Below are 72,089 nucleotides of genomic sequence, written 5' to 3'. Positions count from 1 at the left end.
AATACCACTGCATTTACCATAATTGTTTCTTATCTTCATCTCTACAACCTTCAGGTAAAGCACACACATAGTCGATAGGGAATACAGGCACAGATATCAGCAATCACATATTCCCCCATTCATGTATCATCAACTAAAATGTGCTCCCCCATTTTGTTGCAACCAAAAGCCGAAGAGAGCTCGGTAAAGTTTGACAGCCCATCCACAGACCCGTACCACGGGATAAGAAGGAATTCAAATGTATACTTCGCAATACCTCGAAGCTTGATTTAAAACACGTACGGCACGATGATACATGACCCCCCAAACACGGATTCATACACACATGCTTCTGCTACCTCACTAGGTCATACCCTTTTCCCACCTTCTTCTCTCCTCCCCTACCCAATCATAGAAATGTATTATACATGACATATATTTTTCTCTTTTTGAAATGTTTTAGAAAGTGGCAGTTATTGGTGACTGCCAAAGGGTGGACTGTCAAAGTCAGAAAAATATCATGATGCACACTGCCATATTTGCACCTCATACATGTCCGCGCTGCGCATGCGTGCGCTCTCCCGTGCGTACGCATACCCGCTGTTACGTGCACCCGCAGGCGCACGGTATGCGCATTTACGGTAGAGTTTGTATGCGTCTAGCGTGCGACTCAATAGTTACATATTTTAACCATATAATGTATTTTGTAGATTATGGTCCCTTTGATAGAATCTGAAAGTTTAGTTAATGTAGCATGTTCATAGACAAAGAGATCCCTCTTTGTTTGATACGAAGGGTCAGACAAGGGTTATACAGTGGTGTTTAGTATCCATCGGAAGAGTATTTAATTAGCAATATTCCGGTGTTGGTTTGAAGCGGATTAATCGCTTGTGCGAATAGTTATGGACATAAGAAGTTTATGGACTTTTACTATATTTGCACTTTATTATCCATGCGGCGGGAAACCTAATTTCCCACCCACCTGAGCAGTTGGAAATAGTCACAGCCCACCTGTATGAATCAACCTATGACCTTTTGTTATAATGCGAAGAGGAATTCCTGTGTCCAATGAACAATAAGAATATAGGACCATTGTACTGTATTATGGCCCTCATTCCGAGTTGATCGGTCGCAAGGCGATTTTAGCAGAGTTACACACGCTAAGCCGCCGCCTACTGGGAGTGAATCTTAGCTTCTTAAAATTGCGACCGATGTATTCGCAATATTGCGATTACTAACTACTTAGCAGTTTCAGAGTAGCTTCAGACTTACTCTGCCTGTGCGATCAGTTCAGTGCTTGTCGTTCCTGGTTGACGTCACAAACACACCCAGCGTTCGCCCAGGCACTCCCACCGTTTCTCCGGCCACTCCTGCGTTTTTTCCGGAAACGGTAGCGTTTTCAGCCACACGCCCCTGAAACGCCGTGTTTCCGCCCAGTAACACCCATTTCCTGTCAATTACATTACGTTCGCCGGAGCGATGAAAAAGCCGTGAGTAAAATTACTTTCTACATAGCAAAGTTACTTGGCGCAGTCGCAGTGCGAACATTGCGCATGCGTACTAAGCGGATTTTCACTGCGATGCGATGAAAAAGAACGAGCGAACAACTCGGAATGAGGGCCTATGTGTAGGGTATAAAAGGACAAGCCGACCTGATCCAGCTCTCTATTCTCTTCAACGGTTCTCATTGCTGATAATCGGGAGCTGGATATCCAGAGGTGCATGCGATTGTTTCCCTTGAGCGTAAGTTTTCTCCGCAATCATATTGTCTTTCTTGTTATTGTGAGCCATAAGTCTCTCTCTCTCTCTTCTCTTTCTCTCTCGTTTCTCTTATATTGTTATTGTACTGCTATTGTATTTCATGTGTAGTTTTCTGGTTAGGTGGTCAATGTTATTTTGGTAGTGTATGACTTGTATTGTATTATTCTTTTGAACGTTCATTAATTTCCTTAAAAGGCGTTAGACCCTTAGACCGGTATTGTGTGTTCATTATATTGCAGTGGGTAATAGGAGCGTCTCTATCGCTCAAACAGCTTTAGTGTAAACCAGCTTACACTGTGTTGCATTTTCACCTTATCACTACACAAGGGTTTACAGTATAAGTACATTGTTTATGGTATAGTTATAAAGGTTTAACATTGTGAGCGTCTGCGCCGCTCGTGATCTCCTCGTGGTCTCGAGCGACCGCTACGCTGATAGCGTAGCATTACGGTAGTCGCTCACCTAGAGTGTGCCCGATACCAACAGCGTATTCTCACGAGCGTTTGTGTCGCTCGAGCGGCTCGCTCCCGATACAGCGTCCGCTACGCTAAGAGCGTACCCTTACGGTACCTTGTGCGCCAATTGCGTACTGTGTTTCTTAACCTCTTTATAGTGTGTTATATAAGATAAATATTTGGCTTTATCACTGGGGACTCCGTAAGGACCATGGGGAATAGACGGGCTCCGCAGGAGACTGGGCACTCTAAAGAAAGATTAGGTACTATCTGGTGTGCACTTGCTCCTCCCTCTATGCCCCTCCTCCACACCTCAGTTAGAATCTGTGCCCGGCCAGAGCTTGGTGCTCCTAGTGGGCTCTCCTGAGCCTGCTAGTAAAAGAAAGTATTTGTTAGGTTTTTTATTTTCAGTGAGCTTCTGCTGGCAACAGACTCACTGCTACGAGGGACTGAGGGGAGAGAAGCAAACCTACCTGTCTATAGCTAGGTTGCGCTTTTTAGGCTACTGGACACCATTAGCTCCAGAGGGTTCGAACACAGGCATCTGTCCTCGATCGTCCGTTCCCGGAGCCGCGCCGCCGTCCCCCTCGCAGAGCCAGAAGAACAGAAGCTTGAAGACGGCGAAATCGGCGGCAGAAGACTCCTGTCTTCATTTAAGGTAGCGCACAGCACCGCAGCTGTGCGCCATTGCTCCCAGCACACTTTCACACTCCGGTCACTGTAGGGTGAAGGGCGCTGGGGGGGGGGGGGGGGGGGGGCGCCCTGGGCAGCAATTGAAGTACCTTTTTGGCATAAAATACATATATACAGTCAGGCACTGTATATATGTAAAAAACCCCGCCATTTTTTCACACAGAAAGCGGGACAGAAGCCTGCCGCTGAGGGGGTGGGGCCTTCTTCCTCAGCACACCAGCGCCATTTTCTCTTCACAGCTCCGCTGGAAGCAGCTCCCCAGGCTCCCCCCTGCAGTATCCATGTACAAGAAGGGTAAAAAAGAGAGGGGGGGGGAACATAAATTTAGGCGCAAAAGACATAAAATCGGCAGCTATTGGGTAATCACTTTTTATAGTGAAAATCCCTGGGTTATATAGCGCTGTGGTGTGTGCTGGCATACTCTCTCTCTGTCTCCCCAAAGGCCTTTGTGGGGTCCTGTCCTCAGTCAGAGCATTCCCTGTGTGTGTGCTGTGTGTTGGTACGGCTGTGTCGACATGTTTGATGAGGAGGGTTACGTGGAGGCGGAGCAAGTGCAGATAAAAGTGGTGTCGCCGCCGTCGGGGCCGACACCTGATTGGATGGATATGTGGAAGGTCTTAAATGATAATGTAAGCTCCTTGCATAAAAGGTTTGATGACGCTGCAGCCTTGGGACAGCCGGGGTCTCAACCCGGGCCTGCCCAGGCGACTCAGAGGCCGTCAGGGTCTCATAAACGCCCACTATCTCAGATGGTTGACACAGATGCCGACACAGAGTCCGACTCCAGTGTCGACGATGATGAGGCACATTTACAGCCTAAGATGACCAAGGCCATCCGCTACATGATTATTGCAATGAAAGATGTATTGCACATTTCAGAGGTTAACCCTGTCCCTGACAAGAGGGTGTATATGTTTGGGGAGAAAAAGCAAGAAGTGACTTTTCCCCCGTCACATGAATTAAATGAGTTATGTGAAGAAGCGTGGAGTTCCCTTGATAAGAAAGTAGTGATTTCCAAATAATTAGTGATGGCGTACCCTTTCCCGCCAACGGACAGGTTACGTTGGGAATCCTCCCCTAGGGTAGACAAGGCGTTGACACGCTTATCTAAGAAGGTGGCCCTGCCTCAATCATACATTACCAGGAAAGTCCAGGAACAGAGCATTTTCTCCCTCATGGAGAGGGTCAGGTAGGCAAGTATGCAGTAGAGCAGTGGTTCTCAAACTCGGTCCTCAGGACCCCACACAGTGCATGTTTTGCAGGTAACCCAGCAAGTGCACAGGTGTATTAATTACTCACTGGCACATTTTAAAAGGTCCACAGGTGGAGCTAATTATGTCACTTGTGATTCTGTGAGGAGACCTGCAAAACATGCACTGTGTGGGGTCCTGAGGACCGAGTTTGAGAACCTGTGCAGTAGAGTGATAACGTGTCTTGGGGGATGGCTGTGATCCTGTGATTTGAAATGAACAGTGACCCTTCAGCAATTCAGACACTGAATATACTGTATATTAGTTTATTGATGCAGAAATCAGAGTTATTTGTTGCTCAGAGAGCAGAGGAGAAATTATGTCTCTGGGACATAATTAGTTTGTTTAGCACAGTACCTTGTCTGTGATATCTAATGAAGATTATAGTAGATGCCAAAGTGAAGGAGAACTCGGTGGAAAGATGCAGATATTTCAAACCAATATGTACTTCAGTGCAGGAATGCAATCTGTTGGTTTTATTGCATTTGTTCATTAGCACAGATTGAATTGCAGGACTACATATCATTAGGTATGTTACTGTATTCACCCTGTAATCTACCTACTGCAGTGGTTCTCAAACACGGTCCTCAGGACCCTACACAGTGCATGTTTTGCAGGTAACCCAGCAGGTGCACAGGTGTATTAATTACTCACTGACACATTTTAAAAGCTCCACAGGTGGAGCTAATTATTTCACTTGCGATTCTGTGAGGAGACCTGCAAAACATGCACTGAGAACCGAGTTTGAGAACCTGTGACCTACTACAATCTGAATCTCTGCAATCACGGGTGTAGTATGGTATGCAGGCGGCCGGGCTCCCGGCGACCAGCATACCTGTGCCGGGAGCCCGACCGCCGGCATACCGACAGTGTGGCGAGCGCAAATGAGCCCCTACGCGCGCCACGCTATTTTATTCTCCCTCCAGGGGGGTCATGGACCCCCACGAGGGAGAAAGTGTCGGTATGCCGGCTGTCGGGATTCCGGCGCCGGTATACTGTGCGCCGGGATCCCGACAGTCGGCATACTGAAGAGCACCCGTAATCACTACATTAAATGTATGTTACTACAGTATATTCACCCTGTAATCTGCACTCTGTGAACACTATGTAACCAATTTGTATTTTGAAACATATGATTTGCTTGCAATTGTAAATACCTGTGTTGGAAATGTTGGTCAGTGATGCAAAGGTAATGAAGGCAGACTGGGCTGGTGTTTGCATAGTCAAACACTGTACAATACTGTATAACTCCTTTGATTAGTGGGACATTTTCCTCAGCTGTAGCCTGTGTTAATTTACCATAGTATATCTGTAGATTCAGCCATGCACAGCTGTACATTCCAATACTCAGAGCATTCCTACAGTATCTAAGTGTTTATGAAAATGCACTGTTGCAAAAAGAAAAACAGTTGTACAAGTATTGAACAACATCAAGAAGAAAACTCAGGAACACTATGTGGACTCACCACACCACTGCAATTAGTACTCCAGAACCAGGCTTACCAACCCTCAAGCTGAGAACATCTGGGCTTCCCCTGGGCCTACCCCTCAAGGTGAGCAGAGAGCACCAGGACCAGGCTCAGCAGAGACATTTCCATTGGACTTTAATGTGCTCCCCACATTCTCACACCCACCCATACTGCTCCTATGAGACCAGGATATTTTCTCTCTTCTCACCATGTGCCTTTTTTAAATAATATTCTTAGAGCATACTTCCAACCCACTGGGTGCTGTTCTTGCAATGTGTCCCTCCACTGATTGCACACCCTGCCAGCAGCAACCTATGCAGTGCACCCTAGATGGGTGCCTCGGGTGGTTCCTCCGTGGGCAGAATGTTCTTCATGTGGATATTTCCATACAGGGTATATCATACTACTACACAAGTGTCGGTTTTCCCATATATGCATTGGGCCCTTGTATGGCTCACCTCCCATAGTGTAACCTTCGTAGTGCTCCCAACATGGCTGCCCCATCTGCTACGCTTGTGGATGAGATGAAAAATACATGGACCTGATAGTTTTGTTGGGACCTCACTCTAAGCATTAGGATGTTGCAATCACCCCCATTTCTCTAACGTCCTAGTGGATGCTGGGGACTCCGTAAGGACCATGGGGAATAGACAGGCTCCGCAGGAGACAGGGCACTCTAAGAAAGAATTAGGACTACTGGTGTGCACTGGCTCCTCCCTCTATGCCCCTCCTCCAGACCTCAGTTAGAATCTGTGCCCGGACGGAGCTGGGTGCATTTTAGTGAGCTCTCCTGAGCTTGCTAATAAGAAAGTATTTTGTTAGGTTTTTTATTTTCAGAGAGATCTGCTGGCAACAGACTCTCTGCTACGTGGGACTGAGGGGAGAGAAGCAAACCTACTAACTGCGGATAGGTTGCGCTTCTTAGGCTACTGGACACCATTAGCTTCAGAGGTATCGAACACAGGAACTCACCCTTGGTCGTCCGTTCCCGGAGCCGCGCCGCCGTCCCCCTCGCAGAGCCAGAAGACAGAAGCCGGCGAGTGAAGCAAGAAGACATCAAAATCGGCGGCAGAAGACTCCTGTCTTCATATGAGGTAGCGCACAGCACTGCAGCTGTGCGCCATTGCTCCCACACTAACCCACACACTCCGGTCACTGTAGGGTTCAGGGCGCAGGGGGGGGCGCCCTGGGCAGCAATCGAGTACCTCCTGGCAAAATAGAGCATATATACAGCTGGGCACTGTATATATGCATGAGCCCCCGCCATTATTTTTCACAAAATCGCGGGACAGAAGCCCGCCGCTGAGGGGGCGGGGCTTCTTCCTCAGCACTCACCAGCGCCATTTTCTCTCCACAGCTCCGCTGAGAGGAAGCTCCCCAGGCTCTCCCCTGCAGAAGCACGATAGAAGAGGGTGAAAAGAGAGAGAGGGGGGGGGCACATAAATTTGGCGTAAAAACAATATATACTGCAGCTACTGGGTTAACACTACGTTACTGTGTGATTCCTGGGTCATATAGCGCTGGGGTGTGTGCTGGCATACTCTCTGTCGCTCCAAAGGGCCTTGTGGGGGAACTGTCTTCAAATAGAGCATCCCCTGTGTGTGTGGTGTGTCGGTATGTGTGTGTCGACATGTCTGAGGTAAAAGGCTCCCCTAAGGAGGAGATAGAGCAAATATGTGTGTGTGAGGGTGTCTCCGTCGACAACGCAGACACCTGTTGGATATGTGTAATTAAGTGCTAAGGTGAATTTATTGCACAAAAGATTAGAGAACAGACAGGTAATCTACCCATGTCTGTCCCTCTGTCGCAGAGACCTTCAGTGTCTCTCAATGCTCACTATCCAAAATAATAAACACTGATGTCGACACGGAGATTGACTCCAGTGTCGACTACGATAATGCACAGTTTCAGCCAAAATGGCAGGAAAGTATTCAATATATGATTATTGTAATAAAAGATGATTTGCATATCACTGATGACTCATCTGTCCCTGACACAAGGGTACACATGTTTAAGGGGAAGAAAGCTGAGGTAAATTTCCCTCTCATGAGGAAAAAGAGCGGGAATCTCCAGACGAGAGACTGCAGTGTCCCACAAAGAATTCTCAGGCAGTATCCTTTCCCCACTAGGGCCAGGATACGATGGGAATCTTCCCCTAGGGTGTCACGTTTGCCCAAAAGGTAACCTGTCGGAACAGCTATTCTCAGGGATCCTGCAGATAGCGTGCACATTCTGGTACACTACTCAGACCGGCGATTGTGTCGGCATGGGTTTATAGCACTGGGGCAGCCTGGACAGGTACCTTATCAGCAGAGATTGAGACCCTAGTATGTAGATATATATAGATATATGTATATATAGAGATATATATATTAAAAAGATGCTGCCTTAAGAGATTTATATATATATATATATATATATATATATATATATATAAAACATGCCCAAAGAGACATGAGTATACTGGGTCCTAGAGACAAAGCTATGTCGATTTCTGCTTGACGTGTCCTGTAGAATATGCAATGGACAGATGATGCCGACTTAAGAGGCATATGGAAGGCTGAGGATTGTGTGGAGAAGGGTTCTCGGACCTGGTCTCCACAGCTATAGCTGGTAATTCTGATGTTTGCCTTATATTCCTGCACAGCCTAGGAAAGCACGACATTATCAAATGCAGCCTTTAGAGCAAAGAAACAAGAAGGTCCGAGGGGCGTCCTTTCTTGCCAGAGGCGGGGGCAGAGGAAAGAAGCTGCACAACACAGCTAGGTCCCAGGAACAGAAGTCCTCCCCGGCCTCTACAAAAATCCACAGCATGTCGCTGGGGCTCCACAGGCGGAGCTAGGCCCGGTGGGGGCACGCCTAAGTAAGTTCAGCCACAAGTGGGTTCACTCCCTGTTAGATCCCTGGGCAATAGATATTGTGTCTCGGATGCAAGCTGGACTTTGAGAAGATGCCCCCTCACCGACGGCCCTGCCGGCTTCCCCCCACGAGAGGGGAACAGTGTTAGCTGCAATTCACAAATTGTATCTTCAGCAGGTGGTGGTCAAGGTTCCCCTCCTTCAACAAGGAAAGGGTTATTATTCGACCATGTTTGTAGTACCGAAACCGGACGGTTCGGTCAGACCCATATTGAATTTAAAATCCCTGAAAATATACCTGAAAAGGTTCCAGTTCAAGATGGAATCGCTCATAGCGGTCATCGCAAGCCTGGAAGGGTGTCTCTGGACATAAAGGATGCATACCTTCATGTCCCCATTTATCCACCGCATCAGGCGTACCTCAGATTTGTGGTACAGGATTGTCATTACCCATTCCAGACGTTACCGTTTGGTCTGTCCACGGCACCGAGAATATTTACCAAGGTAATGGCAGAAATGATGGTGTTTCTGCGAAAGCAAGGAGTCACAATTATCCCATACTTGGACGATCTCCTCATAAAGGCGAGGTCCAGAGAGCAGTTGCTGATCAGCGTAGCACACTCTCGGGAAGTGTTGCAACAGCACGGCTGGATTCTGAATATTCCAAAGTCGCAGCTGATTCCTACGACGCGTCTGCCCTTACTGGGCATGATTCTGGACACAGACCAGAAGAAGGTTTTTCTCCCGGCGGAGAAGGCTCAGGAGCTCGTGACTCTAGTCAGAGGCCTCTTAAAACCAAAACAGGTGTCAGTGCATCAATGCACGCGAGTCCTGGGAAGGATGGTGGCGTCATACGAAGCCATTCCCTTCGGCAGGTTCCATGCGAGGACCTTTCAGTGGGATCTGTTGGACAGGTGGTCCGGATCGCATCTTCAGATGCAGCGGCTGATCACCCTATCCCCCAGGGCCAGGGTGTCTCTTCTGTGGTGGCTGCAGAGTCCCCACCTTATCGAGGGTCGCAGGTTCGGCATTCAGGACTGGGTCCTGGTGACCACGGATGCAAGCCTCCGAGGGTGGGGGGCAGTCACGCAGGGAAGAAATTTCCAGGGTCTGTGGTCAAGTCAGGAGACTTGTCTGCAAATCAATATCCTGGAACTAAGGGCCATATACAGCGCCCTAAGTCAAGCGGAGCCTCTGCTTCGCAACCAACCGGTGCTGATTCAGGCAGACAACATCACCGCAGTGGCTCATGTAAACCGCCAAGGCGGCACAAGGAGCAGGGTGGCGATGGCGGAAGCCACCAGAATTCTTTGCGGGGCGGAGAATCACGTAAAAGCACTGTCAGCAGTGTTCATTCCGGGAGTGGACAACTGGGAAGCAGACTTCCTCCGCAGGCACAACCTCCACCCGGGAGAGTGGGGACTTCATCAAGAAGTGTTCACACAGATTACAAGTCGTTGGGAACTGCCACAGGTGGACATGATGGCATCCCGCCTCAACAAAAAGCTACAAATGTATTGCGCCAGGTCAAGAGACCCTCAGGCGATAGCTGTGGACGCACTAGTGACACCGTGGGTATTCCAGTCGGTTTATGTGTTTCCTCCTCTTCCTCTCATACCCAGGGTGCTGAGAATCGTAAGGAAAAGAGGAGTGAGAACAATACTCATTGTTCCGGATTGGCCAAGAAGGACTTGGTATCCGGAACTGCAAGAAATGCTCACAGAGGACCCATGGCCTCTGCCTCTCAGACAGGATCTGTTGCAACAGGGGCCCTGTCTGTTCCAAGACTTACCGCGGCTGCGTTTGACGGCATGGCGGTTGAACGCCGATCTTAGCAGAAAAAGGAATTCCGGATGAGGTTATTCCTACGCTAATAAAGGCTAGGAAGGACGTGACGGCTAAGCATTATCACCGTATATGGCGAAAATATGTTGCTTGGTGTGATGCCAGGAATGCCCCTACAGAGGAATTCCAGCTGGGCCGTTTCCTTCACTTCCTACAGTCGGGAGTGACTTTGGGCTTAAAATTGGGGTCCATTAAGGTCCAGATTTCAGCCCTATCCATTTTCTTTCAAAAGGAACTGGCTTCTCTTCCTGAAGTTCAGACGTTTGTAAAGGGAGTGCTGCATATTCAGCCCCTTTTGTGCCACCAGTGGCACCTTGGGATCTTAACGTGGTGTTGAGTTTCCTGAAATCACACTGGTTTGAGCCACTTAAAACCGTGGAGTTAAAATATCTCACGTGGAAGGTGGTCATGCTGTTAGCCTTAGCTTTGGCTAGGCGTGTGTCAGAATTGGCGGCTTTGTCACATAAAAGCCCCTATCTGGTTTTCCATATGGAGAGGGCAGAATTACGGACTCGTCCGCAATTTCTGCCAAAAGTGGTGTCATCTTTTCATTTGAACCAACCTATTGGGGTGCCTGCGGCTACTCGTGACTTGGAGGATGCCAAGTTACTAGAGGTAGTCAGGGCTTTGAAGGTTTATGTAGCCGGAACGGCTGGAGTCAGGAAAACTGAGTCGCTGTTTATCCTGTATGCATCCAACAAGCTGGGTGCTCCGGCTTCAAAGCAAACTATTGCTCGCTGGATCTGTAACACGATCCAGCAGGCTCATTCTGCGGCTGGATTGCCGCCTCCAAAATCAGTAAAAGCCCATTCCACAAGGAAGGTGGGCTCTTCTTGGGCGGCTTTCCGAGGGGTCTCGGCATTACAGCTTTGCCGAGCAGCTACTTGGTCGGGTTCAAACACTTTTGAAAAATTCTACAAGTTTGATACCCTGGCTGAGGAGGACCTTGTGTTTGCTCATTCGGTGCTGCAGAGTCATCCGCACTCTCCCGCCCGTTTGGGAGCTTTGGTATAATCCCCATGGTCCTTACGGAGTCCCCAGCATCCACTAGGATGTTAGAGAAAATAAGATTTTACTTACCGGTAAATCTATTTCTCGTAGTCCATAGTGGATGCTGGGCGCCCGTCCCAAGTGCGGACTTCTTCTGCAATGCTTGTATATAGTTATTGCTTACATAAGGGTTATGTTATGGTTGCATCAGGTTGGTCTGATGCTCTGTTGTTGTTCATACTGTTAACTGGGTAAGTTTATCACGAGTTATACGGTGTGATTGGTGTGGCTGGTATGAGTCTTACCCTGGATTCCAAAATCCTTTCCTTGTAATGTCAGCTCTTCTGGGCACAGTTTCCTTAACTGAGGTCTGGAGGAGGGGCATAGAGGGAGGAGCCAGTGCACACCAGTAGTCCTAATTCTTTCTTAGAGTGCCCTGTCTCCTGCGGAGCCCGTCTATTCCCCATGGTCCTTACGGAGTCCCCAGCATCCACTACGGACTACGAGAAATAGATTTACCGGTAAGTAAAATCTTATTTTTGTGTCATCTCTTCTAGGGGCAGGCTATTCCACCCAGGGTAATCCTATGCAGTGCGCCCAAGATGGCTGCCTCACCTGGTACCTTATGGAGGTGGAATCCACAACCCATGGAAGTTATTACCCAAAATGCCTGTACCAATACTGCATTATGCTTACTCTATGCGTTCTAGGTTTTCATTTTTATGTCTGTGTGGCTTGTGTATTTCTTGTATTAACCACTTAACTGACTATTTTTCCCCCAAAAAAAATGCTCCAAACTTGTCGGGTTTTTTTATGAGTGAATTAGGTGAAGAACATGAATTTAACCCTATCTAAAATGATTTTAGTTAAAAAAATAAACAAAATTGTTTAAAAAAAAAAAAATATCTTTCAAACATCGAAACATCGATCGGGAACATCATGACCATCGGAAACATTGCTGCTTTCATTTTGTAAGCTGTGATAGCCTCCAGGTACACATGGGGGGGCTTGAGGGCGTTAATTTACACTCCCCAGCGGCTGCTATTGTCTGCAGCCGCTGGACGGGGGGGTCCTACCATGCTGATCAATCAGCAGTGATCGGCAGCATGGCAATCAGTAGGCAAGAGTGCAGGGAGGCAGAGGAACCTTCCGGTCCCTCTGACAGCAGCAGCGGAGGGAAGTTTCCCTGCCGCTGCTAGCACTGTTTATCTGACTGGTCGCATCCTGTGCGACCAGGTCAGATAAAGCACTTGCAGGCATGGACGGATTTGATGCGACCATGCAAGGCAAGTGGTTAATCTTCTGTATTATGTGCATTGTTTTTATGTCTGTAAAGCGCCTTGAGTCCTGTTTGGAGAAAGAGCGCTACATAAATAAAATTATTATTATTATTAGATACTGTATGTGCCATGTTCACGGCAGGATAAAACAGCTTGGTATATTCCAGGAGATGTCAAGTCACCCAGTTTGTATGCAACAGATTACTTTAATGAAGTGTCATATATACATAAGATAGTTTGCCTGGGGAAGCTTATTAAGAAATACTTACTGGGGCAGTACGGATGGTGTAATGGTTAGCATTACTGCCTCACAGCCCTGAGGTCATGTGTTCGATTCCCATCATGGCTCTAACTGTGTGGAGTTTGTATATTCTCCCCGTACTTGCGTGGCTTTCCTCCCGGTACTCCGGTTTCCTCCCACAGTCCAAAAATATACTGGTAGGTACAAAATTAACCCTAGCGTGAATGTGTCTGTGTGTATATGTGATAGGGAATACAGATTGTAAGCTCCACTGGGGCAGGGACTGATGTGAATGGGCAAAAAATAATCTGTAAAGCGCTGCGGAAAATAACTGGTAATAAATAAATACTAAAGTTACACTTGTCTTGTAAAACAAATAGAGGCAACTACATTAAAAGTACTAATACATTTAAACTAAATGCAACCATCTGTTAGCTTCCCCTTTATAAATCTATTTATTTATTTTTCCTGCTGCGTACAGAATACTAATACTGTAATGTGAACAGACTGCATCAGTCACAAAATAAATACTAGGACTTCGTTATCAGTGTGTATTAAGCACCTCCAGTATGCCTCCTGACACATGATTATGCATCTGTGTTGTGGCAGAACTTGTGCAAAAATATGCCTTGGGGCCCCCCCTCTTCTGCCCCCACCCCAAGTTCTTATAATGCCACATGGCAGAGGGAGACAGGCAGAGGCAGTGGGTGACACCAGGGAGAGGGTAATGCCATGCTATGGATAGAGTGATGGAAGTGGGAGACATGAAAAGAGTGACAGTTGTGCCAGGGAGAGGGTGATGCCATGTAGAGGGGGACTGCAATAGGTGACAGGGAGAGGGTGATGTCATAGAGAGGGTGACGCCAGGTTGAGTGACAGTGTTATGTTAGGGAATGGGTGACAGTATTGGATGAACGGGAGAGGTTGACACCTGGGATGGGATGACAGCAGTAGGTGACACCAGGGAGAGTGTTACAGCTAGTGGAAGCTAAACATAATTTTCTTACCTGATATCCTCAGCGGCAAGGAGAGCCTCATGAAGGAATCCACAGTGGGAGCAAGTGAGAGAGGAGAGGGGATCCCTCCTCCCCAGCGGCAGACCGCACTCTGACAGGCAGCCACTGCCAGCTCAGTCTCAGGTAACTGCTGTATATTACTGAGGGACTGGCAGCCCGCGGTGCAGAGCAGGGACTGGCAGGCAGCATGCAGTATAATTAGTCAGTGTGACTCATTATAATGGTGTGGGTCCCTCCACTGCGGTGGACCCTGTGCAATGCACCAGCTGCACCACTGCTAGTTCCGCCTCTGGGTATGGATAAGTCACATTTAAGTTAATGACCTTTACTAAAGCTAGCTAAACACTATTTGATTTTTAGATCAAACTGGCAATTGGGCCGATTTTTTACCAAATTCCAGGGCCTGATATCGGCAGCATACACTAAGTGTAGGAGAATGAGATGATCATGATATACTGTAGGAAATATGGGCAGATTATTGAGAATGCTCCCACAATGCACAACATTGGGACTTTTTTGCTGATATCTTCTGTGAAGTCTTCAAATCAGATTATCGAAAGAATGCATTAGTGACCTTTTTATTTTTTTTACAGTTTTATCATCAAAACCAGTGAGGTCAGTGGCTGGGGAGGCACCTGCTAGTTATTTGAAGTGAAAAGGGGAGGGAGAAACCTGAGCAGACCTGTATCAATTAGGGTGTGAATCAATTGCTAAGAATATATTGTTCCACAGTATAATATAAGTACCATGGTTTTATCCAGTGGAATTCCACTGAGAAATGTCTCGGGTGGAGGTGCTTCCCTGAGAGTATGGTGAACGTATATACAAGAAGGGGCATAAGAAACTCTCTTTTGCTTGCTAAACGGTCTCATAGCCAACGATCTTCACAGCTATATCCCATCACGGCTTGGTTACACGCCGGGCGCTCCGGCTAGCGGCTCTCGGCGAGGGCGCTGACATCCGTCCAGGTGCTGTGCTGCAGACGTCAGGTTCTCTGTCTACCCGTACCGAGTGAGTGATATTGGCCGCTACAGTGAGGTCTAACACCCGGCTTGAGGAGATTACCATTATCACAGACGTCCAGTTTTCCGCTCACCTGTACCGAGTGACTGCTACTGGCCTCCGCAGTGAGGTCTAACACCCGGTTAAGGAGGTGGGTTTTTTGGAGATCTTCACACAGGTCAACAAGAACCATTTTTATCCGGAACTTAGCCGTGAAAAATATACGGCCTTTTCCAAACCAGCTTCAATCAGTTCAATTAACTGCATACCTATTTATGTGCACATTATTAACGGATCCTGCTTATCCATACTCACAGAAATCTGCACACGGGTAATTATACCTCAATATATACAAAAGTTCATTACTAAATAAAGCGTGATTATTTTTACGAGACATTTATTAATCACTGGGACGCCAGTGTACTTTCATTCATTTTTTAGTAATATAACAAAGATATCTTATCTCATTATATGCTATACTAATTGTGATTATAAATTAATTGTTGCCTAATACATGCTGCTTATTCTGTATGAAATGTATACCGCTTTTTAAATATTAGATAAAAAAATTTTTGTTATACCTTCACAGTTCTACTGAGTCAATTATTCTATATGACAGACTGCACACTATAGTTCAACCTGATACAGTGGTTATATAGCGCAGAGTATACTATATATATTTTTTCTTGTTCTCCAATTAATTGGCAACCTAGCTAGTTGTCTTACTCAGCTGCTATTGATGCACTTTATGTAATTAATTACTAATTGCTATCAGCGCCGGAAGAATAACAGATAAGGACAGGTGTCTTTTTCTGTTTATTCGTTTGTTTTCTTACTGTAGGAAATATGGGCAGATTATTGAGAATGCTCCCACAATGCACAACATTGGGACTTTTTTGCTGATATCTTCTGTGAAGTCTGCAAATCAGATTATCGAAAGAGTGCATTAGTGACCTTTTTATTTTTTTTACAGTTTTATCATCAAAACCAGTGAGGTCAGTGGCTGGGGAGGCGCCTGCTAGTTATTTGAAGTGAAAAGGGGAGGGAGAAACCTGAGCAGACCTGTATCAATTAGGGTGTGAATCAATTGCTAAGAATATATTGTTCCACAGTGTAATATAAGTACCATGGTTTTATCCAGTGGAATTCCACTGAGAAATGTCTCGGGTGGAGGTGCTTCCCTGAGAGTATGGTGAACGTATATACAAGAAGGGGCATAAGAAACTCTCTTTTTCTGGGGGCACTCTTATAGTTATAAAATGTAACTTTTATTACTGTACTTTAAAAACAATAAGAATCACATACAGATAGACAAACATCACATATAACATATAGTTGTAGATAATAGCAGAGATAAATTCTCTTGCTGTAATAAATGCTTTAAATAGACAATGTGTAGTTTACTAATAATTCATATATCAGTCCTTAATGTCAATATTGCTGATTAATAACATGCAATGTGAGGGTATGTCGTGCAGGATAAAGGTAAAGCTCCTTGCATGAGTGGAGGGGTAGTAACAGGCAACCTTGGATTTTGACACTAATTGGGGCAGCTGCTGCTCACTGTGTGCAGGTGCATTTATAGTGAGTGAGCGTGTCCCACAGTGTCACAGGGTTTGAAATGTGGATAATTTGGTGCTGTTGTAGTGTAACGACCTGAGTGCCCTGTTGTAATCAGCGCAGGGGACTCAGTAGATCATTTCCCACAATGAGAGAGCGCAGACGTGGAAGATGATAGAGTGTCAGAAAAGATATAGAATAAAGACACACGGGCTGCCCTCAGAGTGTTCTGCTTCCCTGCATATGCTACTGGTATTGCTGCAGGGTGAGCGATACTCTGACCTATTGTGTGTCTGGAAAGCAGAAAGGTCAACGGCAGTGTTCCATGCCCCGATGGCTGGCCGGTCCCGGGAGGCATTTGATATGCCGGCTGTTGGGATCCCGGCGCTCATGCTGACAGCCAGCATACCCACAACTATTTTCGCTCTTTGGGGGTCCACGACCCCCCTGGATGGAGAATAAATAGTGTAGCGCACCAATGTGCCCGCAAGGGGCTCTTTTGCGCTCGCCCTGCTGCTGGTATTCTGGCAGTCGGGATCCCAGCGCCGATATTCTGGGTGCCGGCATACCGTAGTAGACCCGTCCTTAGTATTTAATGGTATTGCAGGGTCTCTAACCATGCCCTGCAGCCAGGGGTTAAAGTGAGCCGGAACGGGGCGGAACTGCGTTCCGTCAGTTCCACTTGGAGACGGAACGCAGTTCCGCCTCCTCCGGCTCACCTAACCCGATATGTTGCCAGCGCTGCAGGGAGATGCCGGTCGCCCGCTGAGATGGTGTTACCAGTGGGCGCCCGGCTCTCTCTCCACAGCGGCAGCTGGAGGCAGGAGCTCCGTAATGAGCTCCGGCTTCTGACTCTCACTGTGCGCTATGGGAGAGACGTCATGATGCCTCTCTCATAGTGCTGAAGAGCGGGCACCCAGAGGACTGCAGCGGCTGGACACGGAGCGGGGCTCGGTGAGTATGGTGTATTTTGTTTGTTTTTTTCTCTTTTGTATAGCGGCATCTACTGGGGGCAAACTACTGGTTGGCATTATTACTGAGGGCCATCTACTGGGGGCAAACTACTGGGAGGCATTACTACTGGGGGACATTACTACTAAGGGCATCTGCTGGGGGGCATTATTACTGGGGCAAACTACTGTGGGGCATCTATTGGGGGCAAACTACTGGGGGCAAGCTACAAGAGGGCAAACTACAGGAGGGCATTACTACTGGGGGCGTAACTACAGGGGCATTACTACTGGGCAATACTACTTGGGGGCTAAACTACTGGGGGAATTACTACTTGGGGGCATTACTACTGGGGGCATGACTACAGGGGCTAAACTACAAGTGGGCATTACAACTGGGGGCATTACTACTGGTGGCTAAACTACAAGGGGCAAACTACTAGGGCTAAACTACTGAGGGCATTACCACTGGGAGGCTAAACTACTGGGGTCATAACTGCATGGGGCATTTCCACTGGGGCATAACTACTGGGGCTAAATGGCTGAGGGCATTACTACAGGCAACATTACTACTGGGGGCAATACTACACAGGGGCATTACTACTGCAGGCACTACTAATAAGGGCATTGTAAAGGGGGCACTTCATAAGGGGCATCACTCCTGGGGACATAAAGGGCACTACTATTGCAGGCATTGCTTAAGATGCACCACTACTATGTGCTCTATATAAGGGGCACTACCACTGTGGCCACTACCAGTACAGTGGACATTGCATAAGGAGCACTACTACTGTGGCCATTGTATAAGGGGCGCTACTGCTGTGGGCATTATATGTATTATGGGATGCTACTACTTGGGCATTATTACTATTGTGTGACCACGCCCCTTTCTTTTTTAGACCATGCCCCTTTTTTACGGCGCGCGCAATACCTTTATTCGATGGGCGCCGTGGGGAGGGGGGTGAGTTCCACCACCTCTCTAGGACCACTTTAAGCACTGCCTGCAGCACTTCTCACAACGCCCTGAAAGCAAGGAGGTACCTGTTCGGAGTATGAGTATCGCAGCGGTGAATATGATCTGTTCAGTCCGGCTGTACTGGTGGTGTGGTGTCCTACTAGTGCACTCACGTGCACCAGCTTCTCAGAGAGCTGTTTCGCAGTACTGCTTCGTTTGGAGTCATTATTATTCTTTACCGGCTGTATACACTATCTGTGAACTGTGTTACCTACTGTAGCAATAGGAATTATCTGAGACCTTGAAAATATGGTACTAGTTTTGAAAAATAATTATTTCGCTCAGGCTTTCTGAATTATCAGTGAACTACACATTGTCTATTTGAAGCATTTATTACAGCAAGAGAATTTATTATCTCTGCTATTATCTACAACTGTATGTTATATGTGATGTTTGTCTATCTGTATGTGATTACAATACTTATTGTTTTTAAAGAACAGTAATAAAAGTTTAATTTTATAACTATAAGAGTGCCCCCAGAAAAAGAGAGTTTCTTCTGCCCCTTCTTGTACAGAGGCACTGGCCAGGGCCGTAACTAGGTGTGTGCGGAAGGGGCACCGCACATAGCGCTGCAAGATAGGGGGAGCTGTTGGTAGCACTTGTAAATTATCTATTTTAATTCCTTTTCACTTGCAGCTTTCTCCCTTTGTGAAACCCAGCATCTCCTGTCCGCCCCTGTCTCCTACCCTGACCCATTCTGTCTCTAATACCAATACAACATTCATGAACTCAACTTGAGATTTCTTTGTTAGTCAGTCACACTGTCCTTTATTACATTTCAAGATGCTGACGTATCCGGGATTCAAACCCATTGCCTGTGGCATTGCAGTCAGACAATCTATTAATTGAGCTGTTGGCCCTGGCATAGAAAGCTAGCGAATTTTAAGCTAGAGAATTCTAACTATTTGAAGCTTACCTTGTACTTTGTTAAAAATATTCAGCATTGCAGCTGAGCAGATCTATGTAGTGTGTGGCTGCAAGGGATTGGATGTGTGGCTGCACACTACATAGATCTGCTCAATTGCAATGCTGATTATTTTTTTATACAAAGCACCAGTAGCTTCATAGTTTTAATGTAGGATCAAATAGCTCAATGAGTAGGGTGTGTGATTAGAATTCAACAGGTTATAGGTTTGAATCCTGGGTATGGCAGTATATTCAATACTGCCATACCCAGGATTTAATAAAGGGTATTGTAACTGAATAACAACGATCTCTCAAGTTAAGTGCATGAATGTGGTATAAAGAGGATTCTTGTTAAATGTGTGTGTAATATATTACTGTATATATAATGTGGGAATGGGCATCATAACAAGGGATTTCTCTTTGTATCAATCTTGTCATGCCCCTTCCCCATGAGGCATGTACCTTATGCCCCTATTGGGCATACTGTGCAGCGGACTATAAATTGGTATTATTTTGTGGCCACGCCCCTTCCCCATGAAGCCACACTCCTATATTTTGCCTTATTCAAAATATGAATGGGGGGGGGCGCGCCGATGATATTTCTTGCACACAGCGCTAAAATGTGTAGTTCTGGCACTGGCTAGTATCAGGGTCAGACATACACACACTTAAATATGATGTGGTGATTTTTTAACTATAAAAATTATTAGAATAATACAAATATTATATTAATTATACAAAGATGATATTTATAAGTTCTAAATATCTTCTTTGTATTATTCTAAAAAAAAATGTATAGTCTAAACCAGGGGAGGCTACAGCGCTAACCACACATTGCAGTGGGGAGCTTGTCGGCACATAGAAACATACATTAAATGTTTATGTCACATATATGTGCTGGTTGCCTTACCCGGGATCAGCAGCACTGCTGTGTTTCACTGACATGCCGTAGAATGCACAGATCCCCCGACTTCCATTGGCTAAAGAAGGTGGACGAGCTGAGTGATGTGTCCCGTGCTGCACCATGTCAGTGAAACACTGCGGCGTTGCTGATTCCCGGGTAAAGCAGCCAGCACATATATAATATACAACATTGCATGTATGTTTATATGTGCTAAACTCCCTCCCTCCCTCCTTGCAATGTGTGGGTCGCGCTGCAGACACCTTTGGTGAAAACTCTGGAGTATAACAGGTAAGGCTCTGTCTACCCTTGCCGCATGTCATTGGTCGAAACCCTGAACGCATCACGCTGCCACACTATACAATAAATCAGGCCTATCACACGATTATTGCCAAATCAGCCAAATAATTATATATTGTGTACCTAGCTCGTTCCGCCTTGGTAAGCATAAGGTGACATAAGCACAACGTGCGACCAAATGGAAACGTAAGGCTCTTTTGTGCAAAACAAAAGTAAAAAAAATGCTTATTTTAAACACAAAAATGTCATGCAGAAATAACTATTTCAGTCCTTTTAGTGTTCACCTTCCCTTTATGATCGAATATCATTTTATTAAACTTGACAGGCTTCTGGAAATATATTTATATAGTTGCTACTTGTTTCATTTTGCAAAGGAGACAGGTGTTCACAGATTTTTTTCTTGACTCTTTAGACATTGGTCTCAAATGCTATACACCGAGATTACACAATGTTTTGGTCAGAATTTGGCTTACTTAGCCAGGCAGTGCTCTAGTGTAAATTCAGCTAAATAGTTGCAGTCAACACCATGTTTACAAGAAAGACAAACACAAAAAAAGTAGGATTTTGCTAAAGCTATAATAAACAAACTGCAATTATCGCCAAAAAATAAACATTTCAGTAGAAGAAACACACTCTTAGATGGTAAACTGATTATTATGTGTTTATTCATCTGCTTGCCCTACCCTAAACAGACTTTGTCATCTGCTATCTGCAGTTGGGATGGGATATCATGAATCATCTGGTAAGGCAATGACTGTTAACTCCTTGGCCTTCTACAACAACATGTGAGATCTTGGACACGCCTCCTTTAGTCCTCATTGCAATGTCCAGTTTGCAATCTTATACAACGTTTGTTTGTTTTGTTTTTTTTGTTTTTTTTTTACTCATTATACAACACAAGGGAACAGTTACATTTAACAGTTTGCATAGTTTGGAGCACAGAAGGGAAAGGGGGGACATGATAGAAACTTTCAAATATATCAAGGGTTTTACAAAGTAGAGGAGGGAGACATTCTTCATAGGAAGAGAAGTATTAGAACACAAGGGCATGGACTGAGACTGGAGGGAGGGAGGTTCAGGGGCAATTTGATAAAGAATACTTGACAGAAAGAATAGTGTATAAGTGAAAAAGCCTCCTATCAGAGGTGGTAGGGGCTAAGACAGAGCAATTTAAACATGCATGGTATAGAAATAAGGATATCCTTACAAAGAAATAAGGATCAACTAAGGTTTGAGGTAACAATATGATTAAAAAAAGGGGCAGACTAGATGGGCCAAGTGGTTCTTATCTGCCATCAAATTCTATGTTTCTATGATTAACAGCACAACAATATTTTCACCAGTGATCTAACAAAAGTTATAGAAACTGAATATTTACATTAGGTAGCTGTGTGAAAAGGTAAAAGGGAGAGCTTTGCATACTCCTTTGAAAATTCAATCATTCAAGTCAAATTCGTTTTGTTTTTTTAAAGAGCAAATTAAATCTGAAACTAGTAGATTAAATTTTTTATTTATGATCATTTAAACATTATTATAAAGGAGTATAAAAGGTAACTAATTGGAGAAAAGTATATGGAAGGTGTATGAGGAGTTAATGTCCAGAACAGTCAACAAACGGATGAGAAGGCAGACTGTGTCTGGAAAGGGTGGAGATTTCCTTGTGTGTTAAACACACACATTCACACTTTACATTGCACTATGACACGGTTCCTAATGTCTTGCACTCTCTCACGTACCCATACTGTACTTACATCTGTCTTCACCCACACTAATAAGGAAGCTTTCCGTTTCTTACACTTTACTTGCTTTATCTCATGACTATCCAGCTCCACACTTCTGTACGTTGCAAAATGTGATTCATGGACATTGCGGACAGCTACAGACCAGCTGGTTGAGGTGAGATGAACAGTATGTCTAACCTTATTTTATACTACTGTTATAAAAAGGATCATATACAACTGTGTTCTTATTTAGATAAATGTTATGTTCCTTAAGGTGTCAGCTTATATACTTCCTACAGTGCAGTATTCTTTCATTCTATAGTATTGTGTCCTTTGTCCATTTCTCTAACAATGTTATATTTTAGAGTTTTAGTTTTGTTTAGACTACTCGTTGCATGTGTTTTAAGTTTATCTCATTCAGTTATATTTATGCCTCTGTTTCCTGTTGTTTGAATATTGTTCTTAAACTAAAACACATATTTGACTGCATTTGTTTTCCCAATTTTTTGACAGTCATTTCCAATATATCATTAACTGGTTTTGGTCTGTCTTTTTGTGACTTGAGTTGTAGTCTGTGCAGATTTGTGGCTATTTCTGGCTGGTCTCAGATGTCTATATTTTTAGCTCTGAGTTGTTGGTTGGAAGACGATGCAGGGAATGTGTCTGTATGTTTCCAGCTTTGTTGAAAGCTCCTGTTCTTATCCGGAGTATATACTGTACTGTATGTAACATACTGAACATTAGATTTCTCCTTTAGCCTTATGCAAATTTCCAATATACTGCCTATTCATAATTCATTCTATCTCACTTTCAGTTTTCTATACCTGTGGGCATACATAATAAGCCTTGGATTTTACCCCGCAGCTAATTGTAAGCACTGACTGATTCTATTGGCTACCGGTACCATGCGCTTTAAGCCCCAGAGGATGCACTTTTCCACGCAGACTGAGGCGCTGCAAAGAAAAGTCCACTTTAAAAGAACACTCTCTGGAATTTAATGTGCAGGGAAACCCACAGATTCTGTATTTTACACAGAATCTTGTTACCCCGTGGGAAAAATACAGAATACTTGAATAACTTTTCTCCGCACCGCAAACTCCATTGGATATGCCCTCTACAGTTCATATTATTCCAACTGTCCCTGATTCCCTTCTTGTTTTTCTCAAATACTTATTTCCACTTTTACTCTTATTGAACATCTCACCACAAAGTTATATATCATCTCTCTAATATGTGTTCCTCTTTTTTTCTTATTCCATGCAGTGCAACTGCCACCAGCTGTATTACAGGCCACATGGTAAGATTTTTTGGCAATCCATGACTCATTTGATGTTACTATGACACCTGTCACTCACCCTGCACCTGCTCATGGACCCACCAGAAGGGTGACTGCATCTGACCGCCTAGAAGCCGATAAAGCAAAATATGTGAAATCTCCACAGGTGATACATCGCAGACAAAACCCAGTCATTAATGCTAACTTTACACCATCTTTATCAAGGAAATTGAGCACATCACCTTGTAGTTCCCATTCACAAACTGAACACTTGTTTACAAGACACTTTGACCATGTTACGCATCACAATGATGAGACAGATTACTGTTCTTATCAAAGTCATGCTGCCATATCCAGCCCTTTTTCACCAAATCAAAGATCTGAACCAAAAACTGCCTTCTCCCCTCGCAGTAGCCTGTCCCCTGGTATGCTAAGAAGGAAACCAAATCTTAGTCAAAGTGAAATGAAGAAAGGCCAGTCACTGACTCCTAACAACAAGTATCCAAAATCACAGGGTTTCCTGACATGTCAACATGGAAGTGACCCTCCACCAGCCACTGGAAACCCAACAACAAATCCACACTGTTTACGGCGGTTGAGTGGTAGAAGACTTAACCGACCTGATTCTCTTATTATTTATAGACAAAGACGAGATGTGGCATTAACTAGCAAGGAAAACAATAATGAGGCAGGACTGGTGATTCGTCTTCTACAAGGGACACCACTATTGAGAAGAAGTGCACGGTTTTCTCAGGATGCTCCTCAGGCCTGCAATCAAGAGGTACCAGTTTCACCTAGGTTACAGCAAAGAAAAGAGGTGACCGGTATGTGCCAGACAACTGGCTACAGTTCCTCTAACAAGGAAGAAGTTTCATTCAATGAGCAGTTGACTCTTTCTTCCTCTGATGTACAACATTTTTTTGAAAGCTGTGGACTTGAGGGCAGTTTGTTAAACTTACTTAAGAACTACCAAAGGGGCGAGGACACACCTATGGGTAGCCTGGAATCTATGGACAGAGTAAGTTGTGGTATCACTGTTGCTGGAGAAGAGAAAGAGGAAAAGGATCCAGTGTCTATAATTGAGCGGAATGCCCGTGTTATAAAGTGGATCTACAGCTGTCATCGAGCACGAACCATTAGTGGGCACGGAGACAAGCAGGTGTCACGGGAATCTACTGTATGACGAATTTCATATTGCAATTCAACTCACAAGTCATGGAAAGTTTATGCAGGTCTTCACTGTCATACAAAGAAACTGATTACATTTCTACATCATACTGATTTTTCCATCACGTGTTTTCTACTTTAAAATAACTGTAAAATCTGCAATTAAATTCATAGTTGAAGGCTATAAAGTTTATATTATATACTATTGCATGCCTTTTTATATTACGGTCTTTTTAACAGTGTCCTAGTGTATAGTCAGATTAATGTGCTTAAAATGGAACATGTGGCTAAATCAAAAATATCCTTCATTATATACAGTACATACGGTTATTGTGAAAATTTAGAAATGGCAATATGGAAAAAAGTGACTGAATAGCCACGGCTCACTGATGTTTAATGGAATTTCAGAGTTTGGTATTTGAAATGCCTTTTTAACAGTTTTGTAGTGTATATTACAAATACATAGTAATGATGCACAACTACCCCCTTCCTCTGTGTTCCCCACCTCATCTTTGCCTGTTTTCCAATGCCCTGGGTTTCTACACCCGTCCCTAATGTATTTTTTTACCACAACATCTCTGTTCTGCTGAATCCTTTTCCTTATTTCGGCTCCTGCCTATGGGGGTGATTCAGATCTGATCGCTGCTGTGCATTTTCGCACCGCGAGCAATCAGCGATAGACTGTGCAGCACTGCAATGCATACACGCATCGCCAACAATAGGCATCGCCGACCAGCAACAGGATGGTGCAAAAATTCTGATTGCACGGGCATTCGCAAGGTGATTGACAGGGAGAGGCCATTTGTGGATAGTAACTGACCGTTTACTGGCAGTGTATGGAAAAACGCAGGCATTCTCAAGCGTTTTCAGGGAGTATGTGTGACGTCAGCTCCAGCCCCGATCAGCCTGTTCTTATCGTACTGTAGGAGTAAGTCCTGGGCTGTGCATAGACTTTACACACCGGATTTTTGCAGCTCGGTGTACACACTTGTCCGGGCGAATTTACACTCCCCTTGGACGGCGACTATCTGAACACAGGACAGCAAAGTTAGCAGCCCAGCGATCAGGTCTGAATTAGCCCCAATGTCCCCTAGACCCTGCTCCTCTTTTATTTTTTTAAATAATCATTTTATTCATATAATTATATTACAGGCAATTCTTTGTAGCATCTGTCAATATATCACTTTCTCATTCTTGGCCATAGCAATTTTGATTTGCCTAGCTAGTTCAGGTGAAAAACAGGTGACATGACTCCTTGGTGGCATAGTCCCAAGGATTTTTTGGTGATTGAAACCTGTCCCTAACCTTGCTGTCATAGTACTGTGTGTTTTGGATTCCAGCTCAAATTTCTTCTTTAAGGTAGGGTATAATTTCATCTCTTCTTGTTGAGGTTTCTCGGGCAACAGGCCCAAGTCACTTTACAATTTTTCCCCCCATTATATGTATGTATATATATATATATATATATATATATATATAACCAAAATAAATAAGAGGAGATAGTCTAGAAGAAACCATTACTAACGTATGAATAGTGAATCGTAGGAGCATAATTATTTTACTTGCCTATGGACTAGCGGAAATTTTCAGCTCTGCCTATGTCACAGAATTACTGGAGAATCTGTTTATAATACCTTGGGGTCAGGTAATTTTGTTACACAGTTACTTGGGGAACCATCTGTAGCCATTGTTCTCCCTAGGGTGTAGTCTTTAGTCGCTTTTGCTTCTTAGGTCTGCTAGTTTACTGGTGAGGAAACTCCACCTGAAAGGTGTCTCCTCTGCTTGTTGAGCTTCATGTTGCTCTGGTGGGGGCTCAGACAGCACACCTCTTGCCTCGGAGTGCTCAGCAGAGCTCTGATGCCATCTAGTAGAGAACACATCCCAAAGAGCTGAGGGACTTTTCTGTGGAAGGTTGTCTGGAGGGTGTGAAGAGGGAGATCTGCAGAAAAGCAGCGATCATTAGTCCTACACTGACCAAAAACTGCTCATCTTATTCTTTCTTGGATTCATTCATACTTACTGTTCTGCTGCTTGCTCTGGTCTATGCTCAATGTTTTCATCTGTTCTATGTTCCTCTTCTTTAGTGAATAGTGAAGTAACACTTCTCCAACCAAAAGCTCCTTGAACCTGTGGACATTAGAATGCTGCACGTAAACATACATTACTTAGAAATACTGCATCATTGGAACTCAAATCATGCAGACACACAAATATCCAAATATGAGAACACTGCTTTGCAACTTACACGTCAGGTAAATATTATACAGTGTATATGAAGTCTGAGGTTGCGTCCAGTGGGATATTTGTGCAGTCATTAACCCCACTGTGTGTCAGGAGTAAACATACATCTTATTGGACGTTACGTTATCTGCCAGCATTGGTCCCTTCACCTGAAGTTTATGCCCGACATGCTGTCAGGACACTGGGGCATTGCAACAGGACCACAGGCTACTGGGCTCACTCTTTGCAGGTAATGAGGTATAGATAATATGTGTGTGCGTGCGTGCGTGACAGTTGACATACAATGAGTTAGTGCTAGCAGCCATTACCCACACGCTGGCAAGGTGTCAGTCTCAGACTGAGCTGATAATGTTTGATCGGGATTTCTGGTCATGTTGAACCCATAAAAGAAGCAATTTAGAGACAGTGTGATTATAAATGCCTAAACTAGGCCATTCATATTACTGAGCGGGCAGCAAAACCGTCTCACCTAAGTTATTGTCACGCAAGTGGTGTGCATCCAGTATACTCTACATATATGATAATAGAAGGTTGTACATCTGTGGTTCAGTCTGAGGGATATACAGCTGCCTGTGGTAGTCATGGTTTCCTGTGCTTGCTCTGAGAATCTACATGATGCAGCCTATGTTTTGTCCTATTAAACCTGCATCCCCTGCCCCCCCCCCCCCCCCCCCCGCATTACCGAATGCATCATCAGCCACCACATCCTTAAATAAAAAATAGCTGATTGACAGTGGCAAGCATATGACAGGGACAGTGACTGTCAGTGATCTGACATCTGCAGTGATGCAGAACGTGACATCCTTACAAAGAATTAAGGTTCAAAAAGGGTTGAGATTACCTAAAGGATAAAAAGTAAAAGGGGCAGACTAGATGGGCCAAGTGGTTCTTATCTGCCGTCAAATTCTATGTTTATATATATATATATATATATATATATATATATACACATACATTTTATAAATTTTAGACTTTTAAATATAATTGGAACCCCCCTTTTTTTCTTTTTTTGAACCCTTTTCTTCCATATTGTCCCACTTTTGGTATCTCATGCTATGTATAGGTCTGTATAAACTCATTTTGCTTTCAAAAAGAATAGCAAATCATCACCACAAGAGTGAGTGCAATTTTTTCATTTATCTCCATGTGGAGGGGTGAGTATTGCTTAGCAATTATTAGTGACTTGTGCATAACAATGACATTAATACTGCAGCTGGATTGAGTGTTCCCTTCTTTCTTTTCTGGATATCATATTATACATATGGAAAATAAAAAGATAGATGCTAAACAAGATGTTTGTTCATACACACAGGGATACGTTTCAGGCCTTTTAGCGTTATATCACCCATATTTGCTTTGCAAACGGAAATCTAGTTTAACATTAAGTCTTTTCACCTTATTGCTGCTATCCATTTCTTCTTATTGGGTGCAAAGTACATTACTATAGGTAGAATATAAAACTACAGCTATTTATGCAAAACTAGGTGAACCTGCATTCTTGAAAAATCAATATTCTGATTTTAAATGAGACACAAAATGAAACACTTAGGGGGAATTAAATTGGGTGTAAGGTTTAGCGAGTTAAAAAACTTCAAGTACCTCAAGCCCAGTTTTGGATTGCCGAGGGTATGCACGCTCAAGATACCCACCCTTTCCAATTTAAAAAAATGGTTCCATAGCGCAAGAAAAAAAAAATCATACTCATCTGTCCGGTGGTCTGCGCGGCTCCCAGTGGTCTCCCCTCCATCTTTACACTGAATGGGTGGAGGGTCCACACACACACACACACACATTACACACATTCATAGACACTCACATACTCACTGCTGCTGTAGGAATCTGGATCCCAGCGCTGGAGGAGAAGACATTGGCTCAAAAGCTGAGTAATTACTGACTAATTAAGCTAATTGGAAACATCCAATTGCTTAAATTAGTTGTAAGGGGTGGGGGGTGGTGTCAGAGCAAGTCCCAGTGAGTTTCCTAAAATTAATGATTTTAGGAAAAACCAGACTTGCTCTGGTGGTGCGTGAAAAAAGACATGATTTCTGTGGAAATCGCTGTGTCTCATTATCAGTTCTGCAAATGAATAGCAAAACCCCATGGCTGTGTGAAAAACACAGTCCCGCAGGTTTTTTAAAATTTCCTGCTGTCAATTGAATTCCCCCTTGTCTTGTTACAACTATGTGTATGAGGCTTGTATCCTAAGGATAAGGATTCTGAAAATAAATCTGGGACACAAAATAAATGATTTGCTACACTCAGCACAGCAATGCATACACTTTTTAACTCAAATATAAAAAAAATAATATGAAGTTAGTTTGGTTCAGGTTGTGAGTTCTATACGGTGATCTTAAACTTTAAAATAGCATGCAATTTGTGGGAGATTTTACTTAAACATTCTGTCAGTACCCATGTAATTCAATTAAAAATGTTAAGACCCAAGACTCACTGCAATGTCGATTGTTAAATATGCAATGCGCATCTTGGGCCTGATTCAGATATGGTTGGAGTGTGCATCGCTGCTGCTTCTCAGATGGTAATGCAGCAAGAAGTATCTCTTATAAGTAGACTCCTCTTGCATGCATTTGCAATCCAGTTCTGCATCCGAGTGTGCAGCATCGGATCACTTGTGACACAATCGGCTGGCTGAGTGATCCATGAGGTCAGGCAAGCCGGCTACCGCAGCTCCTTCCAGGAGGACAGGAGATCCCCATTGAAAGATGAAGATCCTGGCCTTGTTACCCCCACAAAATGGAGGCTACACACCTCTGTTTTGTGAAATGGCTGCCGTCGCAGCCCCCCTCCGCGCCCCCATACAGCTGCAGACTGTCAGTCTCTTGATGTCTGTGTTAGGCGCCGGGGTCCGCTCGTCGGTGCGGCCCGGCGCCTAGCAACCAGGGACGCCGTGCGCGTTCAGCCGCCGGCTCCCTGGCAACGCTAGACGCCGGGCGCACAGAGCCGCTCTGACCTTAGCAACAGGGACGCCACGTTCAGCCGCGTTCCCCGTTGCTGGGTCTGTCCTAAATTACCTGATTATGTGCTGGCCGTGCAGCATGCAAGCTGCACGGCATTTCCATTGATTACCCTGTCTGGATCTTGATTGGAGGGTTCCTGAATAAAGGCACCCTCAGGACTTCTTACAGACGCCGGTGATAGCTTCCTGTTTGCCTGTGTCTGCTACAGAGAGTTTCCAGTCCTGCTCAATCCGGTTGTTCCTGTCCTCAGAGATCCTGTACTCGGAAGTTTGCCATCTATTCCTGGAGTCTGACCGAGCACCTTTAACATCCTGTGGTGTTCGTGAGTCGCGGCTCAGCCGTGTGTTGCGGCTTGTCCGCTTACTGTTTATTATTTAGTTAATTTGTGTTCTGGAGCTTTTGCGGAGGATTCCGCTCCCACAGATCCACTCTGGTATCCAGCGGTGCTGGATAGGAGTAACGGATCAGTGGTTCTTTGGTTGTCCTTTTCCCTGGCGGCTAGTCCGCACATACCTTTGGTTAAAGTTAGTTAGCTTGTAACCCCTGGCCTGGTTGCTTAGTCAGAGGGCCCCTTGTTATCACCCTGTCTCGGATTTCCCTTTGTCTCCCATTAAGACCTGCGGGGGCATCGGGGTTGGGCAGACATAATCCGCCCTTCGAACGCGGCTGCCATGGGCTCAAGCAACCATAGTCTCGCAAGGGATTTTTGATAACACGGGCGAGACAACGGAGTTAGGGCGCCAGGGGTTACTAGGCTCTCCTGCTCCCACAACCAGCATATCTTCCCAGTACTCAGACCTCTGCCATAAGATCTCTTCTGGTCTGGAGTACGGGAATCATAACATTATCACCGGCCAGACAAAAGAAAAAATTTAAATTAACAGGAGTTAATTTTTTCACTTATTCAGTTGGGAGATTTTGTCGGCCTCATGAATCCCGCCGGTATTGGGCCAAATCCTGGCCAGCTTCTAGTTAGTCAGATTCAAGAACTTACTCAGATGGTTCAGGATCTGTCCCTCCGGGTGAGGTCTCAGGAAGATCTGTTACGGACTTCCCCGAGGGTCATCCCTGAACCAAAAATGCATCTGCCTGACCGTTTTTCTGGGGATAGAAAACAGTTTTTTAATTTTAAAGAGTCTTGTAAACTTTATTTTCGTTTAAGACCAGTCTCCTCAGGTACGGAGGCTCAGCGGGTTGGAATTATTATTTCTCTGCTTCAGGGGGATCCTCAGACCTGGGCTTTTGGTTTAAAGACAGACGATCCGGCCTTATCGTCTGTAGACGCCTTTTTAAAATCTTTAGGGCTATTGTATGACGACCCTGATAGAGAGGCTTCCGCTGAGAGTCAGTTGCGTGCTCTTAGACAGGGTAGGAATCCCGCAGAGAATTATTGTACGGAGTTTCGCCGTTGGTCGAACGACTGTGGATGGAATGACCCAGCCCTGCGCAGTCAGTTTCGCCTCGGCTTATCTGAATCTATAAAAGACAGTCTCCTTCAGTATCCCGCTCCTGAGACTCTCGATAAACTCATGGAGCTCTCTATTAAGATAGATCGTCGGCTCAGAGAGCGGAGGGCTGAAAAAGGGGCATCTGTCGGGTCTTCTCCTTGTGTGCTTTCCATTCCTGTAGACATGGAGGAGCCTATGCAGATAGGTCTCTCCAAATTGTCTCCTGAAGAAAGAACCAGGAGGCAAAATTCTGGTCTTTGTTTATACTGTGGAGGTAAGGGACATTTTGCCCGTAGTTGTCCGAACAAATCGGGAAACTTCCTGACCAAGTGAGTTGTGAGGGGGTTCACTTTGGTCTGCAGCTCATCTCCTCAAATAATTCACTGTTAGTTCCTGCTAAAGTTTCCTTTGGCAGCCTCTGTTCCTCGGTCTCTGCTTTTGTGGACAGTGGAGCTGCAGGGAACTTTATGGATTTAACATGGGCCAAGGCCTTAGGTATTCCTCAGTTAACCTTGGGTAGGTGTGTCACCATGCATGGTTTAGATGGGAGTCCCTTGTCCAATGGGGTTATTTCTCTAGGTACACCTCCTGTTTTACTCTCGGTGGGTGCCCTGCATTCTGAAAAGATTGAGTTTTTCCTTACTCATTGTCCAGCAGTTCCTGTGGTTCTGGGTCACCCTTGGCTGGCCTTTCATAATCCCATCATTGATTGGCAGTCGGGGGAGATCTTACAATGGGGTACCATCTGTAGGAAAGAATGTATTACGCTTCCTATCCGAGTAGCTGCCGCCGTTCCTGCACCCATTCCTGAGGAATATCAGGATTTTGTCGACGTGTTTTCCAAGGGCAATGCGGATATTCTGCCTCCCCATAGGCCTTACGATTGTGCCATTGAGCTAATTCCTGGTGCCACGTTGCCTAAAGGAAGGTTATATGCATTGTCTGGTCCTGAAACTGTGGCCATGAATGAGTATGTGAAAGAAAGCCTTGGGAAAGGTTTTATCAGGCCATCTAAATCCCCATTAAGTGCAGGTTTCTTCTTCGTAGAGAAGAAGGATGGTTCACTCAGACCCTGCATTGACTTTAGAGCTTTGAATAAAATCTCAGTAAAGAATACTTACCCTCTGCCGCTGATCTCTGTCCTCTTTGATCAGCTACGTTCGGCTGTGATTTTTTCCAAAATTGACCTTAGAGGAGCATATAACCTCATCAGAATCAAGTCAGGGGATGAGTGGAAAACGGCATTCAGTACTCAATCAGGCCACTATGAGTATCTGGTTATGCCATTCGGCCTGTCAAACGCTCCGGCAGTTTTCCAGGATCTCATTAATGATGTGCTCCGTGAATTTCTTGGAAGATTCGTTGTAGTCTACTTAGACGATATTTTGATATATTCTGACTCTGAAGAACAACATGTTACCCAGGTGCGTCAGGTGCTAAAGAAATTACGTGAAAATCACCTATATGCCAAACTGGAGAAGTGTGAATTTCATGTCACGGAGGTATCCTTTTTAGGGTACATTATTTCCCCTCGGGGATTCCGTATGGAACCGAAGAAGCTCCAAGCCATCCTTAGTTGGGCGCAACCCACCAATTTAAAAGCAATTCAGCGCTTTTTAGGGTTTGCAAACTACTATAGAAGATTTATTCACTCTTTCTCTGACCTAGTTGCTCCCATTGTGGCACTTACTAAGAAGGGAGCAGATCCTACCAATTGGTCATGTGAAGCTGAGTTATCTTTTCAGGCCTTGAAACAAGCCTTTGTCTCAGCCCCTGTCCTTAGACATCCCAACCCAGAATTGCCTTTCATTATTGAGGTTGATGCCTCGGAGGTTGGAGTAGGGGCTATCCTTTCTCAGAAGGATCCAGATTCCCTTGAATTACATCCTTGTGCCTTTATGTCCAGGAAATTCTCATCTGCAGAATCCAACTACGATCTTGGTAACCGGGAATTGCTGGCTATTAAATGGGCTTTCGAGGAGTGGAGGCATTGGCTTGAAGGAGCGACCCATACCATTTCAGTTTTGACTGATCACAAAAATCTTCAATACATTGAATCTGCCAAACGACTGAATGCCCGGCAGGCTCGTTGGGCTTTATTTTTTACTCGTTTCAAATTCATTATCACCTTCAGGCCAGGTTCCAAGAATACTAAGGCAGATGCCCTGTCACGCAGTTTTCTTCCAGTTCAAGACAACAGTCCTGTTACTCCCATACTTCCGTCTTCAGTCATTCGGGCAGGCCTCACACAGGATGTATTTACCCAGTTAAAGCTGCTTCAACATCAAGCTCCTGGAAATACTCCTGCTGGTCGTCTTTTTGTCCCTGAGTTTTTGAGAGCTACTGTTTTGGCGGAGTTTCATGATAGCAAGGTTGCCGGGCATCCGGGAATCGCTAAGACTTTTGAATTAGTCTCCCGCTCAGTATGGTGGCCTGGTCTTTCCAAAGACATTAAAGAGTTTGTTTTTTCTTGTCAGGTCTGTGCACAGCATAAAGTTCCCCGTTCTTTGCCTATAGGTCAACTTATGCCCTTGAATGTTCCCCTTAGGCCATGGTCGCATATCTCCATGGATTTTGTGGTGGACCTCCCTCTGTCAGCCGGATGCCGAGTCATATGGGTGGTAGTGGACCGTTTTAGCAAAATGGCCCATTTCATTGCTCTTCCCCGATTGCCATCTGCCCAGGGATTGGCAGTCTTGTTCCTCCGCCATGTTTTCAGACTCCATGGCTTACCCACTGATATTGTCTCTGACAGGGGTCCACAATTCATTGCACAATTTTGGAAGTCCTTTTGTGCTTCGTTGAAGATGAAATTATCATTAACCTCCGGCTATCATCCCCAATCCAATGGACAGACTGAGCGAGTTAACCAATCTCTTAAACAATATTTGCGTTTGTACTCGGCCAAACTCCAAAATGACTGGTCTGAGTTTCTTCCATTGGCGGAGTTTGCTTATAATAATGCCTGTCATTCCTCCACCAATGTGTCTCCATTTTTTGCAGTTTTTGGTTTTCACCCCAGAGCTAATTCATTTTTTCAACATTCCTCTGTCTCCTCTCTGGCCCTGACCTCTCATCTTAAACTTATTTGGAAAAAAGTGCACCTGGCTCTCAGAAAAGCAGCATTCCGGGAAAAAAGATTTTCTGACAGACTCCGGCGGCCGTGCACTTTTAAAGTAGGAGACAGGGTGTGGTTGTCGACTCGCAACATTAAACTCCGACAAACCTCAGCCAGATTGGGTCCTAGATTTATTGGACCATTTCTCATTATCAAAAAAGTCAATCCAGTTGCTTTCCGGTTACGCTTACCAAAAACTTTACGGATCGGAAATACCTTCCATTGCTCATTGCTTAAACCTTATGTTTCGTCCAGTAGATTTCCTCGTAGAATATCTCAGGGGAGATCTCCAGTAAATGTACAGGGTCAGCAGGAGTTCTTGGTGGAGAAGGTTCTCGATTCCAAGTTGTCCCGGGGTCGGCTTTATTTTTTGGTACATTGGAGAGGTTATGGGCCAGAGGAAAGGTCTTGGGTCCTGGATGAGGACCTTCATGCCCCAAGGCTCAAAAGGGCATTTTTTCGAGAATTTCCTCAGAAACCTGGCTTTAGGGGTTCCTTGACCCCTCCTCAAGGGGGGGGTACTGTTAGGCGCCGGGGTCCGCTTGTCGGTGCGGCCCGGCGCCTAGCAACCAGGGACGCCGTGCGCGTTCAGCCGCCGGCTCCCTGGCAACGCTAGACGCCGGGCGCACAGAGCCGCTCTGACCTTAGCAACGGGGACGCCACGTTCAGCCGCGTTCCCCGTTGCTGGGTCTGTCCTAAATTACCTGATTATGTGCTGGCCGTGCAGCATGCAAGCTGCACGGCATTTCCATTGATTACCCTGTCTGGATCTTGATTGGAGGGTTCCTGAATAAAGGCACCCTCAGGACTTCTTACAGACGCCGGTGATAGCTTCCTGTTTGCCTGTGTCTGCTACAGAGAGTTTCCAGTCCTGCTCAATCCGGTTGTTCCTGTCCTCAGAGATCCTGTACTCGGAAGTTTGCCATCTATTCCTGGAGTCTGACCGAGCACCTTTAACATCCTGTGGTGTTCGTGAGTCGCGGCTCAGCTGTGTGTTGCGGCTTGTCCGCTTACTGTTTATTATTTAGTTAATTTGTGTTCTGGAGCTTTTGCGGAGGATTCCGCTCCCACAGATCCACTCTGGTATCCAGCGGTGCTGGATAGGAGTAACGGATCAGTGGTTCTTTGGTTGTCCTTTTCCCTGGCGGCTAGTCCGCACATACCTTTGGTTAAAGTTAGTTAGCTTGTAACCCCTGGCCTGGTTGCTTAGTCAGAGGGCCCCTTGTTATCACCCTGTCTCGGATTTCCCTTTGTCTCCCATTAAGACCTGCGGGGGCATCGGGGTTGGGCAGACATAATCCGCCCTTCGAACGCGGCTGCCATGGGCTCAAGCAACCATAGTCTCGCAAGGGATTTTTGATAACACGGGCGAGACAACGGAGTTAGGGCGCCAGGGGTTACTAGGCTCTCCTGCTCCCACAACCAGCATATCTTCCCAGTACTCAGACCTCTGCCATAAGATCTCTTCTGGTCTGGAGTACGGGAATCATAACAGTCTGTAGCCGTACTGCATCTGACCGGTCTGGTGCATGCTCAAATTACCAATCATCAGTAATTTGTGACCTTCTTTCAGGTGCATCGTGACCTGACCCCCCAGGCCCCTTATGTGAAGTGTATAAAAGAGCATTAAAAATCATCAAGTCCATAAGCAAAGTATTGGAGGCAGTTGATGGTGTCAAATGGTTGATTTTTGCAACATTTAGAAATGATAGAAATTCATATCCAACAAGTGTACTGTATTTCAGAGAATAAAAGTGTCTAGAGCAGTGGTTCTCAAACTGTGTGCCTAGGCACCCTGGGGAGCCTCGAGGTACTTGCACGGGTGCCCTGGGTTGGTGTTCCAGGATAAATTCAAATAATTTATGGCCAATGTAACAGACCAAACCAGTGCATGTGGCTTCCAATAATAAAATATATGGACAAACAGAAGTAAATCCTGTCCCTCACCACATAACTGAACCTAGGGATGACATATAAACACAATTTACTTGATTACATATTATTTTCTGCATTTCTCAATAAGACATTTTTGGCCTAGGGCTGCCTTGAAAAAAATTCTGATACTCTAGAGCAGAGGTTCTCAAACTCGGTCCTCAGGACCCCACACAGTGCATGTTTTGCAGGTAACCCAGCAGGCGCACAGGTGTATTAATTACTCTCAGACACATTTTAAAAGGTCCACATGTGGAGTTAATTATTTCACTTGTGATTCTGTGAGGAGACCTGCAAAACATGCACTGTGTGGGGTCCTGAGGACCGAGTTTGAGAACCTGTGCTCTAGAGCACCGTGACGCAAGGAAGTTTGGGAACCACTGGTCTAGAGTATTTTGGTATACATTAAAATGTCTGCAATAGGATTTGTAAGTGTTCACATACAAGTCTGTAAAATATATGAATTATACATGTCCCACATCATTTTTATGCTGTTTACAGAAAAAGATATAAAAAAACATCATTGCTCATATTTTCCTATTTAAAACAATCCAAATATATTTGGAAGGGGGCGGGAGGGTAAATGCTCCCCAGACTGCTCCGATTGCAAGCTTTCTGGGATGCTGATTCGTACCCCTTTCACACCGCACAAATAACCTGGCATATTGCCGGGTCGATGTGCGGTGTGAAAGCAGTAAGTCCCGAATTCCCGGGTCGCCTGACCCGATATTTCAACCATGGAATAAAGCACGGTTATTCACACGGGTGTGGTATGGTATGCCGGCGGTCGGGCTCCCGGTGACCAGCATACCGGCGCCGGGAGCCCGACCGCCGGCTTACTGACAGTGTGGCGAGCGAAAAATGAGCCCCTTGCGGGCTCGCTGTGCTCGCCACGCTGCGGGCACGGTGATGCGCTACGCGCGCCGCGCTATTTTATTCTTCCTCCAGGGGGGTCGTGGACCCCCACGAGGGAGAATAAGTGTCGGTATGCCGGCTGTCGGGATTCCGGTGCCAGTATACTGTGCGCCGGGATCCCGACAGCCGGCATACTGAAGACCACCCATTCACACTATGGAGGAGGCGGCGTGGAGATTATCACATTTCCCAGTGTCACCTCCGCCCCTGATGACGCGGCGCCACCTCCACCCCTGATCACAATCCGACACGGCATATTGGCGGGTCACATTGCCAGTTTGAAAGGGGTCTCATGCGCAGGTCGCACCCAGGAAGACCCGTGTACAATTCCTGTGTGCGATCCGTGATAGCGATGCGAAAACGGAATTAGCTGCAGTGCAGGAGTCAGGACTGCTCCTGTTCTGGGTAGTGGGTCTACACAGAACTATGGATTAGAAATGGCTATGGAAGGCTTAATAATCGATGGTACTATCGCACTTAGCATCGATGCCATGAAATCTTTGACAAAGCCAGACAGCCAGCAGACCAATCAGGGAGGGGGCATGGATTAGTGGCAGGTCGGGGCAAGGCTAAGTTCTGTTCCCTCTGTGCTGGGGACAGAAAATATAAAAATAAAACATTACTGCCTCTGGGTCATCGATGGCAAAGCATTGATGGTGGCTAACTACTGTGAAGTGTTGCTGCTGCTGAATGTACTATGGAAGATCAGGGGAGGAGAAGTCCCCAGAGAATGAATAGCATGTAAGGGGTTTGTAAGGTAAGAGAAGAGGGGACAACAGGGGAAACATTTGGCCTTATTCTGAGGTGGACGCAATTCTGATTTTTCCACAAATGGCTAATGTTTTTCCTAGTACATATGCATCTGAGTCGCACTGTGCATGCATGTGCCGTGATAGTCTTGTGACGATGGTCATAGGGGGTTATTCAGACCTGGTCGCATTAGCGGCCCTCAGCGCAGTTTGACGATGGGTGCAAAAAGTTTGAGACAACTCCTGCTTATTGGATTACATTACAAATCATTACAAATCATATTATTGTTACATATCAGTGACACTTAATTCTGCCCTTAGGCAGAGATATGCGGAAACAGCAGTTTCTGCACATTTAGGGGGTCATTCTCGCAGCGATCAGGTTGGAACTGCGCATGCACCAGTGCCGCACTGCGCCGACGCATGCCAGCCGTTGGTGCCTAGCGATCACCTCTGAGGCGGTCGCTGGGCAGTAGGGGGCCGGACGGCGGCATTAAGCCACCATTTAGGGGGTCGCGGTCCGGCCAGCACAGGCATGGCCAGACCTTTGGGGGGCCAGGGAGCGACAAGTAGCTCCCAGCCAGCACGCTAAAGCTGCGCTGGTCAGGGGTTACTCTTAAAGTGCAAAGGCATCGCCGCTGTGCGATGCCTTTGCACTTCTGCGGGGGGGGGGGGCGGCACTGAAATGCGGGGTGGACTAGCCCTGTGCTGGGCGTCCCCCCACATGGCAGTGTGAATGATCGTTTAAACAATGCACAGAATGCAGATATGCGCACCCCGGGGTATTACGGGATAATTGTAGGTTTTGTGAAGAACGTTCAATGTTCAGATGTTCAAATCCTTCCCTTTGAATCAGAACAGAGTTCCTCCCTTATTCGGCGACGCTGTCAACCGGGTCATGGCAGTGAGAGAGCTCCGGAGCTGGAGACCGCTACAGAGAAGGCAGCGCTACCCTGATCACCATGATGGTGATCAGGGTTGCGCTGCCTTCTCTGTAGCGGTCTCCAGCTCCGGAGCTCTCACTGCTATGACCCGGTTGACAGCGTCGCCGAATAAGGGAGGAACTCTGTTCTGATTCAAAGGGAAGGATTTGAACATCTGAACATTGAACGTTCTTCACAAAACCTACAATTATCCCGTAATACCCCGGGGTGCGCATATCTGCATTCTGTGCATTGTTTAAACGTTTCTTTGGAAGTGGGGGTGACAACTTCAGCGGAATTTGCAGCACTGCTGTGTTGGAGCGCTGGTTTGAAAACGTTTTTCCAATACAGTGTGAATGATCGTAGCTGTGCTAAATTTAGCACAGCTACGATCAACTCGGAATGACCCCCTTAAAGGGCTGAGGTGTACAATAAATATACCCCATAGTCCAATTGGCCATAACGTTAAAAAAAACGGGAACTGAGACCACAATCAAACTCAACTAAAATAACTCTCTAACAGGTATCTTCTTTTCTCTGGGTTCAGGAGTGAGCTTTTTCTAGCCCTACTTATATGGGAGCCTTCTATGACACAGGCTTCCGTTTTAGACAAGACAATTTTAATAGATTTACTAATATGTGGACCTCCTATTATACCTCCCAACTGTCCCGATTTTTGCGGGACAGTCCCGTTTTTTTAGGACTGTCCTGCTGTCTCCCCCGCGGGCCACAGTTTCCCGTGGGGGGCAGTTGAGAGGCTCTCCAGATACTCGCTGCTCTGCTCAGTTTAGAGCAGAGCAGCTGTGAATATTCACTAGAGACGGAGGGACAGGGGGCATGCCAGCAGCTCCCAGAGCGCTGGCCATGCCCCCATACTGACGAAAAACGGGGGCGTGGCTCGCGATCACAGCACTCCCGTGAAGCCGTGCCCCTTTTTATAGGCCATGCCCCTTTTCGGACAGGCACCGTGCCAATGTGTCCCTCCTTCTGTTCTCCCAATGTTGGGAGGTTTGTATTATGAATGAGGCTCATATTTAATAATATTAAATGGCTTATGGGAGTGGCACTAAGGGGTAATTGCGAGACAGTGTGGCAGCCAATGGCTACAATGGGGCTGTGTCACTTCCAGCACTGTCTCGACTCTGGGTCCCAAAAGGGTCCAGTGTCCACTACACATTGTAACATCATTCTGCCTCAGAGAATGATGCTACCACACAAGGTGTGCTGAAACAGGTTGCCATGGAGGTAGGAGGTGGCCTGAAAGAACCCAGAGGCAATCTGGACCGGGGTTCCCTTAGCCCAGAACGCCTATGCCCCTGGACCCTGCTTTGTGATACATGCGTGTAGATTTACAGATGTAGCCAAGTTTAGCTCGGCTGCGACTATGCACGTCCACAACTAGTTTTTTGTGAAGCGTGAGCAAGTTGTGTATATTCGCACCTGCAATCCATAGACTACATTATGCAATCAGGGGTGTGAATAGTCGCAGCTGAGCACGGCTATTTACACCTGCAATGCATGCTCCCGTTCATACGCATCACTGGTAAGTTGAGCCAGGCTACGTCTGTACTAAAGCTTCTAAAACACAGAGGCTGTGGTGTTACCCATAGCAACCAATCATATTCTAGTTTCTAGAATGCAATAGAGAAATTATAGCTAGTATATGATTGGTTGCGATGGGCAACAACACAACCTGTCTGTTGTAGAAGCTTTAGTAAATCTTCCCCATGGACTCTTCTTGCGTCAAAGAAATACAACTTCTTCCAGTTAAGTGTGTTTTCTTACTATTTGGAATACTGTACGACAATCAAATACATAGGTATGAATGTGTCAAAATGTCATACAAGCTATACATTTTACCTATGCTATTTTTTTACATTCTTTGCCAGCACACCAAGGTAATTTGATTTAAAGCAACTTCAACTATGAGATAACCTTGTCACCTAAGAGGAAAATATACAGCTTCAAACATCATGAGTTATGCCCTGTAACTTAAAAAAGAAAACCTAGTTCCTCCTACAGACATCTCCAATAATCATATTGACCAACTCTGACAAAGATAGGAAGTATCAGCAGCAGAGGCGTATCTACAGAGGAGGGGACCTGTGTGCAGTCTCTGTGTGTGGACCCCCTCCTCTCCCCCGTAACCAGGGCCGACTTTTCGAATGGGCTAAATAGACAGTTGCCAAAGGACACCAGGAGTATAAGGGTCCCAGACTGATAGCTGAGGGTCCCCCTTTTCCAGGGGTACCAGATTTTTAAAAATCGGCCCTGGGGAACCAACGATATTCGACATCAAAGCAGTGGTCCCCATCAGTCCTGTTAATTGCTATAACCCACCAGATATCTCGGGTTCTGTCTGGCTTAGAGTTTTCTAAGGGTATATTTCAAAAGCTGGGACTCTCCCCTTTAGGTGGACACTGGCAGCTTGTCTCTACTATCCACAGAAGCAGAAATATCACACTTCCAGCAGCTGGTCCCTGTTCCAGTTCCACACACCTGATATGCAGTTTTATATTTTTGTTGGTGGATTGCTCTGGCTCCTGAACTCTGATCCCCAAGTCCCCAGTACCTCATGACATGAAAGGTGGGACTCTCTAGTTTTTTTTTTAGCACATTGAAAGCAAAAAAATCAATATCCAGGAACTGAAGATATATGCAGTCAGGCAAGCTGCATTCCCACCAGAAAATGATGAATATTAAGCCCACTCTACTATCCACCTCTCCCATGTGTATGTGAATGCCCGCAGTCTGTCTCACACCCCCTACTCACTGTAACTCTCCACTCACTGCACAAAGCTACAGTGTCCATTGAGTCTCCTACCTGCATCCCTGTGTCTTCTCTTGCTGCTGCGACTGAGCTCCGACTACAGCGCACTTCCTGGTCACACGACACATCCAAGTGTCCAGGAAGTGCACAAGTCCCGCCCCACAGTCAGGGGCTCCCTCTCTGTGTAGTGTTACGGCCCATGGTGTGGCCTGCCCCCAGCTCTGCAAAGCAGTGTCTGACTGCAGAACCGAGGCAGAGCTGTTGCTGCCTCATCTCTAGTCTCCCTGCAGCTCCAGGGATCTCCACAAAGCTGGTAACTATAAAAAGGATTACAATAAACAAAGTAGATGTTTATGTTATAAATATATTCTTTATATTTTTCTAATAATTTTTATATCAAATCTCAGGAATATGACAGGGGAGGCTACCCTGATTGCACGTCCCTACTACAGTAAAGTAAAATATCTTACATTTAGGACTGCAGATTAAAAAGTGACTTGAGATTCCAGGGTGTAAAACTCTCATCAACCTCACAGACCAGTCACAGCCATCTCCTGAATACTACGCCAACAACCCCAGTAGAGACAAAGGGGTGATAAGGAGTTTTTAAAAGGACAGGTCACCCAATAGATATGTCAGACTTTGGGAGAACAGTAACATTTCACTAACGTCCTAGTGGATACTGGGGTAACTTTTGTACCATGGGGTATAGATTGGGTCTATTGGAGCCTGGGCACTTTAAGAAATCAATAGTGTGTGCTGACTCCTCCCCTCTATGCCCCTCCTAGCAGACTCAGTTTAGAAAAATGTGCCCAAGGAGCCGGGTGCATTCCTTTCTTCATACTTTTATTTAGTTTGTTATTTTCAGGCAGTACTGGTTGGCAACCAGTCTGCCTGCGTCGTGGGACTTGGGACGGGGGTGGGGGGGGGGGGACCGAACCAACTTAATGGTTCGTATCCCCTTTGACAGGACATTAAGCACCTGAGGTGATGTTTTACATACCTCCAGGGTGTGTGCCCACACCGTCAGCATGCCGCCACCCCTAACAGATGCTGAAAATGATGCGGTGCAGTGAGTGTTACACCGGGGGTCCCGGTTAGCGGGTCCCTGGTGAAAATGGCGGCATAAGGGCGCAGTGATCACCGGGCTGCGAGCTTCGGTGCCCACTGCGGACCCCACACTGGCGCTGATATAAAGGGGGCTTTTGATCTCTTTTACACTAGAAAACACACTCTTGGCCAGCATAATCAATAAGAGGGACCGCGCGCCATTGAAAGGGCGAGGCTTCCCGGAGAGCAGGACCACAGGCTGAAAGGCGCCATTACAGCTGCTGGTGACTGCCTGGCTGCACGCTGAACGCTGCTCCTCCACAGAGACCCACTGAATCACCACTGTAACCGGTACCAGGGGCTAATACATACCTCCCAACTTTGATAGCAGCGGAGGAGGGACACCATCGCGCGCCGAAGATGCACGCCCAATTTTTAGGGGGCGTGGGCTAACGAAAAGGGGCATGGCCTCGCGGCAAGTGTCGCGATCGCAAGCCACGCCCCCATTTTCATCATTATGGGGACATGAACAGCGCTGTGAGAGCTGCTGGTCATGCCCCCTGTCCCTCTCTGCCGTGAATAGACGCTGTGCCCATGCGCACAGCATCTACTCACCGCTGCTCTCAGAGCAGCGAGTGACAGGGGGGGATATCCCAACTGCCCCCCCACCCGTGGGACACTGCGACCCGCGGGTGGGACAGCGGGACAGACCGTGAAAAACGGGACTGTCCCGCCAAAATCGGGACAGTTGGGAGGTATGCTAATATAGCGAGGGGGAGCGCATATACAGCAGTAAAAGCTGCTGTTAACACACACAAATGATATATATGTAAATAACCAGTGGGGCACTGCTCTGTCTGAGGTATTGTGTGCTGGTTCCATTCCTCTCTGTGTTACTCCATGCTGACTGTCTGGGGCTAGTGTGCAGTTTCACTTTCTGTGTTGTCACTGCACTGTGTGTTTTCATCTAACTCTGTGAAAGTTCTGCAAAATGTCTGGGAAAAAGGCTCTGTGTCCCTCATGTAGCACTAAGTTTACACCTTCTCCGGGGGGCTCCCCCCTCTGTGCCCAGTGCTCTCTGCCTTCTCATGGTAGTTGCATGCAGGAACCTGAGTGGCTAGATTCATTCAAAAACATGATTTCTAATATTAATACAGAGTCAGCTAGACAGACAGGAAAGACATACCCTTAAGCAGTCTGTAGATGATTTTTTGCTTAAGGCTCAGCCCCCTCTGTTGGTCTCTCATAAACGCACGCTTCCACAGGTGCTCCAGTCTTACTCTGAGTCTGAACTAATGGAGCAGGAAGGGAAGCTGGAAGGGGACGATGATAATTCTCTATCTCCAGGGGTTGAGGCTCTAATTTATGCTATTAGGAATGTCCTCAACATACTAGACAAGGAAGTGGAGCCAGAGGAGGAATTATATTTTAATGTAAAACCCAAATCCTCTGCTAGAGGAGCGTGGGTTACTCCTGATAAAGAATTTCCAACTCCTAAATGGTTATTGAATTCCTTTCCCACTTGAGGATAGACCCCTCTGTATCCAGGTTGTCACATAAAATTGTATTGCCTGTACCTGAGGCTCTCTCTCTCAAAGACCCAGCTGACTGCAAAATTGAGACTACACTCAAGTCGATTTATACTGCAGTAGGAGTGGCACAAAGGCCCAGTATAGCTTGTGGCTGGATCTCCAGAGCCATGGTAAATTGGTCTGAGAATATGATAAGGGGATTTGACACTCTGCCCCAAGATGAGGTTATGATGCTTCTGCATCATATACAAGATGCTGCAAATTTTATGTGTGAGGCTGTTAAGGAATTATGTCTCATCAATGGCCGTACTATGGCTATGGCTCTATGGCTGCGACAATGGTCAGCGGATGTTGACTCAAAGAAAGGGGTGGAAAATCTTCCCTTTACAGGAGAGGCCTTGTTCGGTGATGAACTGAATAAGTGGATCTCACAGGCAACAGCGGGTGAGTCTACATATCTACCTTCCGCTGCGCCTCCTGCTAGTCGTCCCTACACTGGGCCTTCTCTGCAGTCCTTTCGTGCGGCCAGATTCAGAGGCAGATCCAGAGATGCCTCAAATGCTGCTAGAGGAACTCGCGGTAAGTCCCGTAGATCAGCGGCTGCTGGATCCCAGGATCAGGCTTCTGGATCCTCCTCCACTAAGCCCTCCGCATGACGGTTGGCCGCAGCAGCAAGGCGACTTTTAGGTAGGTGCTCACCTTCATCACTTTGCCCACGTGTGGGCACAGTCCTGTCGGGATCCTTGGGTGAGGGACCTCATATACCAGGGTTACCGATTAGAATTTCAAGCACCACCTCCTCACAGATTCTTCAAGTCAAGCTTACCAGCTTCACCCATAGCAAGGGGTACCTTGCAGGTTGCCATTCAAAAACTGGTACAACGGGGGTTGTGGTCCCAGTGCCTCCTCCGTTGCATCGCAGGGGTTTCTACTCCAGTCTGTTCGTTGTACCGAAACTGGACGGTTCAGTGCAGCCCATTTTGAACCTAAAATCTCTGAATCTGTATCTACAGGTGTTCAAGTTCAAGATGGAGTCCCTGAAAGCAGTGATCTCCGGTCTGGAGGAGGGGGAATTCCTGGTGTCTCTGGATATCAAAGACACTTACCTGCATATCCCTATATGGCCTCCTCATCAGGCTTACCTTCGGTTTGCCATAATGGACCACCACTTACAGTTTCAGGCCTTGCCCTTTGGTCTCTCAACAGCTCCGAGGGTGTTCACGAAGGTCATGGCAGAGATGATGCTGCAATTACGCAGGATGGGAGTCAACATAGTCCCCTACTTGGATAATCTCCTGATAAAGGCGGTGTCCAGGGAGTGTCTGTTACACAGCGTCGACTTGGCTACGTGCCTTCTTACAGAACATGGGTGGATCCTGAATTTTCGGAAATTGCACATGGAACCGGCCCACAGAATTCAGTTCCTGGGTATAATACTGGACATTGTTTCTCAGAAGGTCTACCTTCACTGGACAAGGCCCTGGCCTTCCAGGCCATGGTCCGATCAGTACTCAGACCCCGCAGGGTCTAAATTCATCTTTGCATCCACCTACTGGGCAAGATGGTAGCCTCCTACGAGGCAGTCCAGTACGGCAGATTCCATGCATGTCCGTTCCAACTGGATCTGCTGGACAAGTGGTGGGGGTCTCACCTGCACATGCATCTGAGTGTTACTCTGTCACCTAAAGCACGGATCTCCCTGCTATGGTGGTTACAAGTCTGTCACCTCATGGAGGGTCGGAGTTTTGCTCCCCACTCTTGAGGTCTACTGACTACGGATGCCAGCCTCCAAGGATGGGGGGCTGCGATGCAGGGGGCTCAGTTCCAGTGAAAGTGGTTGAGTAAGGAATCTGCACTCCCGATAAATGTTCTAGAACTCAGGGCGATTTACAATGCTCTTCTGCAAGCTTCCTATCTTCTCCGAGATCAAGCCATCCAGGTGCAGTCGGACAACGCCACAGCTGTGGCGTCCATAAGCCGACAAGGAGGAACAAAAAGCAGGGCCACCATGCCAGAAGTGTCGCAGATTCTCTTTTGGGAGGAAGCCACTGCAAGAGCTCTCTCCGCCATATTCATTCGAGGAGTGGACAACAGGGAAGCGGACTTCCTCAGCAGGCACGACCTCCATCCAGGGCATGGGGCCTTCACCCTCAGGTGTTTCAACAACTGGTTCATCGGTGGGGCTGTCCCCAGACAGGCCTCATGGCTTCTCGTCTCAACAAGAAGCTTCGCCGTTACTGTTCCAGAATGAGAGATCCGCAGGCTGCAGCAGTGGATGCTCTGACGGCGCCGTGGTCTTACCAGTTCGTTTACTTGTTTCCTCCAATCCCTCTCATTCCAAGAGTTCTAAAAAGACTCAAAAGGGAAAGAGCTCAAGCAATTCTAATTGCCTTGGATTATCCTCGACGGGCCTGGTATGTAGACCTCCTGACCCTGTCTCTGAAGGATCCCTGGCCCTTGCTGCTTTGCAAGGACCTTCTGCAACAAGGGCGGTTTGTCTATCCAGACTTACTGCGGCTTCGTTTGGCGGCTTGGAAGTTGAGAGGGCGATTTTAGCTAGAAAAGGTCTCCCGTCTCGGGTTATTTCCACTATGGTCCATACCCGTAAGATGGTCACATCTAAGCATTACCACCGCATCTGGATGAAATACGTTTCTTGGTGTGAGGGTAAAAAATATCCTCCTGTGGAGTTTCAGCTTGGCCGGTTTCTGCTCTTCCTGCAAGCAGGGGTGGATGTGGGCCTACGGTTAGGCGCCATCAAAGTTCAGATTTCGTCTCTCTCTATCTTCGTCCAGAAACAACTGGCGGTCCTGCCGGAAGTACAGACTTTCCTGAAGGGTGTTCTTCGCATTTAACCACCCTTTGTCCCTCCCACGGCTCTGTGAGATCTCTCGGTGGTCTTGACCTTTCACTAGTCAGACTGGTTTGAAACTTTTAACAGGGTGGACTTGAAATATCTTACCTGGAAGATTGTCATGCTGCTGGCTCTAGCCCCTGTTAGATGTGTGTTGGAATTGGGGGCCTTATCTTGTAAGAGCCCGTATTTGATATTTCATGAGGATAGGGTGGAGCTCAGGACTCGCCCGCAGTTTTTGCCGAAGGTGGTTTCGGCCTTTCACATTAATCAACCGATCGTGGTTCCGGTACTACAGATCCGTCGGTTGCTCCAAAATTTACGTCAAAAGTACAGCTCGTCACAGGAAGTCTGACTCGCTGTTTGTCCTTTATGACGTTACCAAAATTGGATGTCCTGCTTCTAAGCAGTCCATTGCTCGTTGTCTCAGATTGACTATCCAACAAGCCTATTCCTCGGCAGCGTTGCCTCTGCCGAGTTCTGTCCAGGCCCGTCAGTGGGTTCTTCCTGGGCAGCTGCCCAGGGCGTTTCGGCCTTACAGTTTTGCCGTGCAGCCACTTGGTCTGGTTCGAACACGTTCTACAGGTTCGACACCTTGGCCAGAGATGACCTTCAGTTCGGTCAGGCAGTTTTGCCGGGGTCTCAGCACTCTCCCACCTGTTCTGGGAGCTTTGGGACTTCCCCATGGTACTAAAGTTACCCCAGTATCCACTAGGACGTTAGAGAAAATAGGAATTTAATACCTACCAGTAATTCCTTTTCTCATAGTCCGTAGTGGATACTGGGCACCCACCTCAGTGTTTCGTTGTTGTGCTTACTTGGTTGTAAGTGTTCTTGGTTGGGTCTGCTGTTGCGGTCCCAGTTCCATGTTGGTTAACGTTGTTATCCTTGTATGGTTTGTGTGCTCCCCTCTGTTCTGGTGTGCTCTGCTATCCTTTTTACTGCTGTGTGTTGGCTCGTTGCCTCATCGCTTTCATGTTATTCTTCTCTTATGGTATGTCCGTCTCCTCCGGCACGGTTTTCCCAGACTGATTCTGCTAGGAGGGGCATAAAGGGGAGGAGACAGCACACACTATTGATTTCTTAAAGTGCCCAGGCTCCAATGGACCCAATCTATACACCATCGTACTAAAGTTACATTACCGGTGGGTACTAAATTCCTATTTTTTAGATGTCCATCCGTGCATGTCAGTCATGGGTGTATTTTGTATGAATTTGCATGTTGTTACAAGCTGTTGCGGCGGCTCAGCGCTAGTTCCAGTCGGGTGATCGCGGGGGTTGTGGTCTGTCAGCACTTCGGCTGCACAGAATTTGTAATTAATAGGGGGCTTTTTCCAGTCGGCCTCCGGATTGGCTCTCCTCCTCTATCTCCCAGACAGTCCTGCTTAATCTTGACGGTTCTAGTCCTCATTTACTGCGGGAGCCCTTAACGCTTTGCATAGTACTCTGGCTTATATTGTCTGCTGTAGATGTTCCTGAAATCTGGTCTGTCTTCTCACATCCTGCAAGGCCAAGGTCTATCCTGCACTCCTGGCCTGTCCGCTAACATCCTGCAAAGCCAAGCTTCAGTCAATCCTACATTCCTGGTCTGTCTGCTAACATACCGCAAGGCCAAGCTTCAGTGAATCCTGCACACCAGGTATGTCTGCTAACATCTTGCAAGGTCAAGCTTTTGCTAATCCTGCACGTCTGCCTGCGAACATCCTGCAAGGCCAAGCTTTGGTCAGTCCTGCACACCAGGTCTGTCTGCTAATATCCTGCAAAGTCAAGCCTACAGCCAATCCTTCTTACAAGCCCAAGCTAAAGCTATTCCTGCACACCTGGCTTATCTGCTAGCATCCTGCAAGGTCAAGCTCCTACTGGTTTAGTATATCTGGCCTGACTGCTGTGGCCATACACGACTGAGTCGCAGCCGTTCCTGACATACTGGTCTGTCTGCATCTGCCTAAGTCTCAATCTACCTCTCCACGACCCCTGGTACAGGAGGATGTCATAGGACCCAGTGGTACTGAGGTCTAATCAAGTTGTGTCTTTATTACCAAGACTCTGCCATATCTTCTCTCTTCAGTCATTATTCTGTACAATATGGGGTCTTTTAGGTGAGCTCTTACTGCTGGAGGAAATAAGTCCAAGGGGCCCCCTAAGTACCAGTGTGCGCAACAAGCACTAAGGGAACAGCGGGAGGTTGCTAGTGGGGAAAAACCTCTTGAGGGCTCTCGGAGCATCTCACCCAACAGTACCAGTGCTTCCCACGACTTCTAGCAAGTCCAAGGCTTCTATGTTCCCTAATTGTACTGGAGTATTCCATGGCATCTTGCAAGTCCAAGGATCACACATTGGAGCGCTGCATGGCATCTAGCAAGTCCAAGGATCATGCATACATGTAAGTTTTATAGTTTCTGTATATTCTCCTTGTATTTGTTTTGCTGTTTGTTATATGCCATTTTTATTGTTTTTTTTTATTTTTAAATATTGTACCTTTTTTGTTTTGTGTGCACAGTTGGGTAATTAAGTTCTGGGCTTCTATTGGCCTTATACCACACTTACCGACTTATAAATCCCCAATTTGTGCTATTTTACAGAAGGGGCAGGGTTACGTGGCACCATGGTCCCACCATAGCTTTTCAAAACCATAATTTGCAGTATTTTAAATCAGGGGTCTGGAATAGGATGACGTTATTTGATGCTAATCATGTTGTTTAAGCTCCTGGCTGTACACTTCAGTCAGCAAGTGGGCAGCACCGTAATATTGGCCAACTATGTCAGGCTGGGAGAGCCCCCTCACAAACTCAGACCTTACAGGGGGAGGTGGCAAGTATGCCTTATACATTAGATCACGTGTAGACAACCTGTACAACTACAGCTGCTGTAGAACTACACATCGCAACATGCATTGCCACAGTTTCTACACATCACAGTATAAAAGGGTGATTGAAATCTGCGCCCCGAAATGAAATCTTCTAATGAATGCTGCCTGTGAGGGTATCGGAGATCCACCGTCCCTGAGGATTTCTTTTTATATTACCTGTACCAGTGTTTGGGAAGGTACCTCTGGTGCATCCCACAGTAAGAGTTTCAGACAGAATTGTTTACAGATGCATATGCACAAATTGTAATCACTACTCAATATGTTGCATAATATAGCAGGTTTATTGAAGTCAAAATAAATATACAGTGATACTTTAACCTATAAAAGAGGTTAGTCTTACAGCTATATATTAATATAACTAATACCGGTATACAAACATAATACACATAAAAACAAATAAAAATGACATACAACAAAAATGTAGTCCCTTAACTATTGTGTCTGCTAAATCTTTCGCGCATGGAGGGGAGACACGCTTGGTCCAGCGTTTTACTGTCTTCCTCTTTTATGGAAAGTTGAGATCTTATTGTCCACTTGTTACTATGTAACAGCAGAATAAATAATATGAATGTCTGTTGAAAAGGTGTCACCTTTTCTGTTCGATATCACTAAAGGTGGGTACATACTTAGCGATAAATTAAACTACATTGCTCATTTCGACCCTGCCTGTGTTGGGGAGTTATCTAGTTACTGTAGATCTGTATCCTAGAGCAGAGTTTCCAAACTCCGCCGTTACAGTCCAGCTTTTAAGGCTATCCATGCTTAAATCCAGTTGGTTTAACCACATTGACTGAGGTACTAATTATGTCACCTGTGCTTAAGCATAGATATAATTAAAACCTGGACTATAATGACTGAGTTTGGGAAACTCTGGCCTAGGGTATAGGTCATACTTACCTACCCTCCCGGGAATGGCCAGGAGGCTCCCTAATATCGTATAGTACTCCCAGCCACCTAGAAGCACTCCCGGGCCACCTAGAAAAGAAGGAAAGTCTCCAGTAACTTGCCAGCCACCCGAACAATCCCCACCGCCTCCACCATCTGCCTGTTTGCTGTGCAAAAGTGAATGGGGCAATGATGCAATTTGCGCTGAATCATAGTCCCTCTTTACAATGCCTTAATCTGGGCATTGTATATTGCGCCTCTACATCCTGCGCCGCCCACCTATACTGATGCCCTCTCCCTCCTGTTAAGCCGGCCTGGCTGCCTCCTACCAGAGAGGCAGTCAGAAAGTCGGCAAGCATGGTATAGGTGAGTGCAAGACTGTGTGCTGAAATACTCTGGTCCCTCACAGTAACTTCGAAGTCACAAGTGTACTTAGGGCCTTATTCAGTAGCACACACTACTGAGATATGATCACATTTCCCCGTTAGCCGCGACAGTGCGCACGTGCAGGGTCCAGTCTGCGCGTGCATGCCCCAGGAGGTGCAATCGCATCTCAGCAATATGAAAGCCTCTGCCGCATAGTTGCAGGGTCGTGTCGTTGGGAACGGGTCCAGGTCATTTTTGGGGCGGCCGCTTGACATTATACACGGCCGCTGCAAAAGAGAAAATGGCAGCGGCCCACCTGCCTTCGCAAACAGGCTGCGCAGGCAGGAGGCTTCCCTTATTCAGCGATGCGATTGCAATTGAATTACGATCGCATCGTTGGCGGCCATTAGCATGCTGGGCGGCCCCTAGCATGTGAGCACAAGCAGTTGCAGTTTTGCTAATTTAGCAAAACTGCAACTGAGGCTAAATAGGAGCCTTAGGGCCTAATTCAGACCTGATCGGTGCTGTGCGTTTTCGCACAGCAGCTGATCAGGACTGAACTGCGCATGCGCCAGCGTCGCAGTGTGCTGGCGCACGCCAGACAGCCGAAGGCTGTCTTAGCCCTGCGATTACCTCTGTCTGATTGACAGACAGAGGCGGTCGCTGGGCAGGAGGGGGCGGGCTGGCGGAGTTTGTCTGCCGTTTTGGGGGTGCCGTCCGGGCAACGCAGGCGTGCCCGGACCATTGGGGGGTGGGCCGTGGCGGCTGCATGATGTCACACAGCCTCTGCGACCCTCACTGCGATGAGTAGCTCCCTGCCAGTGCGCTGGTGGGGAGCTACTCTTCAAGTATAAAACCATCGCCGCTGTGCAATGCTTTTGTACTTGTGCAGGGGGTCAGACCTGACATGTGGGGTGGACTAGCCCTGTGCTGGGCGTCCCCCCGCATGTCGTAGAAGCGGATCGTACATGTGCTAAACTTAGCACATCTACGATCAGGTCTGAATTAGGCCCTCAGTGCAGTTTTTGATAGATTAAAGTTAGTGGTGAGCCGTTCCCTGACAAATTAGAACATTAATGTATTAGACTCAGGGGAAGCTGCTTGCTGACACTTACCAAAATTAATTTAATTAGAGAAAAAGCAGTTTGTGGCATGTCATGGCCAGGGGATGCAGTTTCGTTTCCGGTGCCCAGGATCCCGGCGTTCAGCATACCAACGCCGGGATCCTGAGCACTCACAATGCCGCCATCTAGATTCCCGGCTAACATGGGCTATTCTCACTCGTGGGTGTCCACGACACCTATACAGCCCAGCGTGCCACTGAGCCAGCAGCATGGCAAGCGTAGCGAGCCCACAATGGGCTTTGTTGCCCTCGCCCTTCTGCTGGCATTCTGGCGGCCAGGATTCTGGGGTCGGTATGCTGACCGCTGGGATCCTCGCTGCTGGTAACGTATACCTAACACATGGCCAGGCAGTTTGCTGGTCACTGATGGATAAAATGTGCTAAACACTGCTTGGTAAAATCTGAATACATTTATGGGTATGTCTCTTGATTATCATAGTAATAAACAAGAAACTAAACAATCACTCCCAGGAACACACCCCATACCCCAAAGTCAGACCTTTTAATACATTTTTAAAGTTTGATCTATTACTTCCTTCTCACAGTAGAAATTATTCTATAATAAGGTGGGTTTTTTGGCAGCTACAGCATGTTCTCAAATAAATATATAAATAGAAAAGTGCAGCAAAAACACAATGATCTTGGAAGCGCAGCTGTTATTTTTCATTTAAGGGATGAATGAAACCAAAAGTGTATTGTTAAATGTTTTCCAGTCACGACAGCTGTAAGTATATATATAAATAGTTCCATAATACAGTAACATTTATAGAGCCAGCAATAAAAGACATAAGTAAAATTATCTAAAGTACTTCTACAGCAGAAGGTCTTGTAATATCTAAAATACGCTTTAGAAGTTTTATTAGGTTCCCTCACTTCTTCCATAGCACGGGACTATCCCTGGATTGTAGGCTCAAGTGTTCTACTGCTGTAGTAAACTAATAGTTAGGAGCAGTGGCGGCTCCAGAGGTGGGGCTGTAACGCAGTCCAAAATTCAAATAGGGAAGCAGCACCAACTGCACAGTGTGGCTTCCCTATATGAATTTTGGACTGCTCTGCAGCCCAACCTTTGGAGACGCCACTGGTCAAGGGTCTTTAAATAGAGTTGCAAGAGGTTATTAACTATATATGGTAGCATAGCGAATTGCTGGATGACAAACGGTTACGGTATGAATGGTCGACCATGTTATGGTCGACAGTCATTAGGTTGACCACTATTGGTCGACATTGACATGGTCGACATGGACACATGGTCGACACATGAAAATTGTCGACACATGAAAAGGTCGACATGAGTTTTTTTTACTTTTTTTGGTGACGTTTTTTGCGTAAAGTGACTAGGAACCCCAATTAGTGCACCGCGTCCCCTTGCATGGCTCGCTTCGCTCACCATGCTTCGGGCATGGTGCCTTCGCTTCGCTCGGCACAGATTACCGTTCCAATCGTAGTCCACGTGGATCATACAGTATGGAAAAGTTCCCCAAAAGAAAAAAAAAGAAAAAAAACTCATGTCGACCTTTTCATGTGTTGACCTTTCACGTGTCGACCATTTTCATGTGTTGACCATGTGCCCATGTCGACCATGTCAATGTCGACCAATAGTGGCCGACCTAATGACTGTCGACCATAACATGGTCGACCATGTGAACGGATACCATGACAAACTGGGCCACAACAAAGTCTTGGATATCTTATATTATATTGTTATATTTATTTAAAATGTATTTGATATATTGATGCAGAGCCCAACATCCTTGGATTGATAACCTGTTGCTCCTATTGTATGATTGAGAGATAACCTTGCTATGAGGACTTGCCTGTCTTGACTTGTCACAATGATGGATACCCATGAACCAAAGCAAATGGATCATCAGAATTGAAGGCTGTTACTGACATCGGGTTCCAGACTGAGCAAGTAGATGAAAGGACAGCTGCTACCTCAAAGTAGAATGTTTATAATGTCTTCCAATTTCCCACTGTCCCATTTCTATTTTACCAAGCTTTATTTAGACATAACATGAATCATACCGGTCACACCTCTTGCAGGGTAAATGTTCTTGTAAGAACTCTAAAAAATGGATGGAGCAGATGTGAGCCCTAGATATACAATTATATTTCACAATCTCAAGAGAAAGTAAGTAGTTTCAAAAGTGCACTGGGACTAATAGTAAATATATTAAGAGTAATACTTTATTGATATGCATTAAAATGTTTCATAATTTTATTATGTTTGTTAAAATGGTGAAATATGAAATAAAAGATAGTGAAATAAAGAGATGAAAATGTGTGTAAGCATACAATTATATTTACCTACACTTACATGACAATATCTGATTGCCCATGTGACTGAATACAATTGTACCTTTTTTGCTAAATGTGACATGTTTAACCCTTCATCTCCATTGTCCATGTTTTCAGCGTTGATAATCTCTGCAGTGTCACTCTGTAAGAAATTACAATGCAATACATGAGAGGCTGTAATATATGTAAAAAACCTCCTAAAAAGTATTATTCTAATGGTATCCCATCCATTATAAAAAAAACCTGTATATTACACGGATTAATGCGCCCCTTATTGTACATTATTTAGGATATTTCAAGTCACCAGCAGTTTCAGAACCCTGTATAAAATCCTTCAGCCTTGTGCATTTACTGTATATAGGTGAAATTGCCTAGTTACTTCTGTTTATATGATTTTCAGAAGGGAGTACATTATCCCACCTATAAAACTCATGCTGTTATTTCGTTGTCTTATTCACTATTACAGTTTCTCCCATATTAAAATCCATATGTTACATTCTTTCATTGTTTTCTATTTTACTTTCATCCCTACTTGGAAGCCATGAAACCACAACAATGCTTTAAACATCAACTAAGTTTGCTGCATGTTAAAAGCAGAAATGGACTTTTCTAAACACTCCTCTAGTGTTCTGACTAGAGATGAGTGGCCTGATTCCAAGTAATCCAAACCTCTCCAAACACAGGGGGTCCTTTTCCACCCAATCCGTGACTTGGAGTTCCCGCCAGACTTTGATCCAACTTTAAGGCCGAATGTCATTCTCCTAGATTCTCATTGGACTTGGATTCTATATAAGGCACCATGGCCGGGACAGTTAAAGTGACTGTGTATAGGGGGCAAGCTGCTGAATGCTGCACTATACTCTACTGTAGTGTATTGGCTGTGCTGAGACTCGGGACTCACAATTGGCTGTGCTGTATATTCAGTGGCTGTGTGGGGGCATGCTATATGCTGTGCTGTACTCTGCTGTTTTGGCTGTGCTGTGTCCACAGACTACATACTCACAAGTGGCTGTGCTCTGTATAGTGACAGTGTATAGGGGCATGCTACTGTATGCTGCGCTGGACTCTGATGTAAATTGCTGTGCTTTACCTTAGTCCACTTTGTTAACATGCATCTATAAGCCCTGTGATCCAAACAGTTTGAACCAAGCTGCTAGTTTAAATACAGAAAAATAAAAAATATATTTCTATTGTTGTACTGTTTGGTGCGTTTGTTCATGTGCATTTATAAGCCCTGTGATCCACACAGTTTGAACCAAGCTGCAATACAAAAACAGAAAAATAAAATATATATATACATATATATAAAGAAGATACAGACAAGATTCCCAAATCGCGCTAAAGAGTGACACAAGCAGCACCTCTAGAAGGACTTTCTGTTAGCTAAAGTCCAATGAATGACAAATACAAAACAAGATCTGAGGGCACTAAATATAGGAAATATTAATGAACACCATTAATTATTATCTAGACAAACAGATAATTTAAAAATTTATTAACAGACTCAGAACAAATTGATTAATTTTAAAAATGCTCAATGACATGGTGAATTCAACACCTTAACAGCTATTATGGATGTAATTCCTTGTTGCTGTAACTTCGACAGTATAACAGAATGTCAATCCGAAGGACCCAACGCGTTTCGTCCCGTATGACTTCCTCAGGGGTATTGAATCAATTGGCTAGATACAACATGATTATAGTAGCTTGAAATAGTGAAAAACTTTTATGATGAATCAGTGTATGTCTGAGTAGAAAACTCAAAACAAACAGGATTATCCTTAAAAAGACCAAACAAGGTCAAACATGAGGTCTGGGTCTGATCGAGAATTTAGGAACAGACCAAAATTTCATGCAGTATTAAATAGCACTGGACGTCCAATAATGAAGCAATTTCCTCATAACGTATAAGGGCAGAAATGCAGAGATACATGTGCTCCTCACAGAGGCCAGAGTCCACTGGACTCTGTGAGGAGCACATGTATCTCTGCATTTCTGCCAAAAAAAAAAAACTGTGAAAAGCAGTCCAAAGGCTACTATAGGAGATGGCATCTGGTGATGGCATTAGCGTCCAAGGGCAAGCACGGAGCTTGGTTGAAACTTATTAGGGCTGCACTTGCTGTCAGAAATGTAGGGACAGCAGCAGATATTGGAGATATTTGATACGGTCCCTCCTTGTTACATACTGTGGATAAATAATATTTGCCAGTATCTCACAAAAAAGGGTGTGTTTGGTGGCTATTCTGCAAATATAGGGGGTCATTCCGAGTTGATCGCTAGATGCCGTTGTTAGCAGCGCAGCGTTCAGGCCAAAAATCAGCATTTCTGCGCATGCGTATGCACCGCAATGCGCACGCAATGTACGGGTACAAAGCCATTTGTTGTTTAGCACAGGTTCTAGCGAAGTTTTCAGTCGCACTGATGGCTGCAAGAAGATTGACAAGAAGGGTGCGTTTCTGGGTGTCAACTGATCGTTTTCAGGGAGTGTTTGAAAAAATGCAGGCGTGTATGAAAAAATGCAGGCGTGGCTGGGCGGTCGCTGGGCGGGTGTATGACGTCAAATCCGGACACGAATAGGCTGAAGTGATCGCAAGCACTGAGTAAGTTCAGAGCTACTCTGAAACTGCACAAACTGTTTTTGCAGAGCTCGGCTGCACATGCGTTCGCACGTCTGCTAAGCTAAAATACACTCCCCAGTGGGCGGTGGCATAGCGTTTGCACACCTGCTAAAACTAGCTAGCGAGCGATCAACTCAAAATGACCCCATAGTTAAGTAGGTCCCTAATCCTGGTAGGCCGACGTGTCTGTGGGGCCTGTTTTGTGTGTTGTCATGTGCCCCCCCCCCACCCCACATGACAGACAGCCCAATGCACTCAGTACACTGCATTGTCCTAATTCATTCTGTTATTTCATCTCTGCAGTACAGCAACTCTGCCATCCAGTGATGCTGCTATGGCTACACATTGTGCTATTCCTCTTATGTTGCCCATGTTAGGCCACTTCTATAAAATATTACAGGGCTACTTTTAGTTCCCAATTCACCTCTGGTCTGCAGCAAAAGACACAAGGAAGGCCGCAATTGCGTACAATCAGGCCCTATGAGGAGGGATCCCGCCCCCCTACACAGGCTCCACCCCCTCATCAGACCGCACCCTCATTAGGGTTGCTTCCATAAATTTCCCGGCCTGTTTTTCCATCCCAATCCGCCCAGTGGCGTATCTGTAATGGGAGCAGTGTGTGCGGTGCACACGGGCCCCTGGGTCCAGAGGGGGCACACACTGCACCCATTTCATTTATACTTACCTTTCTGGTGTCCGTGTGTGGGCTCCCTCCTCTCCCGAGTCCCGTAGCCACCAGCACTGTTAGTGCTCTGAGTGAGCACTAGAGACTCTGGCACAGTGCCAGAGTGTACAGCGCATGCACTCTGGCACTGTTCTAGAGTCTCTAGCTCTCAGAGCGCTAACAGCACTGCCGGCTACGGGAGAGGAGGGGGCCCACATGCCGAGACTGCACACGGGTCCCCTCCTCCCTTGATACACCACTGAATCTGCCCCTGATGCATACCCTATATATATTTTCTTCTACACATCAGGCCTGATACTGAGTTGAACACACGCATGTATACAGAGCATACCTTGCGTATTTTACACTGCACATATATTGGCACTGTGCACATGTAAGTCATACTTGCCTACCCTCCCGGAATGGCCGGGAGGCTCCCGAAAATCGGGTGACCCTCCCGGCCCCCCGGAAAGGTGGGCAAGCCTCCCGCTTTCCCCCTCGGCCGCCCGCAGCAGAGAACAAGCGGGCGACCCGAGGGGGTCCGATGACGCGATTCGCGCTGAATCGCGTCATCGTAGCTCCGCCCCCCGCTATGCAGCGGCTCGTTTCTCGGCACAGCACAGCGGGGGGCGGAGTCACGATGACGCGACCCTGTTGTTACGCCCCCGGACCGCCCATCCTGCTGCCGGCCACGCCCCCGGACCGCCTATCCTGTGCCGGCCACGCCCCCCCATACACCTACAACGCTGCCTCCTCCCGGAAGAGGAGGCAGCAAAGTAGGTAACTATGATGTAAGTACAGGTGATGCAGGGCCATCCATCTTTCATTCGCATTCCAGTTATGATGGAAGAGGTAACTGGGCGTACAGGGGTATTCTCTCACATTCAAAGTTCAGTTAGGGTGTGTCGGCACAACTGCGGTCTGTGCAGAGTTAGATGTCAGTGTAGTTATGCATAGTTTCAGATGTAATTATAATAGGGCTTCTGCCTATGGACTACTATAATGCTGAACCTTTGTGTTACTAAATTCGAGTGAAACATTGACATCTAGTCATAATAAATGTTTAACACCCACAATACAAATGCAGATTGTGATAAATAGGAACTCTCATCTTGTAGACCTTAAAAATCCACATGCCACTTACTTCTTCATGTGTTTCTCCATCTTGTTCTGTGTTGAATGTCTGCAGAACCTTTGCTTTATAAACCTTCCAAAAGTTTTGACTCATGATACAAGATGTGGGGTATGACGCCAAAGAGAACTATTTGTTTCTTTCAAATTTCTGATGATGAACTTTTCAAAGTTGCAGAACGTTGTAAATTGCAGCCCCTTCTTCCTTGTGAAGGACAGTTGTAGTATATAGAGCCAGTCCAGGTTTAAAGTTTATTTAGATTCACACAAGGTTTTCTAAAGAAGTCTCAGGACCACATAAACCAATAGGTAGTAGTACCTCTCCAAGCTCATCGTCTAATAGTCTGCAAGATTAATTTGGGTACGCATAGCACTGCACAATATGCAAAGCATCTCAGGTGCACAGTCTTCATTGGCTCTGACACACCTGGGTCTTGTGGCCTCATTAAAGTTGCAGGAAGTTCTTCATAGAGGAGAAATTTAATCGTTGACATGGGAAAGGCTGAACTAATGTAGATGCAGACAGAAAACTATTGTCTCTTGCGTTTTATGTGTCAGCAAACTTCATACCTAACCAACGTGTGCTGGTTATCATTTCCCTGCCAGTAATGGGTACCTCTGGATACCTTTTTAAATAATGCATGCTTGTTTCTTTTTTTTTTTTTCATGGCGTTTGTCTTTAGTGAGCCGGTATCTAACTTAAGAATCCCTGTTATCGTCCTTTATTTCTATTATGCCACAAGGGTTCCGCAGCACCCAATTACAGAGTACAAATAATCAAAACAGGAAAACAGCAACTTACAGTTGCAGGCAATATAGGACAAGTACAGGGTAAATAACCATAGCTACGTTAGCAGATGACACTGACATAAGTATCAGGGTGGCAGAAGACTGCTGAATTTGGTGCAGTTGACGATTATAAAAATAAGAAAAAGGATAAGCACATGAGGAAAGAGGGCCCTACTCATAAGAGCTTACATTCTAAATCTGTTACTAGGCCCTTCCATAGCCTGTTGGGGAGATCTATCAATGGACCGGCTGTCGGGATCCCGGCACTGGGATACCGACAGTATTCTCCCTCTTGGGGTGTCCACGACACCGCTGGAGGGAGAATAATAGGATTTTAAATTACCTACCGGTAAATCCTTTTCTAGTAGTCCGTAGAGGATGCTGGGGTCCATATTAGTACCATGGGGTATAGACGGGTCCACCAGGAGCCATGGGTACTTTAAGACTTTAATAGTGTGGGCTGGCTCCTCCCTCTATGCCCCTCCTACCAGACTCAGTGTAGAAACTGTGCCCGAGGAGACGGACAACTTCAAGAGAAGGACGTTACACAGATAGTGGCGAGATTCACACCAGCTCACACATACAAGGCAAACCAAGCTAACCAACTTGAAAACTCAGCAACTGCTGAACAAGAATACTTAACCAAGCAACAAAACCGTACTTAGCCAAAAACAAAGCAGTACTGAACCAAGTAACCACTGCAGGATCATGAAGCGCTGGGCAGGTGCCCAGCATCCTCTACGGACTACGAGAAAAGGATTTACCTGTAGGTAATTAAAATCCTATTTTCTTTTTCATCCTAGAGGATGCTGGGGTCCATATTAGTACCATGGGGATGTACCAAAGCTCCCAGAACGGGAGGGAGAGTGCGGAGACTCCTGCAGAACAGATTGACCAAACCTTAGGTCCTCAGTGGCCAAAGAATCGAACTTGTAGAACTTAGCAAACGTGTTCGACCCAGACCAAGTAGCTGCTCGGCAAAGCTGTAAAGCAGAGACACCCCAGGCATCCACCCAGGAAGAGCCCACCTTACGAATAGAGTGGGCCTTAACAGATTTGGGACACGGAAAACCTGCAGTAGAATATACATGCAGGATAGTGACCCTGATCCAGCAGAGATAGTCTGCTTAGATGCAGGACACCCATTTTTCTTGGGATCATACAGGACAAACAGAGTCTGATTTTCTGTGACGAGCAGTCCTCTTCACGTAGATTTTCGGAGCCCTTACAACATCCAAGGACTTTGACAAAATTGAAGTCAGTAGCAACTGGCACCACAATAGATTAAGAAGGGGCTTTTACAAGACAAAGCCCCCAACTCCGACACACATCTAGCAGCAGCTAAAGCCAACAAAGTGACAGCCTTCCACGTGAGAAACTTGACCTCAACCTCCTGTAGAGGCTCGAACCAATTCGATTGGAAGAACTGTAACACCACATTAAGATTCAAGGGTGCCGTAGGTGGCACAAAGGGAGGCTGGATATGCAGAACCCCTTTCAAGAAAGTCTGAACCTCAGGGAGTGAAGCCAGTTGTTTCTGGCTAAGGCCGAAATCTGGACCTTTATGGATCCCAAACTCAGGCCCATATCCACACCTGCTTGCAGGAAGAGGAGAAACCGTACCAGTTGAAACTCCACTGTAGGAAACTTCTTGGATTCACACCAAGATACATACTGTTTCCAAATGTGATGGTAATGTTTAGACGTTACTACTTTCCTAGACTGTATCAGGGTAGGAATAACCTTGTTTGGAATGACCTTCCGAGCTAATATCTGGCGTTCAACCTCCATGCCGTCAAACGTAGCCATGGTTAGTCTTGATAAGCGAATGGCCCCTGTTGCCGAAGGTCCTCCCAAAGAGGAAAAGGCCTCAGGTCTTCGAGCAGTAGATCCAGAAGATCCGAGTACCAAGCCCTTCTTGGCCAGTCCAGAGCAATGAGTATTGCCTGAACTCTTGTTCTCTTTATGAGTTTTAGAATCCTTGGAATGAGTGGAAGTGGAGGAAACACGTACACTGACTGGAACACCCACAGAGTTACCAGGGCATCCACCGCCACTGCTTGTGGGTCTCTTGACCTGGAAAAGTACCTCCGAAGCTTCTTGTTGAGACTAGAGGCCATCATATCTATTTGAGTTACACCCCAAAGATTTGTCACCTCCGTAAACACCTCCGGATGGAGGCCCCACTCAACTGGATGGAGATAGTGTCTGCTGAGGAAGTCTGCTTCCCAGTTTTCCACTCCCGGGATGAAGATTGCTGACAGCGCCAACGCGTGCCTTTCTGCCCAGAGGAGGATTCTTATTACCTATGACATTGCAGCTCTGCTCTTCGTTCCGCCCTGTCGATTTATGTAGGCCACCGTCGTTACATTGTCCGACTGTACCTGAATGGCCCGATCTTGTAGAAGATGTGCCGCTTGTAGAAGACCGTTGTACACGGCCCTTAGTTCCAGAATATTGACTTGACCACCTTCCTTGGAAGGTTTCCCCTTGGGTGACTGCACCCCAACCTCTGAGACTTGCATCCGTGGTTAGAAGGATCCAGTTCTGAATCCTGAACCTGCAGCCCTTTAGAAGGTGAGGCAATTGTAGCCACCACAGGAGTGAAATCCTGGCTTTTGGCGACAGACGTATCCTCTGGTGCATGTGCAGATGAGACCCCCAACCACTTGTCCAGGAGATCCAGTTGGAAGGACCATGCATGAAATCTTCCGTACTGCAGAGCCTCGTAGGAGCCAACCATCTTCCCCAGAAGGCGAATGCACTGATGAACCGATACCTGGGAAGGCTTCAAGACATCCCGGACCATAGTTTGTATCACCAACGTTTTCTCCACCAGTAGAAATACCCTCTGCACTTCCGTGTCGAGGATAACCCCCAGGAAAGACAATCTCCTGGTCAGCTCCAAATCTGACTTGGGAAGATTCAGGATCCATCCATGTTCCCTGAGCAGTCGAGTTGTGAGAGCAATGGATTGCAACATCCTCTCCCTGGAAGATGCCTTTATCAGCAGATCATCCAGATAAGGAATTATATTCAGCCCCTGCCTGCGGAGGAGAATCATCATCTCTGCCATTACCTTGGTGAATACCCTTGGTGCTGTGGAGAGGCTGAACGGCAGTGCCTGGAACTGATAGTGACAGTCCAACAGCGCAAATCTGAGATAAGCCTGGTGTGGCGGCCAAATTGGAATGTGGGGGTACGCATCCTTGATGTCTAAGGACACCAGAAACTCTCCCTCCTCCACCCCTGAGATCACCGCTCTCAGAGACTCCATTTTGAACTTGAATTCCCTCAGATAAGGGTTTAGCGACTTCAGGTACAAAATTGGCCTGACCAAACCATCCGGTTTCGGTACCACAAATAGGTTTGAATAGTAACCCTGGTTTACCAGATGAGGTGGAACTGGAACAATTACATCTGACCTTTCCAATTTTTGAATGGCTTCCTGAAGGATAGCCCTTTCTCTCTGCAAAGCTAGCAAGCCTGATTTGAAGAACCTGTGGGGTGGGAGCTCTTGAAACTCCGGTCTGTACCCCTAGGACACAATATCCTGGACCCAAGGATCCAGACCGGATGACACCCAGACGTGACTGAAACGTCTGAGCCTCGCTCCCACCTGCCCGTTCTCCAGGCAGGGTGGTCCACCGTCATGCTGAGGATTTTGAGGACACAGAGGCAGGTTTCTGGTCTTGGGAACCTGCAGGTGCCGGTTTTTTGGATTTTGCTCACCCACCTCTGAAGAAAGTGGTAGGAGTCTTGGACTTTTTAGCTTTTGCAGACCGAAAGGACTGCATAGAGCAGGGGTGGGGAACCTCAGGCCCGCGGGCCGTATAAGGCCCTCAAATCCACTTGATCCGGCCCAGCCAGGCTCACCTAACCGAGGGAGATGCCGGGCGTCCGCTGAGATTTTGTTACCAGCAGGCTACCAACTCCTTCCCCTCAGCAGCAGCCGGAGGCAGGAGCTCACTCCTGAGCTCCGGCTTCCGGCTCAGGCAGTGTACGTGTGCGGCTGTGCAGCGCTATGGGAGAGACGTCATGACTGCTTTCCCATAGTTCCAAGGAGCGGGCGGCCAGGTGGAGGGCAGCGATCCGGAAGCAGGAGCAGGGCTGGTATTTTTTTTTCTTTTAATGTGTGTGTGTAAGCGGCGTTACTAGGGGGCATATCTAATGGGGAATAACAACTGACTGGGGGCATAACTACTGACTGGGGGCATAACTACTGACTTGGGGCAGGCTAATTTTTAAGTTGATAATTTTTGTATGGCCCCCGAAGGATTTTAGAAATATCCAAATGGCCCTTGGTAGAAAAAAGGTTCCCCATCCCTGGCATAGAGGAAGTAGAAAAAGGTTTGTTCGTCATCTGAAAGGCTGAGGGAAGAAAAGTTGACTTACCAGCGGTTGCCATGGAAATCCACGCATCCAATGCTTCCCCAAATAGAGCTTGACCTGTGAAGGGTAGGTTCTCCACACTTCACCTGAATTCCGCGTCTGCAGACCATTGGCATAGCCAGAATCCCCTGCGTGCTGTGACAGCCATGGACGATGTTCTTGCAGTCAGATTACCCAGGTCCTTCATGATTTCCACCATGAAACCCTCCGAATCCTGTATGTTACGTAAAAACAATTCAATGTCACTTCTATCCATGGAATCTAAGTCCTCTAGTAATGTGCCTAACCACTTTACTATGGCTTTAGAAATCCATGCATAGGCAATAGTGGGCCTTAATGCAACTCCTGCAGTGTATATGGATTTGAGGGTAGTTTCAATCTTGCGGTCTACCGGTTCTTTCAAAGCGGTAGACCCATGGACAGGTAAAACCATCTTTTTAGACAGTCTAGATACAGAAGCGTCTACTATAGGTGGGTTTTCTGACTTTCCTATCATCCTCAGGGAAAGGAAAAGCCACAAGAACCCTCTTTGGGATCTGGATTTTTTTCTCTGGATTTTCCAAATAATGTGTTTAATTCCTTAGATGCAGGGAATGTCAGGGAAGCTCTTATTGTCCGTAAAGTAAGCCTACTCTACCTGTTCAGGTGGTTTGTCAGTAATGTGTAACACATCCCTAATAGCCTCAATCATGAGTTGCACCCCTCTTACCATGGAAGTCTCACCAAACCTCCCCCCCCCCCCCCCCGCATATCCGCATCTCCCTCTGCCATGTCAGAGTCGGTGTCCGTGTCGACTTGCATAATCTGAGTAAGCGCACGTTTCTTGGATACACCAGGGGATTTTGAGGTAGTGGGGACAGAACCAGACATAACCTCCACAGACTGTTTTAAAATCTGTGATTCCGTCTCATAATGCACAATCCTAGTAGAAATCTGGGATATAATTCACTTAATAGAAGTTACCCAATGGGGCTCGGATTCAGAAGGCTGAGACAAAATAATACATTCCTGTGTACATGGAATGGATTCCTCTGGAGAAGATACATATTCTGCCGCACAAGACACAGAGTCCCTGGACATGGTTATGTGAGAAAGTTGCATACACACACACACTCAGGAAAGTGTCAGTACCTTCAGAGAAACAGAGCTTGGAGCCAGCACACACAGCGCCTCAGTAGGCAGTTATAGAACAATTGCCTGGCGCTGACTGTGTACCCTTAATAGAACTACACAGTTAATAGACAGTCTCCCCCCCCCCCCCCCTTCTACAACCCCCTTGGTACTGCACAGGATAGCTGGAGTCGCGGAGGGTCAGCACTCCCTGTCAACGTCTCAGAGTGTGGATCAGCAGGGAGAAAATGGCGCTGGTGAGCTGCTGGGTCTGCTCTGAGAAGCTCCGCCCCCAAACATGGTCCGTCTTTCCACACTTTGAATATTTATACTGGCCTGAGGAAATGGCGCTAGCAGCGTTACCGAAGCCCCTGATAGCATGAGTGACTAGTTGTAAGGGTATTGCGCTGGCCCAGGGCGCCCCTCACAGTGCCGCTGAGCCTTCTGGAGCGCAGTGTTAGTACTGCGCTCCAACCCTTTAGCCGCCATGCACCCGGCTCCCCGCTTGTCAGGTCACCGGTGACACACTCACCACCTCGATCTTCTGGCTCTGTTAGGGAGTGAGCGGTCGCCTCGGGGGCTAACAACCATCACCCTCAGGAGCTCAGTGTCCTGTCAGCAGAGATAGTGGCCATTAACCTCAGAGGGTTGGACACTACTCCCCCCTAAGTCCCACGAAGTAGGCAGGCTTTTCCCAGCAGCCTCCCTGTGCCTAATTACTCTTTTAAAAAAAATAAAACCAAAGAAGCTCTAGGAGCAAAAGAAGACAAAAACACACAGGAGGATGAGGAGGAAGCTGCTTGCTACCAGCAAATCAAGATAGCATTAACAAACCATCCAGACCATTTTTCCGAGATTGGAACATACATAGCAAGGTGTACCCACGATAACCCTCTAGACCAAGTTGAACATTATGAGCCACTGGCCCATGAGATGGTGTTTATGATGAGGAGAGGCGCCTGAGCGATGACACAGTGATCGGTCACCATTCCACAGTCAGCTCCGCTTATATGGCACCACCACAGCCTAACCCTCCCACCCAATCTCAGTTTTTTCCTCCCACCCAACTCCAGCCTATTTCACACTAGAGATGAGCGGGTTCGGTTCCTCGGAATCCGAACCCGCCCGAACTTCATGATTTTTTACACGGATCCGAGCGACTCGGATCTTCCCGCCTTGCTCGGTTAACCCGAGCGCGCCCGAAAGTCATCATGACGCTGTCGGATTCTCGCGAGGCTCGGATTCTATCGCGAGACTCGGATTCTATATAAGGAGCCGCGCGTCGCCGCCATTTTACACGTGCATTGAGATTGATAGTGAGAGGACGTGGCTGGCGTCCTCTCCGTTTAGAGAAGAAATAGATAGGAGAGTGAGAGTGAGACAGTGACACTTCATTTACTGGAGCTTAGGAGGAGTACTCAGACAGAGAGTGCAGAATTTTGCTGATAGTATTAGTTAGTTATACTAGTGACAGAGTGAGACAGTGACACTTCATTTACTGGAGCTTAGGAGGAGTACTCAGACAGAGAGTGCAGAATTTTGCTGATAGTATTAGTTAGTTATACTAGTGACTGACCAGTGACCACCAGTGCAGTTTTATATTATTTAATATAATCCGTTCTCTGCCTGAAAAAACGATACACAGTGACTCAGTCACATACCATATCTGTGCTCAGCCCAGTGTGCTGCATCATCTATGTATAATATCTGACTGTGCTCACACAGCTTAATTGTGGGGGAGACTGGGGAGCAGTTAGGTTATAGCAGGAGCCAGGAATACATATTAAAATTAAACAGTGCACACTTTTTTTCTGCAGGAGTGCCACTGCCAGTGTGACTGACCAGTGACCTGACCACCAGTATAGTATACTATATTGTATTGTGATTGACTGTCTGCCTGTAAAAGTTAAACACACGTCGTGTGACTTGTGTGGTGTTTTTTTATTCTATAAAATAAAAAACTCATTCTGCTGACAGACAGTGTCCAGCAGGTCCGTCATTATATAATATATACCTGTCCGGCTGCAGTAGTGATATATATATATATTTTTTATATCATTATTTATCATCCAGTCGCAGCAGACACAGTACGGTAGTTCACGGCTGTAGCTACCTCTGTGTCGGCACTCGGCAGTCCATCCATAATTGTATACCACCTACCCGTGGTTTTTTTTTTCTTTCTTCTTTATACATACTACATCTCATTATCATCCAGTCTATATTAGCAGCAGACACAGTACAGTACGGTAGTCCACGGCTGTAGCTACCTCTGTGTCGGCACTCGGCAGTCCGTCCAGAATTGTATACCACCTACCCGTGGTTTTTTTTTTCTTTCTTCTTTATACATACTACATCTCATTATCATCCAGTCTATATTAGCAGCAGACACAGTACAGTACGGTAGTCCACGGCTGTAGCTACCTCTGTGTCGGCACTCGGCAGTCCGTCCATAATTGTATACCACCTACCCGTGGTTTTTTTTTTCTTTCTTCTTTATACATACTACATCTCATTATCAACCAGTCTATATTAGCAGCAGACACAGTACGGTAGTCCACGGCTGTAGCTACCTCTGTGTCGGCACTCGGCAGTCCGTCCATAATTGTATACCACCTACCCGTGGTTTTTTTTTTCTTTCTTCTTTATACATACTACATCTCATTATCATCCAGTCTATATTAGCAGCAGACACAGTACAGTACGGTAGTCCACGGCTGTAGCTACCTCTGTGTCGGCACTCGGCAGTCCGTCCATAATTGTATACCACCTACCCGTGGTTTTTTTTTTTCTTTCTTCTTTATACATACTACATCTCATTATCATCCAGTCTATATTAGCAGCAGACACAGTACAGTACGGTAGTCCACGGCTGTAGCTACCTCTGTGTCGGCACTCGGCAGTCCATCCATAATTGTATACTAGTATCCATCCATCTCCATTGTTTACCTGAGGTGCCTTTTAGTTGTGCCTATTAAAATATGGAGAACAAAAATGTTGAGGTTCCAAAATTAGGGAAAGATCAAGATCCACTTCCACCTCGTGCTGAAGCTGCTGCCACTAGTCATGGCCGAGACGATGAAATGCCAGCAACGTCGTCTGCCAAGGCCGATGCCCAATGGCATAGTACAGAGCATGTCAAATCCAAAACACCAAATACCAGTAAAAAAAGGACTCCAAAACCTAAAATAAAATTGTCGGAGGAGAAGCGTAAACTTGCCAATATGCCATTTACCACACGGAGTGGCAAGGAACGGCTGAGGCCCTGGCCTATGTTCATGGCTAGTGGTTCAGCTTCACATGAGGATGGAGGCACTCAGCCTCTCGCTAGAAAAATGAAAAGACTCAAGCTGGCAAAAGCAGTAGCACCGCAAAGAACTGTGCGTTCTTCGAAATCCCAAATCCACAAGGAGAGTCCAATTGTGTCGGTTGCGATGCCTGACCTTCCCAACACTGGACGTGAAGAGCATGCGCCTTCCACCATTTGCACGCCCCCTGCAAGTGCTGGAAGGAGCACACGCAGTCCAGTTCCTGATAGTCAGATTGAAGATGTCAGTGTTGAAGTACACCAGGATGAGGAGGATATGGGTGTTGCTGGCGCTGGGGAGGAAATTGACCAGGAGGATTCTGATGGTGAGGTGGTTTGTTTAAGTCAGGCACCCGGGGAGACACCTGTTGTCCGTGGGAGGAATATGGCCGTTGACATGCCTGGTGAAAATACCAAAAAAATCAGCTCTTCAGTGTGGAAGTATTTCACCAGAAATGCGGACAACATTTGTCAAGCCGTGTGTTCCCTTTGTCAAGCTGTAATAAGTAGGGGTAAGGACGTTAACCACCTCGGAACATCCTCCCTTATACGTCACCTGCAGCGCATTCATAATAAGTCAGTGACAAGTTCAAAAACTTTGGCCGACAGCGGAAGCAGTCCACTGACCAGTAAATCCCTTCCTCTTGTAACCAAGCTCACGCAAACCACCCCACCAACTCCCTCAGTGTCAATTTCCTCCTTCCCCAGGAATGCCAATAGTCCTGCAGGCCATGTCACTGGCAATTCTGACGAGTCCTCTCCTGCCTGGGATTCCTCCGATGCATCCTTGCGTGTAACGCCTACTGCTGCTGGCGCTGCTGTTGTTGCTGCTGGGAGTCGATGGTCATCCCAGAGGGGAAGTCGTAAGCCCACTTGTACTACTTCCAGTAAGCAATTGACTGTCCAACAGTCCTTTGCGAGGAAGATGAAATATCACAGCAGTCATCCTGCTGCAAAGCGGATAACTGAGGCCTTGACAACTATGTTGGTGTTAGACGTGCGTCCGGTATCCGCCGTTAGTTCACAGGGAACTAGACAATTTATTGAGGCAGTGTGCCCCCGTTACCAAATACCATCTAGGTTCCACTTCTCTAGGCAGGCGATACCGAGAATGTACACGGACGTCAGAAAAAGACTCACCAGTGTCCTAAAAAATGCAGTTGTACCCAATGTCCACTTAACCACGGACATGTGGACAAGTGGAGCAGGGCAGGGTCAGGACTATATGACTGTGACAGCCCACTGGGTAGATGTATGGACTCCCGCCGCAAGAACAGCAGCGGCGGCACCAGTAGCAGCATCTCGCAAACGCCAACTCTTTCCTAGGCAGGCTACGCTTTGTATCACCGCTTTCCAGAATACGCACACAGCTGAAAACCTCTTACGGCAACTGAGGAAGATCATCGCGGAATGGCTTACCCCAATTGGACTCTCCTGTGGATTTGTGGCATCGGACAACGCCAGCAATATTGTGTGTGCATTAAATATGGGCAAATTCCAGCACGTCCCATGTTTTGCACATACCTTGAATTTGGTGGTGCAGAATTTTTTTAAAAACGACAGGGGCGTGCAAGAGATGCTGTCGGTGGCCAGAAGAATTGCGGGACACTTTCGGTGTACAGGCACCACGTACAAAAGACTGGAGCACCACCAAAAACTACTGAACCTGCCCTGCCATCATCTGAAGCAAGAAGTGGTAACGAGGTGGAATTCAACCCTCTATATGCTTCAGAGGTTGGAGGAGCAGCAAAAGGCCATTCAAGCCTATACAATTGAGCACGATATAGGAGGTGGAATGCACCTGTCTCAAGCGCAGTGGAGAATGATTTCAACGTTGTGCAAGGTTCTGATGCCCTTTGAACTTGCCACACGTGAAGTCAGTTCAGACACTGCCAGCCTGAGTCAGGTCATTCCCCTCATCAGGCTTTTGCAGAAGAAGCTGGAGACATTGAAGGAGGAGCTAACACGGAGCGATTCCGCTAGGCATGTGGGACTTGTGGATGGAGCCCTTAATTCGCTTAACAAGGATTCACGGGTGGTCAATCTGTTGAAATCAGAGCACTACATTTTGGCCACCGTGCTCGATCCTAGATTTAAAGCCTACCTTGGATCTCTCTTTCCGGCAGACACAAGTCTGCTGGGGTTGAAAGACCAGCTGGTGAGAAAATTGTCAAGTCAAGCGGAACGCGACCTGTCAACAACATCTCCTCCTTCACATTCTCCCGCAACTGGGGGTGCGAGGAAAAGGCTCAGAATTCCGAGCCCACCCGCTGGCGGTGATGCAGGGCAGTCTGGAGCGACTGCTGATGCTGACATCTGGTCCGGACTGAAGGACCTGACAACGATTACGGACATGTCGTCTACTGTCACTGCATATGATTCTCTCACCATTGAAAGAATGGTGGAGGATTATATGAGTGACCGCATCCAAGTAGGCACGTCACACAGTCCGTACTTATACTGGCAGGAAAAAGAGGCAATTTGGAGGCCCTTGCACAAACTGGCTTTATTCTACCTAAGTTGCCCTCCCACAAGTGTGTACTCCGAAAGAGTGTTTAGTGCCGCCGCTCACCTTGTCAGCAATCGGCGTACGAGGTTACATCCAGAAAATGTGGAGAAGATGATGTTCATTAAAATGAATTATAATCAATTCCTCCGCGGAGACACTGACCAGCAGCAATTGCCTCCACAAAGTACACAGGGAGCTGAGATGGTGGATTCCAGTGGGGACGAATTGATAATCTGTGAGGAGGGGGATGTACACGGTGATATATCGGAGGATGATGATGAGGTGGACATCTTGCCTCTGTAGAGCCAGTTTGTGCAAGGAGAGATTTATTGCTTCTTTTTTGGGGGGGGTCCAAACCAACCCGTCATATCAGTCACAGTCGTGTGGCAGACCCTGTCACTGAAATGATGGGTTGGTTAAAGTGTGCATGTCCTGTTTATACAACATAAGGGTGGGTGGGAGGGCCCAAGGACAATTCCATCTTGCACCTCTTTTTTCTTTTATTTTTCTTTGCGTCATGTGCTGTTTGGGGAGGGTTTTTTGGAAGGGCCATCCTGCGTGACACTGCAGTGCCACTCCTAGATGGGCCCGGTGTTTGTGTCGGCCACTAGGGTCGCTTATCTTACTCACACAGTCAGCTACCTCATTGCGCCTCTTTTTTTCTTTGCGTCATGTGCTGTTTGGGGAGGGTTTTTTGGAAGGGACATCCTGCGTGACACTGCAGTGCCACTCCTAGATGGGCCCGGTGTTTGTGTCGGCCACTAGGGTCGCTTATCTTACTCACACAGTCAGCTACCTCATTGCGCCTCTTTTTTTCTTTGCGTCATGTGCTGTTTGGGGAGGGTTTTTTGGAAGGGCCATCCTGCGTGACACTGCAGTGCCACTCCTA

At 46.5% G+C, this 72,089-nt stretch overlaps 2 protein-coding genes across 2 annotated transcripts; one reads left to right on the top strand and one right to left on the bottom strand.

The window, feature by feature from the left end:
- Positions 1-21,959: 21,959 nt before the first annotated feature.
- FAM110D (family with sequence similarity 110 member D) lies at positions 21,960-24,790 on the top strand. Its single transcript, XM_063954753.1, has 2 exons — positions 21,960-22,367; positions 23,456-24,790. Exon 2 carries the CDS (start codon positions 23,530-23,532, stop codon positions 24,649-24,651), a length of 1,122 nt encoding a protein of 373 aa, XP_063810823.1. The 5' UTR covers positions 21,960-22,367; positions 23,456-23,529; the 3' UTR covers positions 24,652-24,790.
- A 1,224-nt stretch (positions 24,791-26,014) lies between these two features.
- C2H1orf232 (chromosome 2 C1orf232 homolog) lies at positions 26,015-59,422 on the bottom strand. Its single transcript, XM_063954754.1, has 4 exons — positions 59,110-59,422; positions 54,745-54,825; positions 26,656-26,762; positions 26,015-26,574 (listed from the first exon to the last, which is right to left on the bottom strand). Exons 1-4 carry the CDS (start codon positions 59,191-59,193, stop codon positions 26,346-26,348), a joined length of 501 nt encoding a protein of 166 aa, XP_063810824.1. The 5' UTR covers positions 59,194-59,422; the 3' UTR covers positions 26,015-26,345.
- Between the last annotated feature and the right edge of the window lie 12,667 nt (positions 59,423-72,089).

This window comes from Pseudophryne corroboree, chromosome 2, assembly GCF_028390025.1.
Source record: "Pseudophryne corroboree isolate aPseCor3 chromosome 2, aPseCor3.hap2, whole genome shotgun sequence".
NCBI classification, from domain to species: domain Eukaryota; kingdom Metazoa; phylum Chordata; class Amphibia; order Anura; family Myobatrachidae; genus Pseudophryne; species Pseudophryne corroboree.
The sequence above is the reverse complement of the archived record's forward strand: the minus strand, read 5'-3'. Positions and strand labels throughout refer to the sequence as shown.

What these genes read in the sequence shown, in the direction of transcription:
- FAM110D (XM_063954753.1), top strand. Translation starts at nt 23,530, where the DNA reads ATGACACCTGTCACTCACCCTGCACCTGCTCATGGACCCACCAGAAGG.
- C2H1orf232 (XM_063954754.1), bottom strand. Translation starts at nt 59,193, where the DNA reads ATGAGTCAAAACTTTTGGAAGGTTTATAAAGCAAAGGTTCTGCAGACA. An exon ending in ATGGAGAAACACATGAAGAA is followed by an intron (nt 54,826 to 59,109) that starts GTAAGTGGCATG and finishes AATTTCTTACAG; the next exon opens with AGTGACACTGCAGAGATTAT. An exon ending in TGTCACATTTAGCAAAAAAG is followed by an intron (nt 26,763 to 54,744) that starts GTACAATTGTAT and finishes TAATGTCCACAG; the next exon opens with GTTCAAGGAGCTTTTGGTTG.